We start from the raw sequence: 72,089 nt of genomic DNA on the forward strand, positions 1-72,089 counted from the left end.
ATACCTGTCTGTAATCTATACACATCCTCATGCTTACATCCTTTTTCCTGACCAGGACCAGGGGAGCTGCCCAGGGACTACAGCTATCTCTTATTACCCCTGCTCTCTTCATATCATGCAACATTTGCTTCGCTTTCTGGTAGTGTGCTGGTGGTATGGGCCTGTAACGTTCTTTGATGGGTGGATGGTCACATGTGGGTATGTGGTGTTGTACCCCTTTTATCCTCCCAAAATCAAGTGGGTGTTTGCTGAATACCTGTTCGTATTCCTGGACCACCCTGTGTACACCTTGTTTTTGATGGACAGGAGTGGCGTCAGTACCAACATGGAGCTGTTGACATCAATCCCCCACCTGGGTTTCTGAGTCATTACCCTCCACTGTGTCTGATGAGGTTAAGGACTCCACTGTGTGTATGGCGTTGTTATCTACAGTATATAATCTGGCAACTGTGGAGTATCGCGGCAGCTTAACCTCTTCCTCCCCGTAATTTAGGAGATGGACGGGTACCCTCCCATTGCGTACATCAACTACCCCTTTGGCAGTTAAGAGTGTAGGTCTGTGCTCTGAGCTAATGGGCTCTACTACCGCCTGGTAGTTCTGTCCTCTTAGACCTACTGCTGCTCTACACCAAATCAGCATTTCACTCATTGGGGGAATCACAATGGGCATTGGGTCTGTCACCCGTACATTACCAATTTCACCCCCTGATAGCTTTACCTTTTGCTGGTACATAAGGGCTCGGATCTCTTTCTGTAGCACGCTCCTCTGCCCTGGCTTGGAAGTGTCAGCCATCTGTTGGAGCAAGAATAACACTTCTCCCAAACAGTTACCAACAACATTAGTACCAAGTACCATATACAAGTCTGTATCACCAGGATTAGTCTCTGCTACAATCAGTTCCTGGTCCTTCAGTTCCACTCTTCCCACCTTTACTGCCACATCCTTAACCCCGACTAGGTTAAGGGGAAGGCCATTGGAGACATACACGGAAAGGTTTGGATCTGGCGGGTGAAGCTCGTCTATGGACCAGAACCTTTTGTAGAGGACATCAGGCATGATGGTTACCTGAGATCCAGTGTCCAGTAGGGCAGGTGTCGCGATGCCATCCAGCACAATGGACAGGAAAGGTCTTGCCCCCACGAACCGATGGTACCAGTTGGATGGGCCTGGTTGGTCTACTCCTGGGTGTCGGCCCTCGGCCCCAGGGTTTTCTCGTTTAAAGGGCAGGTCCGCGCTGTGTGGCCTGCCTTGTGGCAGCGGTAGCAGATGAAGTCTCCTGGAGGGCGACGATGGTTGTTGGTCCTCCCACGGGGTGGCATTGTCCTCCTATAGGGTGGCGTTGTTCTCCTTCTTCTCCTCATCCAGGGGACATCCTCAGGGCTGTCGGCGAGTAGGATCCTTCCTTCCGGCTCGGGCTCCGCCTGTAGCTGCAGGGTGCTCAGGACAGTGGCCAGGGTTTTACTTAACTGGCGCACTTCAGAGCGCAGGCTGTCCAGCTCGCTAGGGGGCACTGTTTGCGTCTTTGTTTCAGCCGTCAGTGAAGGAGCAGTGGGTGCTGCGGGCACTGGGATGGCCCCACCCTGGTAACGTTGGATAGCCGTATCTGTGGTTTCCAGGGGCTGCAGACCCTTTATAGCCATGTCGTTAAGGGTGTCAAAGGTGGCATCTGGATGATCTAAGGCCCACCACCGTACAGTTCTGCTCTCCTCCTGAGACCTCAACCCCCGGATGAATTGTTCCGTCAGCATTTTATTCTCATCTTGTATGCTGGCTTGACTAACCTGTTTCAGGGCCCGCAGGGCTTCCTGTAAGCGCCAGGCGTAGTCCCAGACACTGTCCTAAGGTTTCTGGACACAGTGGTAGAACCTCATCCGGAGATCTGTCTCGGTGCGGTTTTCAAACACATTTTGCAGTCTCTTAAAGATACTGGATATTGATTCCTGGTCTGCGGCTGGCCAGGTTTCAACTTCCCTCTCTGTGGCATCAGTCAATTGTCCTAGTACAACAGCGGCTCTCTGCTTATCAGTCATAGAATACATGTCCAGTATATCGCATATTTTCCTCTTGAACCCAGACAGGGTGTCTGGTTTGCCATCATACTGGTGAAGCCATTTCGCTCCAGGAATATACGGCAGGGCCGTGGGTATCAACGGAGTCATGACCCCTGCTGGTGGAGCGGCCGCTCTGGCCTGTGCAGCGCCGGGCACAAGTTGGGCATCGGGAGCGTTAACCGGTGCTCCGGAGGCTTGCTGGTCGTCAGCCATGGTTGCGCCCCCCTAGTAAACCGTAGCCTACCTTCTTCACTTTCTTTATCAGGTAGGCCGCAGCTCCGCGGGCGACGGTCTTCTTCCAGGACTTTGCGTCACTCGCGTCTGACGTCAGAGCGTCCACTGGACTCCTTCCAGGACCTGACTCTTCCTGGTTCGACGTCAAGGGTGGGGCGTGTCCTGGGCTTCACGCGCTTTTACAGTCACGCCTCTTGGGTTCCCACGGTTACGCCCCTCTTCTTCCCGTGCGGCGACAGGAAAATGGCGGATAATGGCGGGAAACCTCAGGAATGGCGGGAAATCTTCACTACAGTAAGTGTTCTTTTAAGGCGCACAGTACCCGGTGGCAACGGGCACGGAATCCTGTTCGTGACGCCAAAGATGACGCGTCCCCAGAGCCGCGGGGTACTCGGCAGCCGGGCCTATAGATGCTGGTAGGGGGGAACATCATGGTGGCTGGTCCGGTCCGTGGCCCAGGGTGGTCAACAAAAAAGGGGAATATTATTTATAGGGGATTTTGTAATAGTGTCCGTGACGCCACCTGTGGAATGCGGCAAAAGGGAGCCGCCGCTGCGGAGCTGTCCTCTGAAGCTGATGTTACTGCAGCGATGGTATGGCTCTCCACAGGAAGAGCTAGCTCCAGGGCAGTGTAGGGAAATGGATGGTGTTACAGGTGAGAGATGGCCAGGACGGTTCAGGGAGGAATGACGGACACTCACACAGGGGTTCGCTTCGGTACCTTTACTGGTGTAGATGCAGGTATGGTCCAGGGTACTCGGTACGAAGGGTGCACTTCTGGACTTTTCCCTAGTGAGCGGGTATAGGGCCTCCTGATCCATTGCTTTCACTTGCTAAGCTTCTGCACCTGCTGACCTGGTGGTAGGGCCTTCTCTTGGAGATCATTCTCCCTGGACGCTGGGGTCTCCGTGACTCCTAAACCTGGTGCTGTAGTCAGCGTTGGTCGACCTGGGACTTGGAGTCCTCCAGGTATCCGGTGGTCCCTACTGGGTATAAGGAACCCTGTAGGCGCGGACCTGGTGTCCGGTGTATAGTTCGGGGTGAGCCTGGTACGCTCCTCTGCCCCCTTCAACTCCTCTCTCCTCTGCCTTCGGCCACACTCCGGGCCCTCACTAGGCTTCATCTCGTGCTGTAGGCCTTGGCTCGCCTAAGCACAGCAGCCAGCGTGCTGCCTCTTCACTGGTCTAAGTGCCAGCACACTCTCTCACTAACTACTGACTGCCTGGCTCCACCCTCCATATATATATCCCTAACGGGCTCCCTCTGGTGGTCTGAGGTGGTAGGGTGGAGGTGTATGAATGTGTGAGGGCCTCTTGTGCAGAAGTCCATCCAGGCACCCTACTGGGTTCTGTGGCACCTGTGCGGAGCAGTGCGCCACAACAACAGGGCGCCTCTTGTGGTCACATACAACCCCCACATGAGCATCCAAAGGAAGATTGGGACTGATCTTCAACCCATATTCCACAGAGACCACAGACTAAAAGGAATATTCCCAGAACTACCACTTCTCTCCTACAAAAAGCCCCCTAACTAAAGGAATCTCCTTCTCAGAAGTGTCCTCTCATCACCATCAGAGACGGGAACATTCCCCTGTAATAATAAAAAGCAGGACTTGTACCAAGATATTACTAACAAATATAGTCCACATACCCAACACTAATCAGGACTATAAGATCATGGACTTCTTCTCATGTTCATCTTCCAATGTGGTGGACATGATACAATGTACAAGGTGCCCTGGAGGAGCCGATATTGGGGAAACTAAGCAAAAACTACAACCAAGGATGACTCTACACAGACATAATCAGGAATGAACTGGACTCCTGTGGGAAACATTTCTCTGGACCTGGACACTGTATGATGGACATAAAAGTCTTAATACTGAAAGGTGGTTTTAAGGACGAAAAAGAAAGGAAAATCTGAGAATTCATACTGATAAGAATGTTCAACTCTTCCACAATTAGACACAATGTAACACCTGGATTTATGACTCACTACATGGACCCAGTTGACACCTCCACCAGATGGACTCCAGATCACTAAGCCGTCACTCCCACCACCTCTCCATTTATAACAAAAAACTTAACTTGATTTCCTTGGCTTATCTTTAGGAGGCATCACCCCACCCCCCCCTGCACAAATTGTAATATCTCTTAAATGTTGTGCTCTTGTCTCAGTCATTCATTTGTAAATCTCCCTGAAGAAGGAGCCTCGGTGCTATGAAAGCAGCAGACATAATTCTCTTGGTTAGCCAATAAAGGGATCGCTCCTAGAAAATACTTCTGTCATTTTTGGGCTTAAAAGTATTTACATCAATTTGTAAAAATTGCAAAGTTGTGAGATATGATCTACTGTGATCCCCGAATATTAATTTTTTTCTTTGAGGGGAGGATAATTAGAACTTCTGCTATGGAGCCCTATGATTTCTATGTACGTCCGTTATGATGAGTACATAATTAGAATATACTTATGGTAACACATAAATAATCATTGGAGCTGTAATCATAAAATTATATTTTGTCAATATGTGAAATGTTCTTTTAAGAATTGGTTACATGTGTAACATAACATTTTTTTTTCCCTCTCCTTCTGTTTTTCTTGTGATTATGCTAATTATTTTCAAATGTGATTGATTGCTAAAATATGTGTTTATTGATCAACGGTTGGTTACCATTTGTTTTTATGCCATGTATCATAAGGAATCTGTATCTCAGTGAATAAGGGCTTTTGCCAGAAACGGGTTGAGATGTATACCAAACCTATATGATCTTTTAATTATTTTGCAATAAATTGAGGATTTTAATTATTTTTGGGACTCACCATAATTATTTTTCCTATGTGAAGCCTTAAAGTCACGGCTATTGGTTGGAGACCCACAGCATTGCAAAACGGACTGAGTCATAGAAATAGGACACGGTGAGGCTGCTTTTTTTGTTTATTTATCCACAGAATATGCCACATATGTATAGTGGATGTGGATCCCACCTATAGGAACATCATATATCTTGAGTACGGGGCCCTGACAAGCTCCGGTTTCAGCCATTAGATTGTCAGGATTCCCTTTCATTTGTATAGAAATTTTAACCACCTCTTTATGAAAATTCCTCTTAATGGAATCTGCATCAACTATATATTTACATCATATCCTCTGTATGTGTATGAAAAGGAGAACAACCCGAATATGCGGTCCATAAGACAGTATAAAGCGACAAAAAGTAGCTGAAGATAATAGTAGTTAAAATACTTTTATTAAACATTGGAAAAAATGGTACTACATACTAGAGGAAAAGTACGTGCGCAGCACGTGACATGTGCTTAATACTAAACTTATTATTGTTGTATAATGTGATTACACAGGAGAACAGACTAGAATAAGACAGTGTATCATGTCATAAAATGTCCAATAACCCATCCACTAGTCCATCGATGTATGGGTACAATATAGGGTAGATAATGATAGAGGTAGATGTTTAATACATTGGACCAGCTTGGGCCCCGTATATCCATACACAAAGAAAAAAAGGGGAATTGGTTAACGCTCGGCACATTATTGGGGAATGAGTATAACCCCTTAACAAGGTGTCTGGCTTGGTAGTCTTATATATATATATATATATATATATATATATATATATATATATATATATATATATATATATACATATATATATTAATATATACAGTACAGACCAAAAGTTTGGACACACCTTCTCATTTAAAGATTTTTCTGTATTTTCATGACTTTGAAAGTTGTACATTCACACTGAAGGCATCAAAACTATGAATTAACACATGTGGAATTATATACTTAACAAAAAAGTGTGAACCAACTGAAAATATGTCTTATATTCTAGGTTCTTCAAAGTAGCCACCTTTTGCTTTGATGACTGCTTTGCACACTCTTGGCATTCTCTTGATGAGCTTCAAGAGGTAGTCACCGGAAATGGTTTTCACTTCATAGGTGTGCCCTGTCAGGTTTAAAAAGTGGGATTTCTTGCCTTATAAATGGGGTTGGGACCATCAGTTGTGTTGTGCAAAAGTCAGGTGGATACACAGCTGATAGTCCTACTGAATAGACTGTTAGAATTTGTATTATGGCAAGAAAAAAACAGCTAAGTAAAGAAAAACGAGTGGCCATCATTACTTTAAGAAATGAAGGTCAGTCAGTCTGAAAAATTGGTCAAACTTTGAATGTGTCCCCAAGTGCAGTTGCAAAAATCAACAAGCGCTACAAAGAAACTGGCTCACATGAGGACCGCCCCAGGAAAGGAAGACCAAGAGTCACCTCTGCTTCTGAGGATAAGTTTATCCGAGTCACCAGCCTCAGAAATCGCAGGTTAACAGCAGCTCAGATTAGAGACCAGGTCAATGCCACACAGAGTTCTAGCAGCAGACACATCTCTACAACAACTGTTAAGAGGAGACTTTGTGCAGCAGGCCTTCATGGTAAAATAGCTGCTAGGAAACCACAGCTAAGGACAGGCAACAAGCATAAGAGACTTGTTTGGGCTAAAGAACACAAGGAATGGACATTAGACCAGTGGAAATCTGTGCTTTTGCCTGATGAGTCCAAATTTGAGATCTTTGGTTCCAACCACCGTGTCTTTGTGCGACACAGAAAAGGTGAACGGATGGACTCTACATGCCTGTTTCCCACCGTGAAGCATGGAGGAGGAGGTGTGATGGTGTGGGGTTGCTTTGCTGGTGACACTGTTGGGGATTTATTCAAAATTGAAGGCATACTGAACCAGCATGGCTACCACAGCATCTTGCAGCGGCATGCTATTCCATCCGGTTTGCATTTAGTTGGACCATCATTTATTTTTCAACAGGACAATGACCACAAACACACCTCCAGGCTGTGTAAGGGCTATTTGACCAAGAAGGAGAGTGATGGGGTGCTACGCCAGATGACCTGGCCTCCACAGTCACCAGAAGGAAGAGTGGAGGCAAAAGGACCAACAAGTGCTAAGCATCTCTGGGAACTCCTTCAAGATTGTTGGAAGACCATTTCCGGTGACTACCTCTTGAAGCTCATCATGAGAATGCCAAGAGTGTGCAAAGCAGTCATCAAAGCAAAAGGTGGCTACTTTGAAGAACCTAGAATATAAGACATATTTTCAGTTGTTTCACACTTTTTTGTTAAGTATATAATTCCACATGTGTAATTCATAGTTTTGATGCCTTCAGTGTGAATGTACAATTTTCAAGGTCATGAAAATACAGAAAAATCTTTAAATGAGAAGGTGTGTCCAAACTTTTGGTCTGTACTGTATATATACCGTATATGTCTACGTTGTCAAAAGTAACTCACGAGTGTGTGCACGAACCATATGACCCTGAGTCCGTCTGTGCTGAGACAAGCATGCCTAGGGTAGGGGAGGAAGAGGGGATGGAAAATGCTACCAGATCATGTCTCTGGATGTGCAATGACATACCTGTGTAATGATCACCCACTGCGCAGCGTACACCCCTATCTTCTGTATGTGATATGAATAGAATAACCCCTTAAAGGTGAGTACAGATGTGGTGGATAGGATGTGTATTTCAGACAGACGTCGTAAATTCAACATGTCCAATCTATTTATCCTCAAAGAATATAAACTGTCCCTGGAGATGTCTGACAGCAGCTTTACCCCCTCTCCCTATACAGAACACATGGACGCTCAGCTGAGTCTAGTGTGCATGTGTATGGGGGGGGCTGTTTATCCGTCAGCTCGCTCCATTGTACGGCCACATTCAGAGTTTCTCCTCCTGTGCAGATGTTCATATAGTCTGTAATCATTATGTCAGCACTGGTTTATACCTGACTGGTTTATACAATGATCTGTACAGAAATAATCTATTCCCAGAGGAAGAAGAGAAGACAGAAATAATCCCTGAGCGCTCTGCTAATTCTCTGCACCTTCATCTACACAACATTGTAATACAGCGACATCATGGGGGATGAGGACGGAGGTTTTGTACGGCTCTGTATCACTGTGTGAGAGGGAACCTATAACCCTGCTGACAGTAATAATCTGCTGCATCGTCCTCTGTCGCTCCTCGGATTGTAAGAGTGAAAGAAGTTCCAGATCCAGATCCAGTGAATCTCTCTGGGACTCCTGATTGTCGAGTGTTTGCATAATAAATGAGAAGTTTTGGAGGCTGCTAGGGTTTCTGTTGGTACCAGGCTATGTAATCCTTTTTAGTCCCAGAGTTATAAACACTTTCACTGGATTTACATGAGACGGTGACTGTATCTCCCGGTGACACCGACAGATAATCCGGAGTCTGAGTCATCACAATCTCTCCACAGGACACTGGGAGCAGAAGAGAAGAGATAATGGTGACAATCACTGATATAATGACGTGTGCTCCTTCTCCTCTTACTACATGTATACAGCCATGTTCGGTATACTCTCATCTATCCCACATAGTATAACCCTCACCGGACATTACCTTGTATGTAAAGATACAGCACACAGAGCAGAGATCTCAGGGAAACCATCGTCATTCTTCTGGACGCTCACAGACACAGATCATTGGTTTCATGTCTTATTTATATCACATGAAATCTACAGGGATTATGTAACAGGAAATAGGCAAATCACCGGATTATAAGAGATTACATCATCTGCTGCTTTCATGGCTGATAATCAGTGAGATAAATAACGGGGGATTTAATCCTGTCCACAGATATCACAAGTAACAATCTAATCCATCTCATCAGTATATTGTAAATGTAGAAGTTTCCTGATCTGTGTATTTTGCTCGGTGTTGGATCAGTACCAGTGTATTGGACCCTTCATGACGAGGTTTGCTTCGCGGTCACAAAACTCCTGGTTACGTTACCCCTGAGTGTGTGTGATCTGGGGACCGGCTGTCGCCCCCTATTCAGGCCACAAGTGGTTTGATGGTTCGGGGACCTAGAAAATACTGAACGGATCAGGGAGATCAGAGTCCGATGTAAAAAGATGAAATCATCTTTACTGGAATTCCTTAGATAGAAATGTAACAATCGATAGCAGGAAATACACGTTGGTACAATTCTTCTGTATCATACAGAGGTCTTCTTCTTATACGTAACACGCTCAGCATTTCCATGGTACAATGTGATATTATACACGAGTGTCAGAATACTTCCCATACTTTCTATCTCTGGCCTTCACTTCTCCTCCACTACAGATGAACCTTCGTGTCTCCTCCTGGTCAGAATCGTGACTCCTATCTTCCAGGACCAGTAACATGGTGCCTTTTGTATCCCACTCCTTCTAGCTATCTTGGGGAATTACGCCCCCTACAGCTGTTATGCTGCGGCCGTACTCACTGCAGGTGGAAAGGAACCTTCTTATTCCTCTTTCTATCTCCGCACTCCGGCTCTACAGAAATCAGTTGTTGGTAGAACTTGTTCTAGAACTTACTATCTATAATTCCTCTGAGCTAAACACGATCTCCAACATAAAACCTATAATAGGAGGAAAATAACCCAAAAAACAAATCATGTAAAAGGTGTAAAAAAATACTTCTTTCTGTATTTTTTCTCTATCGAGGACTTCTCAAAGTATCAATATCAAGATATTCTTATAAAAAAAAGTATCTATTTATTCTCGGGTTGTCCATTAAAAAGAATTATTGCAGAAGGTACATACAATAATTAGTTACAAAGTGATTGTCCATTTGACCTCCCCTGTCTCTAACATGGGCTTTTATTTCACCTGTTATTCCGCATATGGTAGTGAACTAAAAATACACACACAAATAGCGCATGTTATCTAGAAACGATGGCTGATGCAATCAGAACTCAGAATTAAGAATAAAATGAATATCCATAATTAATATTTAACAAAAGGACAATCAAGCATTGATTCAAGCCGACATGATACTATGAAACCTAGAGGGACTACTTGGAATAACCAATGAGTGAGCAGAAAATACTGACTAAATACTTCATTGTTAGACACCAATTAATAAAACAAAAAGGAGGAGATAAAAATATATACAAGATAAGAATAAAACCAAGGTTAGAAATAGAGGAGGGGGAATATAATCACCATGAAGCATACATAATCAAGTATCATTGGTTTATATGTAAAGTGAAAGTGCACTGAGAAGTATATGCGATTATAACTTAAGACTTATGAACATTAAATATATCAAGTAATTGTGCCAGTCATTACAAGAAAACAGCAGTGAAAATCTGTGTAGATCCTGAGAAAGAAGTGATGGAAGAAGTTACTGACCCGGGTTCATGGTGGAAATGCTGCCTCCGCCGTTCACTCCAACGCGCGTTTCACATGAGGTTCTTCAGGGAGTGATGGAGCATGAGGGAAAAAAGAGGCAAATAGGAGGGGATTCATCAAAAGCCAATCATATTAAACTCCCCCAGTGCCAATTATCAGGCGCATGCACTGACCTCTCAGCGATGCCGCGCGTCCGTCCGGCAGATCGTGGTAATGTCACAAGAAGGAGCGGCAGCTGAGAAGACGTCATGGGCACAGCACTGGAGAGGCCATGATGGAAAAGGCCAGAGAAGTGGGCAAAAGAAGAAAATAGGCCAGGCAGGTATAAAGAGGCCAGATGTGCAAAACAATAAACTGCAATAGCAAAAAATAAATATGTGAATGGCACAGAAACTACATGGTTTATACATACAAGTGTGAGAAGAGACATTTAATGCCAACCAGCATATGATTTAATAAGGGTATGTGAAAAAAGGGATAAAATTAGTACAATGGATTTAAAAAAATTAAAATGAATTGGAGCGGAGGTGAAAAAAATGTAATAATTACAAGAAAACAAAAAAGTGATGACCAGAGAATGTGACTTATGCTCATTTCATTCATATTTTTCACATTCTCTGATTAAGGGTAAAGGGTACATGTCACATATAGGGTCCTAGGTGGAGATCTGAGACCACTATATGTGACTAGGTGTGTACACTTTACCCCCATAGTATGCAATTCCCCTGATGAATCCTGGTGGAGGAAACGCGTCGGAGGCATATAGGGAATTTCTAGGGTCACCATTACAGGGACACTTGTGGACAGCTCTTGTAAGGGCCGGAGTCTTGGAGCCTTAGGGAGAGGCCGTTCTTTGAGGGTCATACAAGGCTTTTTATGCTGCTGGTCCTCCCTGCCTGGAATATTGCTGTCCGCACATCTCGCGGATGGGGCCATCTTTAATGGGTGGGGTAATTCCATGCTTTCCTATTTATGACACGTTTCTCTTTCCACTGAGGGGAACAATGTGTGGGATAATGATTTTTTGCATTACTGATCTCTCTTTGGTGTCCTCTCCACTGAAGGGACGGCTGGTTATGTTATATTCCTCATTGGAGGAGATTTGATCGTCTGTTTGATATTGAGTTTATGATGTCTGAATTATTTCCGTGGATTATATGATGAAGGGGCTGAATTCTGCATTGTGACAGTCTGTACTGTTACACTCATCTGTGTTGGGTTCATTCCTCCTTCATTGTCTTGTATGTGATGGGGCGATGTTGAGAATACGTGGAGTGTGAGACGGGGACATTCTCCCCCTGAATCCATCTTCTGTGATATAATCCTCCATCACTTGTAGATGATTTTTGGTGTTAGATTAACACCACATCGCTACTAACGGCCGCGTGTCCAGACGGTGAATACACTGCGGATTCCTCCGCTCGGCGTGATATTATCAGATTTTGTATATTTGGCCGTATGTTAATGGTAGTTATGGAAGGTTATGTTTTATTCCTCTCACTTATCGCTGTATTTAGAATTTACTTCTATGAGTTGTAACTATTTGCAGATTATCTGTATTTTTGCAGCCTTGAATCGATTTTTGGAAGCAGAATGGACGAAACCCAGAAATTCTCATTGTTTTTAGGGCGTTTTTTACAGCGATCATCATGCGGGATAATTAATGTCTGCATTTTATGGAATGGGTGCAGGTAAGATGGTAACAAATAGGTGTCATTTTATATTTCATTTTCGTTATTATTTTTTTGCCGTAAGGGATTTTCTAAAGAAAATAACTTTTTTACTTTTCTATTTTTCGAAACTTTTTTGGACTTTTTTGAATCCTTGTAAAGGTCTTGAACATATTTCTGTACTGAAATGTAATATTATTAGTCATACAGTACATAGTGCTAACATATACCGCAGCGCTGTACAGAGATAGTCACCGGTCCCCGTCCTCTATGGGGCTCACAATCTTCTCCTTTGTCCCCCCTCTATGTGTCATCCTATACATGCGGTTTATGTGGAGCTCAGCATTGCGTCTCTTCTCTATAAATCACATTTTCAGGGCTCAGTCTGTCCGGTCGTCAGATATTTAATAGAGACGTCCTCTCCTTGTTCTCATTCTCTGCAGTTTTATTCTGTAAATTAATTGTCAGTTGTAGGAAATCACTGATTGCTATAAAGTCTTATTCAGTTTTATTCTTATCCAATTTATTAACAGAGGAAGCGACTGGTCAAAAAAACAAACAAAAAAACTACAATTTTCTATCCACCGCTCCTAGGGACATTTCATATTATATCTGTATTATATCCAGTGTCAGCTATTGTCTGGTATCAGCCAGGGGCAGAAAAGCATGATGGGAGCGATCAGACATCATAACAGGAAATTCTGTGTGATCATCACCTGCAGTGTTATATTTATATCTATATCACGTCTCACTGCTTCTTCTATGGAGGAAATGAGGACGGAGGTTTTTGTACGGCTCTGTATCACTGTGGTACCCGCTATAACCCTGCTGACAGTAATAATCTGCTGCATCGTCCTCTGTCGCTCCTCGGATTGTAAGAGTGAAATCAGTAGCATAGCTAGATCCAGATCCAGATCCAGTGAACCGGTCTGGGACTCCTGTATATCGGCTGCTTGCACTGTAGATGAGAAGTGCTGGAGGTTGTCCTGATTTCTGTTGGTACCAGTGTAAGTAGCCATATACATTACTACTGGCCTTACATGAGATGGTGGCTGTTTCTCCCGGGGACACAGTGATGAGATCTGGAGATTGGGTCAGTACAATCTGTGCACAGGAGTCTAAGGAAAGATAAAGAAAACATAAGTGTTAGTGTTAATGTCGCCTCATTGTGCTGTTCTCTACTACTGTCCTGTCCATCATCTCATGAACCTCTCACCATGAATGAGAAGAAGAATTACACCCAGTACAACTCCCTGTAAACCCATCGTCATCTCCCTGGACTGATGGCCACAGACTATAGAGATGTCACCTGCACAATGTCTCCTATATACCAGCTGTAATCACTGGAGGAGACGTCCCCTGAGAGCAGAGATGTAAAGCAGGAGACATGTAAATTGTGCCGTGTGTCAGTGATCAGTGACCTGGATCTTACTGCAATCAGGGATTTCCTACAGGAGAGATATAATCCCGATCATTATCCTGAGATCATTCACCATCAGTGATCTCCTGATTGTTCTCAGACATCAGAAATGGGATTATTTTTATAGATTTTATTAGTTTTATCTGTGAAGTAAGAATAAATCCTTCTACGTCTTATTGGGCTTTTCCAGCTTTGTGATGTTGCAGCCGATGTAAGAACAGATACTGGAGACAACAGATCACCGGGAGCGTGAAACGCAGAATTCCTGACCTCACAGAGAACATCTAAGACCATTAGAAATATTTACATTTATTCAGATCATTATTAATATGTTTATTACTAATAATACGACTGATATTTTATTACATCCACTCCTGATTGTTGCTTAAAAACCAGCTGTAAAACCCTGATGAAATACACAGGTGTGAATGAGGCCTGATCTGTATATATTGTGGTGTGAATACAGAACTGATGGGATATTTGGGGGATTCTCATATGATTTATCTTCATGCATTACTATCATATATCTTGTAGATGTAAATCTCTCATGTGTATAATGTCATATATCAGCGGTTCTCATCTGTCTCATCTGATGTCATTTCCTCCCTAGACGACGGCCCCTGAGCGTTATAGATGTGATATACGGGGGCGGCACCTATATACAGTACAGACCAAAAGTTTGGACACACCTTCTCATTTAAAGATTTTTCTGTATTTTCATGACTATGAAAATTGTACATTCACGCTGAAGGCATCAAAACTATGAATTAACAAAGGTGGAATTATATACTTAACCAAAAAGTGTGAAACAACTGAAAATATGTCTTATATTCTAGGTTCTTCAAAGTAGCCACCTTTTGCTTTGATGACTGCTTTGCACACTCTTGGCATTCTCTTGATGAGCTTCAAGAGGTAGTCACTGGAAATGGTCTTCCAACAATCTTGAAGGAGTTCCCAGAGATGCTTAGCACTTGTTGGCCCTTTTGCCTTCACTCTGCTGTCCAGCTCACCCCAAACCATCTCGATTGGGTTCAGGTCTGGTGACTGTGGAGGCCAGGTCATCTGGCGTAGCACCCCATCACTCTCCTTCTTGGTCAAATAGCCCGTACACAGCCTGGAGGTGTGTTTGGGGTCATTGTCCTGTTGAAAAATAAATGATGGTCCAACTAAACGCAAACCGGATGGAATAGCATGCTGCTGCAAGATGCTGTGGTAGCCATGCTGGTTCAGTATGCCTTCAAATTTGAATAAATCCCCAACGGTGTCACCAGCAAAGCACCCCCACACCATCACACCTCCTCCTTCATGCTTCACGGTGGGAACCAGGCATGTAGATTCCATACGTTCACCTTTTCTGCGTTGCACAAAGATACGATGGTTGGAACCAAAGATCTCAAATTTGGACTCATCAGACCAAAGCACAGATTTCCACTTGTCTAGTGTCCATTCCTTGTGTTCTTTAGCCCAAACAAGTCTCTTCTGCTTGTTGCCTGTCCTTAGCAGTGGTTTCCTAGCAGCTATTTTACCATGAAGGCCTGCTGCACAAAGTCTCCTTTTAACAGTTGTTGAAGAGATGTGTCTGCTGCTAGAACTCTGTGTGGCATTGACCTGGTCTCTAATCTGAACTGCTGTTAACCTGCGATTTCTGAGGCTGGTGACTCGGATAAACTTATCCTCAGAAGCTGAGGTGACTCTAGGTCTTCCTTTCCTGGGGCGGTCCTCATGTGAGCCAGTTTGTTTGTAGCGCTTAATGGTTTTTGGAAATGCACTTGGGGACACTTTCAAAGTTTTCCCAATTTTTCAGACTGACTACCCTTCATTTCTTAAAGTAATGATGGTCACTCGTTTTTCTTTACTTAGCTGCTTTTTTCTTGCCATAATACAAATTCTAACAGTCTATTCGGTAGGACTATCAGCTGTGTATCCACCTGACTTCTGCACAACACAACTGATGGTCCCAACCCCATTTATAAGGCAAGAAATCCCACTTATTAAACCTGACAGGGCACACCTGTGAAGTGAAAACCATTTCTGGTGACTACCTCTTGAAGCTCATCAAGAGAATGCCAAGAGTGTGCAAAGCAGTCATCAAAGCAAAAGGTGGCTACTTTGAAGAACCTAGAATATAAGACATATTTTCAGTTGTTTCACACTTTTTTGTTGAGTATATAATTCCACATGTGTTAATTCATAGTTTTGATGCCTTCAGTGTGAATGTACAATTTTCATAGTCATGAAAATACAGAAAAATCTTTAAATGAGAAGGTGTGTCCAAACTTTTGGTCTGTACTGTACAATACAGGCCACATCCTGATACAATGTGACGCCACATCCTGATGATCCGTGATCTGGACACAGTGCAGACATGTATGACACGTGTCCGTAGACGTCATGTACATGGGTGTCTGTATTCCAGGGCAACAATCGCAACTGACCGGCACCTCCGAGCAAAATGACATAAAAGTGCAGGAGCGGCTGCTGTGCACTTATGGCTGAGGGTCTGGCAATCGTCCATAAATGCTTGAACTTTTCCTTATTGTTCTAGCGGTGGAATTATGAGGTGGCTTTTAGCTAATAAAAACAACCTTAGTGTGAACCATCCTCATCCTCTCTCCTGGTACTTAGCCTTATTCGCCACCAAAATATCTGGTTTAGGGCCTTTCACGTTCCAGGAATAGATAATTTTATTGCTGATTCTTTATCGCTTTTTAATTGTCAGTTTTTTAGAGAGCAGCTGACAGCTGATGCCTTTAATTCGATATCCCATTGCACCCTCAACATGGAAATCCTAGGGTAAGGCTTGGGAATAGAAGACTAATTCACAATTGCTGCCAGTCCTTACTTTAAGTGACAATCGAGTTTATTTGCAACTCCATAACACGTTTTTTTTGGGGGTTGTTTTGGCTTTTTATTTTCAATTAATAGGATGGACGGACATTACTAAGGCCTTTTTCGTTAGAAGGGCTTTTAATAGAGAGGAAGTGGTCTCAACTTGGCACAGAATGTACATGCCCGATTCTCCCTCCTTTGGGGTTGTATAATGTCTTACGCTTTTGGTTTGTCATTTCCACGTTGAGATATCTCTTTTTTGTCAACTGCATTTGCGATTACAATTTTGGCGCCTCGATCATTAGTGAATTGATTCCAACTTCAAAAACAGGTCAGTGGGGGTCTTACTATTTGACTACATGGCTCTTGGGGATAATACAAAACATTTCTGTGTCCGCAAATCAAAGTAGACCCAGCAGCAGGGGCATTTGGGTTCTCTTACACTCTGTTTCGAGTTTGGTTTGCACAGTTTAATTACTTTACAAATATTTAGGTTGTAGGTGTGGGGGTAAATTTTTCTTGTCACATACGGATGGATCTCCCTTAACAAATTTCAAATTCATTTAATGTTTCGTAGGTGCTTAGAGGCTGCGGGAGATCAGTCAGAGGAATGCGAGACACATTCTTCTCAAATTGGGGTTTATACTGAGGCCTCCAGGGCGGGTTTGTCCAAGGCAGAGGTTCAAAGGATTTGGAGGTGGTGTTCGGATTGTTTGGTAAGATATATCAGACTTGATTTGTCAATTTTATTTTTCTTCTTTTTGGTTTTTCAGGTTCTGTCAGGCCATTTGTGTGGTGGTTAGGTTATTCTTGTATATTCGGGGCAGCACAGTGGGCTGAAAGTCACCCAGGCAGTCGAAATCTGGGTTTTTGGGCCATTGAAGTGAAACAGTGAGTCACCAGAGGTTTGCAATGGCCTTAAGGCAATATTGGGAGAGATGTTACTTGTCCAGTGATATTGGTTTTACATATGGGTGACAACAACCTTTGTTCCTACAAAGTGACCGAATTGATAACAATGATGAGACCGGACCTGGATAGTTTCCTCAGTTTCCTCCCTGAATTTCTCCTGGTTTGGTCTGAGTTAGCTCTCCAAGCTGTATGGCAGGAGGCTCAGGATGGTATGTCGGTGGAGTGGATCCGGCGTACTATAAATGTTCATAAATTCAAGTTTGTTCGTATCTGGCATTTAAGATGGTGTTGAGAAAGCATTGTTTCTGTTCGGAGGGGGTCGGAGTCCTGTGTACGATTACACAGGACCCTCCTTGGCTGTTTAATTAAATAAAGGAAGCACCTGAATGTTTTGACTACTTAGCCTGACTTGCCTGTTGAAGTGCTACAGGGCATTTGGCTACCAGGCCAGGTCTTCAAAAGTTTTAAATGCCTTCTTTGTTATTGTTATACTATAAAATATATATACTGTATATATTAATTAAGTAAAGCTGTGACTGACCTTCACCCATCAATTTGTGTCAGTGTCTTTATTTGTTTTACAGGGTATTGGTGAGGAGGGAGGCATCTGGTGTTTCGCTTGGGGTCTCTGTAGTCATCATTATTGAAACAATTTTAAACAACAAATATTACATCAATACATAAAATCAGATGAAAGGAGGCGTACTGCACAGAATAATCACAGGTAGGTATAAATAAATTGTGTGTGTCCAAAAAAGTGTTGACTACCTAAACCAAAAATAGTTTATATGTATGGATTCATCTGAAAGTATAAGGATAATAAAAATGCATATGGAGAAAGGTTTACCATTGGTGACTGAATTCACATCTATAAAATGATTCAAACCATAAATTGTGTAATGTCTTCACCTAGTGGAAGGATGTTAGTATAAATTCAGATGCAAGAATTCATTAAACAGATTTATGTTTAGATTATATACAGTTAGTTAATACCATGCATGATAAATAAATATATACCATAATTTGATTATAGTTGGCATCCAGGTGTCAGGAGATGCACCGCTCCAAATAAAGTAATCTAATGTTTAAACAAAGTGATAGTGCAGAGGCGTATCATAAGCTAAAGGAGCAGTCGCAAAACCAGACATCCGGATATCCAAGAATCCACACAAAGGGATATAAACAAACACTTCAAAGGACAAATAGACACTTTATAGTTACCAGATTGAACCCTCTGATGCGCGTTTCGCTTTCGAGCTTCCTCAGAAAGGGTATCACATATGGTCACATGATCGACCTCTGCCGGCTCCGGTGAATCCAGACATACACATATCTAGAGTGTCTGCAGACTTTCGTGCCAAAATTGGAAAACCTCTTTAAGTGTTGTGGGCTGATGCGGCTCACGCCTGGACTGGCCCATCTGGCATTTGCCAGAATTGCCATATAGCGAGCTCTAATAATAGGTGGAATGGTAAAATTTGCGCTTTATTTCTGGTGAACTGTGAACTGTTTCATGCGCCAGATTCATAGATGATTTGTGTGAGTTCTGCATGCCATATTGATGGGAAGAAGGAGGAGAGTGAAGACCCCGAAATGTGTGACTGACAGTAAGGGGTTATCTCTATACGACGCCATGCTGGATTGTTCACATGTGCATGTACCGCGCTGTACTGAGGGGAATAACTATTACTGTACCACAAGAGGGCGCCATCACCGGGATTTATAGCTTTATTTTCTCCTCTTTCCTGAGGATTTTTCTATTTTATAAACCCTGTATATAATTACGTAATCCTCGGATCTTCAGTGCAGAATCCACATTAATAATGGATGTAATGTGGATAGAAAATGTAATAAAATATTCTACAATTCACATTCATAGTCAGGAGGATAGAGGATTTGCCAGAATATAGGAGCGTAAGGGTACAATTAGAGGAAAATGTTATAAGCAGATGGGAAATCGTATTATAATATCCAGGTACAGTAATGTGCCCCTCACCCAGAGAACAAGGGTCTGTGCTATGTTCTGTATGAGAGGAACTGAGGTTCATCAGACAGAGATCTGTACAGAAATAATCTATTCCCAGAGGAAGAAGAGAAGACAGAAATAATCCCTGAGCGCTCTGCTAATTCTCTGCACCTTCATCTACACAACATTGTAATACAGCGACATCATGGGGGATGAGGACGGAGGTTTTTGTACGGCTCTGTATCACTGTGTGAGAGGATACTCATCATACTGCTGACAGTAATAATCTGCTGCATCATTCTCTGTCGCTCCTCTGATTGTTAGTTGGTAATGAGTATAAAAATATTCATCACTAACACCAGAGAAGCGGTCTGGGACCCCTGTATCTCGGGTGGTTGCACTATAGATAAGAAGCTTTGGTTGTTCTCCTGATTTCTGTTGGTACCAGTGTAACCAGTTACCTATACCAGTACTGGCCGTACATGAGATGGTGATTGTATCTCCGGGGGACACAGAGATATAATCTGGAGTCTGGGTCATCACAATCTCTCCACAGGATCCTGAGGATTAGAAGAGACATATTCATTACTGATAAATGTCGGGATCTTCCTAGAAATCCTGATCTGATGATGGATCCACTGTAGAGATTTCTCTACACACAATCATGGAAGGATCCGAATCTCTCACCCTGAATAGAAATGAAGATCACAGCCAGCAGATAACTGCGAGAAACCAGCCTGATGTGTCTGGACCGTCAGATAGAAACTATAAGATGAGACAATCTGTACAATGAGATCTATATAGAGAGTGACAGGGGGGATACAGAGACCCCCAGAGACTGTGTATGGAAATACTGGGGACATGTAAATTCTGTGGTTATAATGTGACGGTTACTGGAGTGTAATAAAGACCGGAGCTCGGCGGCGTCTCCTCCTAGATGAGAATTAATGTCACTTGTATGAAATCTAAGAAAGAAAAGAGTTGTGGAATAATTTCCTAACGTTTCTGTGGTCGCAGGTTATTATCATGGAGTTTAGCTCTTTCTCTGTACAGACGGAGCTAAATAAACATTCACTTCACAACCTATTTGCACACACGGCCGCTGCAATATGAAATTAATACTTGTATAAGTAATAAGAAGTTATTCAGAGGAGGTGACTTCTACCCTGATGAATCAGTCACAATGTGCGGCTACGTTGTCCTGGCAGAAACGTTCCTACTGATGACCCCAGAGCCGCCATCTTACCTATTAAACAGAGGCAGAGTCTAATAAATTGCCGTCAGCATCACTACTCCAGGGTATTCCATCAGTGATCGGAGGGTCTCATGTTCAATCCATGTCAGAATTATATTTTTCTCTTTTCCAACAAAGATTTTTTTTCCAGTTTTTAAAACCATTTAATGGATGCAGGTCTGGGACGAGGGTTGGCACCTGCCTAGGGCATCACCTTGCAGATGGTAGGGGGTGCTATAGGAATGTTGGCCCCCATGTAATAAACTAAGAGGGCACATGGGATTATAAGGCATTTGATGATTAAAAGGTTAAAGTTTAGTGTGACTAACACTGTGTTTCTGTGTTCTTCAAGGGTTAACCCTGCTGAGTTTAGTGGGCTATCTAGTCGCTGGGCAATTAAGAAGCACCTGGAGGATTTTTCCACCAAAAACCAGGAATTCCAGGATTGGTTGATTAGCTGGAAGGAGGCAGTGGTCCGTCCTATTGAACCCCCTCTGATGGCCAGTGATGGAGCATTGCTAACCTGAAGGTTGAAGATCAGGATGGACATGCTGCTGAACCAGCTGATGGAGAGAGCAAATGAGCCTGGATGAAAAGAGTGGCTGAGACGCTGTCTGGAGACCCTGCTGATGCCCACCATGACAGATGACCCCAGAGGGCTGCTGCCTGGTTCCAGCCCTGATGACACCCAGTACCAAGATGAAGCAAGTGCCTCCAATGGATGTCCTGCAGGCAGAGTGAGGAGACCTCCGACATCCTATTCCTCCCCCTTGCGTTAGAAGCATCTCTGTAGAAGAGAAGCAGTGCCGTAGAGGATGTCAGCATCCACGCAAAGCCCTGAAGTGACACCCAGCCCGGAAGTGACACACAGCCACCTAACATCGGGCAGAAGTCCCTCCCCCTGATGCCACCATTCCCCAAGCCCGGTGAGAGGAAGCCGATGACAAGGTAATGGGATGCTGGATCGCTGCCGGAGGCCAGAAGAGAGTCCAGGCTGGACCTGGGAGCTTTGGTGAGCGAAGGTCCAGCCTGGAATACATGTCCAGGAGTGGGGAAGAAGATGGAGCACAACATAGAAGAGGCTCGTATCCTGTAGGGGGCCCTGGTCACCATGCTGCCACAGGGCAGGTTGGCTCTGACCTGAGTCATGCCTCAGGACTGCTGACCAAGTTCCAGAAGGGGCTGCCGCACCATCAGGATGAGAGGACAACACAGGATAGGGTGAGATAACTTCAGGGCTTGCCCCTGGTTGTATTAATGATATCAATAATCACCCAGCCAAACTAGATCTCTCACTTTGCACTGATGAGAGGCAGTACCCCGAAACACAGTGTCTGCAAATTGAGATTCTAGTTCTGGCTTTTATCCTAAGTCATGTGACAAGGCTCGTTAGAGAGTGGATATTGACTTTTAGAATTGCTACTTCCTATAGGTGGCACTAGTGTTCTAGTCCCAGAGGAGCATTGTGGCTTAAAAGTCTCCTCACCTTTACATGCTTAACATGTCACTCTCTGCAACTAGAAACATTACCCCTTGGATACATTGTCTTGTTATCATTTTGAGGTAGTATCGTCTTTTCCCCAATGGGTGGCAGCAGTGGGTGAGGTTGTAAGTGGTATGGTTCCCCTTCTGGATGAATTTTTAATTTCTAGATCCGCCTGAATCCCCAGTGTGTTATAGGTTGTTGCAAAAATTTATTTCTATAACTGAAATTTTTGGTTTCCTCACTAGCCAAAAAAAGTTTGTTTTTCCGTCATGCTCATTGGACATTCTCTGTATTGAATTTGATAGCTTGGTGTTAGGGGTCAGGCTATCTAGAGATAAAATCGAGGTAATAGTAGAAAGCATTGCTTGCTGTTAAGATTTAAAAAAGTTGTGTTAAAAGTTTGGCAATCTTTTCTAGGTAATTCTGCTTTTGCACTTAGAAAAAAATGTACCCATTGATATAATTTTAAGTGTTTATATTTGCAACCAGGGGTCTGATATCCCACAGATCTCACATTAGGCTAATTAAGGATTTAAAGAGGTAGTTTGTATGTGGTTCTCTTTCTTAAGGGGATTTAAGGGCCGTAGTATAATTCAGGATGAATTTATTCCCACTGTTTCATTATCCTTGTATACAGAGTTTTGGTTGTTATTGGCAGGTCACTGGTCCGCAGCATCGTGGCCGATTGCTTTGTGGCAAAAACAAATTTTAAGTAATTTAGTTTTATTAGAACTTTTTCTGGCAGTGGCAGCTGTGGGGTCAATTTTTTTAGATCAATATGATTTGCTTGCATTCTGACAATATCGGTGTTGTTTTTGTCATCAATTATTTAAACTGCAAAAGTGCTATGTTTTTTGATTATTGATTATTTATTCTGATTATTATATTGATTATTAGTTATATAATCTTCTCAGACACCTACTATTATGCTGCCTTGAGTTTGTTATTTGGTTAAAAGTAAAATATATTCCTGGCTGTTTATTCCAACTTAAATGGAAACATTTTCAACAGTTGGTGCCAGGAGCGGACCGAGAAGGAATCAAATGCCCCTGGCATTTATGGGACCTGATCAGGGCATCGTTTTAAATTTATACAGAAGTCTGTGTCCAGCAAAACCTGGTTAGATTATAGTAATTCATGGCAGAAGTGGTTGACGCTTTGTTATGATTTTGGTTTTTATGTGTATGGTTCGGATGTGTAATCAGTAGAGATGAGCGAGCATGTTCGCTACTGCTCGGTGCTTGCCCGAGCATCTCACTGCTCGACATGTGCGGCGCTCACCGAGTATTTCCAGGGTTGCTCGGCGGGAGCTCGGGTCTCCTCCCTGCATGTTTGGCGCTCTTCAGAGAGCCAATGAACATGCAGGGATTGCCTGCCACTCACTGTAATGCCATAGCCATGTTGGTTGTGGCATTACAGTGATTGGCTGGCCGCACCGCATCATCAGGTCTATGTCACACCTGGCGCCGCCATGCTCGTCACAGTCACTCCAGAATCAGGCAGTGTAGGGAGAGCTGCTGCTGAGCTAGGGAGAGATTTGCTTGTTTCTAGTTAGTGTAGGTGTACCAAACTACAGTATATTAGATACACACTGCAGCGTCGGCGTCCCTGCCTCCTGCTAGGCAGAGACGCCGTTCCCCTCACCTCCCTGCTCCATCCTTGGCGTCCTCTGCCCACCCTGCTAGTAGCGCTCGCTGCTTCCTGGGCACTGTGCTTAGGGTGCGCGCGCTTCCTCTCTCTTAAAGGGGCCGCGCGCGCCATCCTAAGGAGTCCCCGGCCAATTGCCGGTGGAGCTCCCATATATAAGGCACCTCCTCCAAAATGGAGGTGCCCGAGCAAAGTTGTTTGCACTGTGACTTCCTGTGCTTCAGCCATCAGGTCCCGCTGCTAGCCTGACTTCTCGTCCTGCCTGCCAGCCTGTTATCCATCAGTTACTTGCCTGTTATCTGCCTCGTCTGTCAGACCGCTCACCTGGGAGCGTCCTTCAGTTACCTGCCTGTTACCTGCCTCTTACCTGCCTCGTCTGTCAGACCGCTCACCTGGGAGCGTCCACCAGTTACCTGCCTGTCCCCTGCCTCGTCTGTCAGACCGCTCACCTGGGAGCGCCCGCCAGTTACCTGTCAGGTATCCGCCTCGTCTGTCAACCCAGAGACTGTCCCCATAACTTGCCATGACCACCTGCCTGTCTGCCCAGAGACTGTCCCCGTCACTTGCCGTGACCACCTGCCTGTCTACCCAGAGATTGTCCCCGTCACTTGCCGTGACCACCTGCCTGTCTAGCCAGAGACTGTCCCCGTCACTTGCCGTGACCACCTGCCTGTCTACCCAGAGACTGTCCCCGTCACCTGCCGTGACCACCTGCCCGCTTACCCAGAGACTGTCCCCGTCACTTGCTGTGACCACCTGCTTGCCTTCCCTGGGAGTCACCCGCTTCCTTACAAAGACTTCCCCTTTGTATTGCAGCTCAGAGGTTCCACCTCCCAGACCCGTTACAGTTTGATCGGGCCATGGAACCCGGTGGCACCCAAGCTCCCTCGCTCTCTGACCTATGTCATGAACTTTCCCGCCAGACGTCCCAACAGGACTCCATCTTGGGCCACCTGTTTAGTGTTCACTCCCGCCTGGACACACTGACTGCCTCGTCGGGAGCTGCTTCTACTCGCACAACTACTACCCTGGCAGCGCCGCTGCCCATCAATACCATGGCATCCCTTCCCGGTCCCCGTCTTTCCGCCCCGCCTCGTTTTGGTGGAGATCCCGGTCAGGCACGGGGCTTCATTAACCAGTGCACCCTGCACTTCGAACTTTTGGCACACCAGTTTTCCACCGACCGAGCCAAAGTGGCCTTCATCATGTCCCATCTCACGGGGGGAAGCGCTGGCTTGGCTAAATCCTCTATGGGAGAGAGGAGACCCCCTGGTGTCCAACCTGCCAGCCTTTCTCACGGCCTTCCGGAAAGTCTTCGACGAACCAGGACGAAAGACCTCATCCGCCTCATCTCTGCTACATCTCCGTCAAGGGAGTCTCACCGTGGGCCAATATGCCATACGGTTCCGTACCCTTGCTTCGGAGCTTGCTTGGGATAACGACGCCCTGGTGTCCGTCTTCTAGGAACGTCTATCCGGTCGGATTAAAGATGAACTTGCCGGTCGGGACATTCCTACCACTCTCGATGACTTAATAACACTTGCCACCCGGATTGACATCCGGTTCCAGGAGTGTACCAAAGAGGTTGCCCGTGAGAGGAGGTTTCCTCGCCTTGCTCCTACCTTCCAGAATCCCGTCACTTCCTCTGTTACTCCCCAGGCACACTCACCCGAGCCTATGCAGGTCGACCAGACCAAGATGGTCAAAACCCGTCAAGAGTCACGCCGTGCCGAGGGGAGCTGCTTCTACTGTGGCAGTAAGGAGCACTGGATCCGTTCCTGCCCGGAGAGGTCGGGAAACGCCTGTGTCTAGGATCGCTCAGAGAGGTCATCCTAGACAAGAATAAACCCTCTCCATCTCTGATGCTGTTGGTCTCTATCATCTGCGGGGAGAACCGTTATTTTGAACTAGCCCAACTTGACTCTGGAGCTGCCGGGAATCTTATTTCACAGGCCCTGGTAGAAAAATACCGCATTCCCACCAAACCTCTGGCTATACCATTATCTGTCGCTGCTGTGGATGGGGGCCTCTTACCACGTCCCATCCAACTCATCACCGAATCCGTAACTCTGCAGGTGGGAATGCTGCACTCTGAGAGCATCTTCTTCCATGTTCTACCTGGACTCTCTCATGCCCTTTTGCTTGGCCTTACTTTGAACTAGCTCAACTTGATTCTGGAGCTGCCGGAAATCTCATTTCTCAGTCCCTGGTAGAGAAATACCGCATTCCCACCAAACCTCTGTCCGAACCCTTATCTGTCGCCTCCGTGGACGGGGGTCTCTTAAAGCATCCCATCCAACTTATCACCGAACCCATAACTCTGCAGGTGGGAATACTGCACTCTGAGAGCATCTTCTTCCATGTTCTACCTGGACTCTCTCATGCCCTTTTGCTTGGCCTTCCTTGGCTCCAGAGACATGCACCTGTGCTTGATTGGCAGACCGGAGAAGTCCTTCGCTGGGGACAGGACTGCCATAAGACTTGTTTAGTTCTCGTTCGTCCTGCCCGTCCTTCTCCTCCCCCAGCCAATCTACCCGGCCTGCCGGTACCCTATTGGTCTGATGTCTTTAATAAAAAGGAAGCAGAGACATTACCTCCTCATAGACCATACGATTGCCCTATTGACTTGGTACCTGGCGCTACTCCGCCCCGAGGGCGTATCTACCCTTTGTCCGCTGCTGAGACCCAGTCCATGTCTGAATATATCGAGGAGAACCTGGCCCGGGGATTTATCCGGAAATCTACCTCCCCGGTGGGAGCAGGCTTCTTCTTCGTTAAAAAGAAGGACGGCTCACTCCGTCCCTGCATAGACTATAGAGGCCTTAACCAGATCACGGTAAAGAATAAATACCCCCTTTCGCTCATTCCCAAATTATTTGACCGTCTGAGGGGTGCTAGAATCTTCACCAAGCTGGATCTCCGTGGGGCCTATAACCTGGTTCGTATCCGTCAGGGGGATGAATGGAAGACGGCATTCAACACCCGGGACGGCCACTATGAATACCTCGTAATGCCCTTCGGTCTCTGTAATGCTCCCGCCGTCTTTCAAGAGTTGGTCAATGATATCTTCCGTGACCTTCTCTACTCCTGCGTGGTGGTATACCTGGACGACATCTTGGTGTTCTCTCCGGATCTTCCCACACACCGGAGGGACGTTCGGCAGGTCCTGCTCAGGCTCAGGCAAAACCACCTCTACGCAAAATTTGAGAAGTGCCTCTTTGAGCAGACCTCGCTTCCATTTCTGGGCTACATCATCTCTCTGACCGGTCTACGAATGGATCCTGAGAAACTTTCTGCCATCCGGAAGTGGCCTCGGCCGGAGGGGTTGAAGGCTATCCAGCAGTTCCTGGGATTCGCCAACTACTACCGCCTCTTCATTCCACACTTCTCTTCCCGGACTGCCCCTATCTCTGCGCTCACCCGTAAGGGCGCTAATCCCAAAGAATGGCCGCCCGAGGCAGAGGAGGCCTTCCTGTCTTTGAAACAAGCTTTCTCCTCTGCTCCTGTGCTGCACCGTCCGGACAGCAACAAACAATTCTTCTTAGAAGTAGATTCTTCCTCCTCCGGAGCCGGAGCGGTGCTCACCCAAAAGTCGTCATCCGGAACAATGGTAACCTGCGGCTTCTTCTTCAAACTCTTCTCCTCATCTGAGCGAAATTATTCTATAGGAGACCGAGAATTGTTAGCCATTAAGTTGGCACTGGAGGAGTGGCGTTACCTGCTCGAGGGGGCTCTTCACCCGGTAATAATCTACACGGATCACAAAAACTTGGCTTATCTCCAGAGTGCCCAAAGACTTAACCCGCGCCAAGCCCGGTGGTCCTTGTTCTTCGCCTGCTTTGATTTCATTCTTCATTTTCGCCCGGCAGACAAAAATATCAAAGCTGATGCCTTGTCCCGATCCTTTTTGTTCTCCGATCTAGAGGAGGAGCCAAAGCACATCATCGACCCCGCCAAGGTAATGCTGGTAGCTCCCGTGGATCTAAATCGTCTTCCACCCGGTAAGACGTTGGTAACAGTACCTGATCGTGAGAAAGTCCTACACTGGGGACATTCATCTAAGCTAGCTGGCCATACTGGCCAGAAAAATACCCTCCTGCTTATTACCCGGCATTACTGGTGGCCTACCCTGCACAAGGACGTAATAGACTTTGTCTCAGCCTGTGCATCCTGCGCCCGCAGCAAGGTTCCGAGACATCTGCCAGCCGGTCGCCTTCTGCCTCTTCCCATACCTGCTTCCCCGTGGCAGCATATAGCCATGGACTTTATAACGGACTCCCTATCTCTGCTGGTTGTACGGTCATTTGGGTGGTCGCTGACCGCTTCTCTAAGATGGCTCACTTCATTCCCCTGCCGGGTCTTCCATCTGCATCTGAATTGGCTAAAGACTTTATCCATCACATTTTCCGTCTCCCTCTCCACATCGTATCCGACCGAGGAGTTCAGTTCACCTCTCGCTTCTGGAGAGCCATGTGTAAACTTCTGGGGGTCACCTTGGACTTCTCTGCTTATCACCCACAGTCCAATGGTCAAGTAGAGCGGATCAACCAAATTTTAACCAGTTACCTCCGGCACTTTGTTAATGCCCACCATTCCGACTGGGTGGATCTTTTACCGTGGGCCGAATCTTCCTATAATAATCACGAGAGCGAGTCTTCCTCCAAATCCCCGTTTTTTATTGTCTACAGTCAACATCCTCGGATCCCGTTTCCCCTCTCTTGTTAGCGAATTCTCCTCCATTTGGGAGAGTACCAGATCCGCACTTCTTCAGTCCTCCGAGCGGATGAAGAAATAGGCTGACAAAAGACGTCTTGATCCGCCCCAATTCCGTCCTGGAGATAAAGTCTGGCTCTCGTCCAAATATGTCCGGCTCAAGATTCCTTCCTACAAGTTAGGGCCTCGGTTCATCGGCCCACTGGAAGTTATCAAACAAATCAACCTGGTGGCCTATAAATTGAAACTCCCGGCCAACTTGCGGATTCCCAACTCCTTCCATGTATCTCTCCTCAAACCCGTGGTACTTAACTCTTTTTCCAAGTCTACAGGTACGCCTCCTGCTCCGGTCTCCGCTGAAGATGAGTTTGAGGTAGAGAGCATTCTGGCCACCAAAAGGGTAAGAGGAAAGACCTTTTTTCTAGTGGATTGGAAGAGGTTTGGTCCTGAGGAGAGAACGTGGGAGCCCCGGGAGAACATCCATGCTCCGCTCATCCTTGATAAATTTCTCTCCGGCCTAAAAAAGGGGGGCCTAAAGGGGGGGGTAATGTAGCGTCGGCGTCCCTGCCTCCTGCTAGGCAGAGACTCCGTTCCCCTCACCTCCCTGCTCCATCCTCGGCGTCCTCTGCCCGCGCCGCTGGTAGCGCTCGCTGCTTCCCGGGCACTGTGCTTAGGGCGCGCGCGCGCTTCCTCTCTCTTAAAGGGGCCGCGCGCGACCATCCTAAGGAGTCCCCGGCCAATTGCCGGTGGAGCTCCCATATATAAGGCACCTCCTCCAAAATGGAGGTGCCCGAGCAAAGTTGTTTGCACTGTAACTTCCTGTGCTTCAGCCCTCAGGTCCCGCTGCTAGCCTGACTTCTCGTCCTGCCTGCCAGCCTGCTATCCATCAGTTATCTGCCTGTTAACTGCCTTGTCTGTCTGACCGCTCACCTGGGAGTGTCTTTCAGTTACCTGCCTGTTACCTGCCTCATCTGTCAGACCGCTCACCTGGGAGCGTCCTTCAGTTACCTGCCTGTTACCTGCCTCGTCTGTCAGACCGCTCACCTGGGAGCGTCCACCAGTTACCTGCCTGTTACCTGCCTTGTCTGCCAGACCGCTCACCTGGGAGCATCCACCAGTTACCTGCCTGTCCCCCGCCTCGTCTGTCAGACCGCTCAACTGGGAGCGTCCACCAGTTACCTGCCTGTTACCTGCTGTCTCCATCAGCCCGCTCACTTGGGAGCGCCCGCCAGTTACCTGTCAGGTATCCGCCTCGTCTGTCTACCCAGAGACTGTCCCCGTCACTTGCCGTGACCACCTGCCTGTCTAGCCAGAGACTGTCCCCGTCACTTGCCGTGACCACCTGCCTGTCTACCCAGAGACTGTCCCCGTCACTTGCCGTGACCACCTGCCTGTCTACCCAGAGACTGTCCCCGTCACCTGCCGTGACCACCTGCCCGCTTACCCAGAGACTGTCCCCGTCACTTGCTGTGACTACCTGCTTGCCTTCCCTGGGAGTCACCCGCTTCCTTACAAGGACTTCCCCTTTGTATTGCAGCTCAGAGGTTCCACCTCCCAGACCTGTTACACACATATCTATCTCAACAAACAGTCCTTCTGAAAACTAATCGATCTGCAGAGATATCAGGCAGGCAGTGTATATAGGCAGGCAGTGTATATAGCAGACTGCAGTGCATATAGCACAAGAGGCTCCATTACAGTTCTGCCTTCTGCTGCTGTTATATACTTCTAGACAATGGCCCAGGTCTCAGCGGCCAGAAATATTTTTTTTGGATCTTAATCCTCATTATTTGCTTAAAAAGCAATCCAGAGAACACTGTTTTTCTGAGCCATTTGCTTGTTCGCACTGCAGAATACAGCCAGGTCCTTTCCATACTACAGCACTAAAAATCCAGCTTTTTAAAACTGTGTTTTCTTCGTCACACGGATTACATATACGTTATCAGAAAATACTGCCATTTCTGGCCTCCATTAAAAATTTCTTTCAGTGTGTCAGTGAAGCAATTGACACCAGATTGCTGTACAAAATAGTTACCTACAGGCCAGGTATTTAAAACTGTGTTTTCTCCGTCACACGGATCACATATACGTTTTCAGAAAATACTGCCATTTCTGGCCTCCATTAAAAAAAAATTTCAGTGTGTCAGCAAAGTTTTTGACACCGGTTTGCTGTTCAAAATAGTTACCTACAGGTCAAGTATTTAAACTGTGTTTTCTCCGTCACACGGATCACATATACGTTTTCAGAATATACTGCCATTTCTGGCCTCCATTAAAAATTTGTTTCAGTGTGTCAGGGAAGCAATTGACACCAGATTGCTGTTTAAAATAGTTACCTACAGGCCAGGTATTTAAAACTGTGTTTTCTCCGTCACACAGATCACATATATGTTTTCAGAAAATACCTCCATTTCTGAACTCCATTAAAAATTTGTTTCATTGTGTCATTGAAGCAATTGACACCAGATTGCTGTTCAAAATAGTTACCTACAGTAAAGGTATTTAAAACTGTGTTTTCTCCGTCACACGGATCACATATACATTTTCAGAAAATACTTTAATTTCTGATCTTCATGAAAAATTTGTTTGTGTGTCAGTGAAGCAATTGCCACCAGATTGCTGTTCAAAATAGTTACCTACAGGCCAAGTATTTAAAACTGTGTTTTCTCTGTCAGACGGATCACATATACGTTTTCAGATAATACTACCTCTTCAGACCTTCATTAAAAATTTGTTTCAGTGTGTCAGTGAAGCAATTGACACCAGATTGCTGTTCAAAATAGTTACCTACAGGCCAGGTATTTAAAACTGTATTTTCTCCATCACACAGATCACATATACGTTTTCAGAAAATACTGCCATTTCTGGCTTCCATTAAAAAAAAAATATTTCAGTGTGTCAGCAAAGTTTTTGACAACCGGTTTGCTGTTCAAAATAGTTACCTACAAGCCAGGTTTTTAAAACTGTTTTCTCCGTCACACGGATCACATATACGTTTTCAGAAAATACTGCCATTTCTCGCCTCCATTAAAAATTTGTTTCACTGTGTCAGTGAAGCAATTGACACCATATTGCTGTTCGAAATAGTTACCTACAGGCCAGGTATTTAAAACTGTGTTTTCTCCATCACACGGATCACATATACGTTTTCAGAAAATACTGCCATTTCTGACCTCCATTTATAGATTCGGGCCTCTCGCCCGGTCCACTTGAAGCGGGGCAAGAGTAGATCGCATGTAGCAAGGCCTAAATATTTGAGCAGCCACAGTCACACAAAGGCGACGGTGGGAAAGTGTCCCAAGAGGTGGAAGATGATGAGACACAATTGCGAGAAAGTCAGGAGGAGGACCAGAATGCGGAAGTTGAAGACGAGGTGGTGGATGATATAGTAACTGACCCAACCTGGCAGGAGGACATGCAGAGCGAGGACAGCAGCATGCAGGGGGAGGGAGACAGAGCACCCCAACAGGCAGGAAGAAGCAGTGTGGTGGCAGCAGAAAGAAGGCAGGCAACGGTTTCCCGTAACACCAACATGAAGGAAGTTGCCAGTACAATTGTTAGGTCTTACCGAGTCTGGTTGTTTTCTAAAGACTCTGCCGATAACCCCAAAAAGGCCATTTGCACCACCTGCCAGGCCAGCATCAGCAGGGGTGGCAAAACAACCAGCCTGACCACTACCAGCATGATCAGGCACATGGCAGCAATGCACCTGACTAGCTGGGCCAAACACCAAGGTCAAGAAACAGTGTCTGCGGGTGACATCACTGCCTCATCTGCTGTTGTGCGTGCACACCAATCCCCTGTCCATGGCGCATGCAAAGATGCCCCCCGCTCTGCAACTGTCATTGCAGACTTGCAACCACCACCGTCCATGTCCTTGTCCCTTCAGCATTCAGTTGTCCCTATCAAAGTCCTTTGAATACAAGCGCAAGTATACAGCCAGCCACCCACTCACCCGTCCACAGGCCGCAATACTAAACCGCCACATTTCTGGACTGCTTGCTCTTGAAATGTTGCCTTTTAGGCTTGTGGAGGCGGAAGCTTTTCACAACCTCATGCCGGCGGCGGCCGGGTGTCCATACTTGGTCCCCAGCCGCCACTATTTCTCCCGGTATCGTCTCCGCCTTCCAAAAGTGCGGGTGCCAGAACATTACCCGTGCCTTCCCCAGTTCACTTACTGGGAAGGACCGCCTAACCACAAACACGTGGACAGTTGAATATGGCAAGGGACTATACGGAGCCAGTCCACAGTAAAACATCAACCATAGAGTGTCTGGGAACCTTCCCACACACTTTTCTTAGTCAAGGCTGCTTCTCGGCAGGGTTGGACGGGCCCACCAGAGAACTGGAGACTCCTCCGGTAGGCCTTGGCTTCTCCATCAGGAGTGTTCATAGTGCCGAGGTGAGGTGGTGATGATGATAGAGGCCACCATCTCCTTAGCTTGATGCTGGTACTTTTCTATGGGAATCAGCTTGGCTCCAACCAGCCTGGAATATTTCCAATGAACTATGGCACGACACCATGGTATTAGCAGTGCCCCATTATCAGTAGCGAAGCCAAACACAATTTCCTTTTTTTCTGCCCAAATACATTAGTTTCTCAAAAAGGAGCTGAAGATACTGAGTGGCCCACACAAAGATCCATAGATTGTCCAGGAAACTTCCAGCACACTTTTCTTAGCCAGGGCTGCTTCTTGGCAGGGTTGGACGGGCCTACCAGAGAACCGGAGAATCCTCCGGTGGGCACTGGCTTCTCCATCAGGAGAGTTCATAGTGCCGAGGTGAGGACAGTGCCATCAACTTGACCCAGAGTACAAGTAGTATAATTATTATTATTTATAATTGTAGCGCCATTTATTCCATTGCGCTTTACGTGTGAAAAGTCACTGACTGGTACAAGAGCAGAGAGGACCCTGCCCGTGAGAGCACACAAACAGTCTATGAGGGATGGGTGAGAACACACTAGGTCAGGGTACAGCTGGTCATGCAGTGGTATGGTGGAGCAAGGGTTACTGCAGCTTGTAGGCTTGTCGGAAGAGGTGGGTCTCCAACAGTAGGCAAGAGTCTGATATGTTTGGGTACACAGTTCAAGAGTAGAAGGGATGCAAGGGCAAAATCTTGTATGCAATTGTGGGAAGAGGAGAGAAGATGGGAGTAGGGAAGGAGATCTTGTGAGGATCGGAGGTTGCGTGCAGGTATGTACTGGGAGACAGATATATGGAGCAGACTGGTTATGGATGGCTTTGCATGTCACAGATACAGGTTTTGAACTGAAGTCTCTGGCCAATGGGGAGCCAGTGAAGGGATCATAGACTGCAATCTTATAGATTGCTGAAGCCAGTCCATAGTAAAAAAGCAGCCATAGAGTATCTGCGAACCTTCCCACAGACTTTTCTTAGCTGGAGCTGGTTTTTGCCAGGGTTGGACGGGCCCACCAGAAAACTGGAGACTCCTCTGTTGGGCCCTGGCTTCTCTTTCAGGAGAATTCATAGTACCGAGGTGAGGTCGTGATGATGATAGAGGCCACCATCTCCTTAGCTTGCAGCTGGTACTTTTGTATGGGAATCAGCTTGGCTCCAGCCAGCCTGGAATATTTCCAGTGAGCTATGGCATGACGCCATGGTATTAGCAGTGCCCCCAGTACCAGTAGCGAAGCCATCAACAATTTCATTTTCTTCTGCCCAAATACATTACTTTCTCACAAAGGAGCTGAAGATTCTGAGTGGCAGTAGGTGTAAGTTTCTCCAGCATGTTAGATATCAGAGGGAGAACAGAGAGCGAAGCACAGTGGCTCAGTGGTTAGCACTGAAGTAAGTCTTGCACCGCTGGAGTTCAGGATTCAAATCCCACCAAGGACAACATCTGCAAGGATTTTCTATGTTCTCTCCATGTTTGCGTGTGTTTCCCCACCTCAGTAAAAAAGCAGCCATAGATTATCCAGGAACATTCCCACACACTTTACTTAGCCAGGGTAGCTTCTCGGTAGGGTTGGACGGGCCCACCAGAGAACCGGAGAATCCTCCGGTGGGCCCTGGCTTCTCCATCAGGAGAGTTCATACTGCTGAGGTGAGGTTGTGATGATGGTAGAGGCCACCATCTGATTAGTTTTCTGTTACTTGGAATGCAAGCATAAGTATGCCGTCAGCCACCCACCCACCCACAGGCAGCAATTCTAAACTGCCACATTTTTGGACAGCTGCTTGCACTTGAAATGTTGCCATTTAGGCTCATGGAGGAAGAAGCTTTACACATCCTCATGGCGGCAGCTGAGTCTCCATAATCGGTCCCCAGCCGCCACTATTTCTCCCGGTGTGGTCCTCGCCTTCCACAAGCATGGGTCCCAGAACATTACTGCTGGTATTTTTCTGTGGGAATCTGATTGCCTCCTACCAGCCTCGAATATTTCCAGTGAACTATGGTATGATGCCATGGTTTTAGCACTGCCCCCAGTACCTTTAGCAAAGCCATCCCCAATTTCCTTCTCAGGAATTTTATTTGGTAGATTGAGTGGCTGTCCAAATACATTTGTTTCTCACAAAGGAGCTGAAGATACAGAGTGGCAGTAGGTGCAAGTTTCTCCAGCCTGTTAGATATCAGAGGGTGAACGGCAGCACAGTGGCTCAGTGGTTAGCACTGAAGCCTTGCAGCGCTGGGATCCTGGGTTCAAATCCAGCAAGGACAACATCTTCAAGGATATTGTATGTTCTCCCAGTGTTTGCGTGGCTTTCCCTTTCAGTAAAAAAGCAGCCAGAAAGTGTCCACAAACCTTCCCACACTTTTCTTAGCCAGGGCTGCTTCTCAGAAAGGTTGGACGGTCCCACCAGAGAATCCTCAGGTGGGCCCTGGCTTCTCCATCAGGAGAGTTCATGATAGCGCAAACTTTGCAGCTGCTATGAGGCTCTTGAGCGGGGGTGAAAGCTGGGCCCTCGGGATCAATTCATCTGGTGGGCCCAATGTTTTTCAGTCTGACACTGCTTCTCAGTGAGAGTTGTATTTCACAACAGCCATATTCTTTAGCTCGGTGAAAGGACTGGCATAGAGGGAAACCATATCTACTCTGACTGTCATTTCTCCGTCACCACATTCCGCCCATTGTCATACACGACCATGCCTGGCTGTATGTTCAGCTGTGAAAGCCTCATATCAGGCTGCTGTGTTACGGCTTTCAACAACTCTGCAGCGGTGGGCGGTTTGTCACCTAAGAATTAAGCATGTAATCTTCAGCACAGCCTGTTGCCGCTTGGCCAAGGCAGTTCTGCAGTGCTTTTAGATTGTGAGACTGATGTGGTCATTTCAGAGATGGAGGCCAAAATGGAGGAGGAGGTGCAGGAGCTGAACAATGTGATTACAATGAGGTTACATTGGCGAGTCTGGTTTTTATACTAAAAAAAGATCCTACTGTGTTTTTATATTTTTTTTAACGTCTCTTCAAATGTGTATTGAAGTGCGTTCTAATTTTTATCAGCCCTTGAAATTGTTGCATATGCAATAATAGTATAAGAGACACACTCCTTAATAATGGTAATGACAATTCAAATAGATTCTATATTCTAGAATATTAACTGTCTTATCTGAAATTCTTTTACGGGTGAGTTATGGATAGCGTATTACACCGATCCAACCAGATATTATTGCCTCATACTGCATGCTGCTGGTGCTGCCCAAAAACATTTAAAATCTATTCTATTCCCTATTAATAACGCTGTTAAATTCATTTACAATAGGAACAGGTGCTGCTTCTAGGTGGTATCATCACCAGCGACAGATGAGTGTTCATTCTGGTCTAACAGAGAACCACGATTTTAAATAGCAGGCCTGTAATTTACTAATATTATTCTACACAGAGACCTAGTGTGAATAGCTTGACCGACACACTGCAACAGAATGGAAATGGAAGAAATGTCTGATTTTGGAACAGTCTTATAGGTGATATGTCTGACAAAGAACCACGGTTTTAAATAGCAGGCCTGTAATTTACTAATACTATTCTTCACAGACACCTAGTGTGAATAGCTTAACTGACACACTGCAACAGAATGGAAAAGGAGGCCAATATTTTCCAGGTTCAGTTCAAATTTCTGGATTTTTGTCGCTGAAATATGGAACAGATCTGGCTTTATTCTGCAGTGCTAAGCAAATGGAGCAGAAAAATGGTGTACTCTGGATTGCTTTTTAAGCAAATAACCAGAATTAAGAAAAAAAAAATTGCCCTGGCCCCTGATATCTGAGGCTATTTCTACAGGACTGTTTGGTCAGATGTGCATACAGTGCCTACAAGTAGTATTCAACCCCCTGCAGATTTAGCTGGTTGACACATGCGGAATTAACTTGGCATTGTGACATTTGTACTGTAGATCAGCCTGGAAGTGGGAAATGCACTGCAGCAAATTTTTTTTTTTTTTTTTTTTTTTAAACGTAAAAAGTTAATTCAGAGTGTCATTTATTATTCAACCCCTCAAACCACAAGAATTCTGTTTGGTCCCCCTAAAGTATTAAGAAGTAGTTCAGGCACCAAGAATAATGAGCTTCACATGTGTGGATTACAGATCTCTTTTGCCAGCCTTTTCTGACTATTTAAGACCCTCCCCAAACTTGTGAACAGCACTCAGACATGGTCAACATGGGAAAGACAAAGGAGCATTCCAAGGCCATCAGAGACAAGATCGTGGAGGGTCACAAGGCTGGCAAGGGGTACAAAACCCTTTCCAAGGAGTTGGGCCTACCTGTCTCCACTGTTGGGAGCATCATCCGTAAGTGGAAGGCTTATGGAACTACTGTTAGCCTTCCACGGCCAGGACAGCCTTTGAAAGTGTCCTCCCGTGCCGAGGCCAGGCTTGTCCGAAGAGTCAAGGCTAACCCAAGGACAACAAGGAAGGAGCTCCGGGAAGATCTCATGGCAGTGGGGACATTGGTTTCAGTCAATACCATAAGTAACGTACTCCACCGCAATGGTCTCCGTTCCAGACGAGCCAGTAAGGTACCTTTACTTTCAAAGCGTCATGTCAAGGCTCGTCTACAGTTTGCTCATGATCACTTGGAGGACTCTGAGACAGACTGGTTCAAGGTTCTATGGTCTGATGAGACCAAGATCGAGATCTTTGGTGCCAACCACACACGTGACGTTTGGAGACTGGATGGCACTGCATACGACCCCAAGAATACCATCCCTACAGTCAAGCATGGTGGTGGCAGCATCATGCTGTGGGGCTGTTTCTCTGCCAAGGGGCCTGGCCATCTGGTCCGCATCCATGGGAAGATGGATAGCACGGCCTACCTGGAGATTTTGGCCAAGAACCTCCGCTCCTCCATCAAGGATCTTAAGATGGGTCGTAATTTCATCTTCCAACAAGACAACGACCCAAAGCACACAGCCAAGAAAACCAAGGCCTGGTTCAATAGGGAAAAAGTCAAGGTGTTGGAGTGGCCTAGTCAGTCTCCTGACCTTAACCCAATTGAAAACTTGTGGAAGGAGCTCAAGAATAAAGTCCACATGAGACACCCAAAGAACTTAGATAACTTGGAGAAGATCTGCATGGAGGAGTGGGCCAAGATAACTCCACAGACCTGTGCCGGCCTGATCAGGTCTTATAAAAGACGATTATTAGCTGTAATTGCAAACAAGGGTTATTCCACAAAATATTAAACATAGGGGTTGTATAATAATTGACCCACACTTTTATGTTTAAAATTTAATAAAATTCAACTGAGCAACATAACTTTTTGGTTTGTAAGATTTATGCTTCTGTTCACAAAACCTACTCTCGTTTGCAGTTTGAAGGCTCTAACTTATTTGCATCTTATCAAACCAGCTAAATCTGCAGGGGGTTCAATACTACTTGTAGGCACTGTATATATATCTATGTTTATATATATATATGTATATATATATATATATATATATATATATACAGGACAGACCAAAAGTTTGGACACACCTTCTCATTTAAAGATTTTTCTGTATTTTCATGACTATGAAAATTGTACATTCACACTGAAGGCATCAAAACTATGAATTAACACATGTGGAATTATATACTTAACTAAAAAGTGTGAAACAACTGAAAATATGTCTTATATTCTAGGTTCTTCAAAGTAGCCACCTTTTGCTTTGAGGACTGCTTTGCACACTGTTGATGAGCTTCAAGAGGTAGTCACCGGAAATGGTCTTCCAACAATCTTGAAGGAGTTCCCAGAGATGCTTAGCACTTGTTGGCCCTTTTGCCTTCAATCTGCGGTCCAGCTCACCCCAAACCATCGCGATTGGGTTCAGGTCTGGTGACTGTGGAGGCCAGGTCATCTGGCGTAGCACCCCATCACTCTCCTTCTTGGTCAAATAGCCCTTACACAGCAGGAGGTGTGTTTGGGGTCATTGTCCTGTTGAAAAAAAAATGATGGTCCAACTAAACGCAAACCGGATGGAATAGCATGCCGCTGCAAGATGCTGTGGTAGCCATGCTGGTTCAGTATGCGTTCAATTTTTAATAAATCCCCAACAGTGTCACCAGCAAAGCACCCCCATACCATCACACCTCCTCCTCCATGCTTCACGGTGGGAACCAGGCATGTAGAGTCCATCCGTTCACCTTTTCTGCGTCGCACAAGACACCGTGGTTGGAACCAAAGATCTCAAATTTGGACTCATCAGACCAAAGCACAGATTTCCACTGGTCTAATGTCCATTCCTTGTGTTCTTTTGCCCAAATAAGTCTCTTCTTCTTGTTGCCTGTCCTTAGTAGTGGTTTCCTATCAGCTATTTTACCATGAAGGCCTGCTGCACAAAGTCTCCCCTTAACAGTTGTTGTAGAGATGTGTCTGCTGCTAGAACTCTGTGTGGCATTGACCTGGTCTCTAATCTGAGCTGCTGTTAACCTGCGATTTCTGAGGCTGGTGACTCGGATAAACTTATCCTCAGAAGCAGAAGTGACTCTTGGTCTTTCTTTCCTGGGGCGGTCCTCATATGAGCCAGTCTCTTTGTGGCGCTTGATGATTTTTGCAACTGCACTTGAGGACGCTTTCAAAGTTTGCCCAATTTTTCAGACTGACTGACCTTTATTTCTTAAAGTAATGATGGCCACTCGTTTTTCTTTACTTAGAATTTGTATTATGGTAAGAAAAAAGCAGCTAACAGTCTATTCAGTAGGACTATCAGTTGTGTATCCACAAGACTTCTGCACAACACAACTGATGGTCCAAACCCCATTTATAAGGCAAGAAATCCCACTTACTAAACCTGATAGGGCACACCTGTGAAGTGAAAACCATTTCCGGTGACTACCTCTTGAAGCTCTTCAAGAGAATGCCAAGAGTGTGCAAAGCAGTCATCAAAGCAAAAGGTGGCTACTTTGAAGAACCTAGAATATAAGATATATTTTCAGTTGTTTCACACTTTTTTGTTAAGTACATAATTCCACATGTGTTAATTCATAGTTTTGATGCCTTCAGTGTGAATGTACAATTTTCATAGTCATGAAAATACAGAAAAATCTTTAAATGAGAAGGTGTGTCCAAACTTTTGGTCTGTACTGTAAATATATATATATATATATATATATATATACAATATATATATGTTGTGGAATACCTATACTAACAGGAAGTTCAATGGACCCTCTTGTGCTGTATCATGCACTGCAGTCTGCCACATACCTTGCCTGCCTGCCTAACTCCTGCTATCACCACTGAATATATGCAGCTGGATTAGTCCTCAGAAGGACTGTTAGTTCAGTTGGATATATATATATGTTGTGGAATACCTGTACTATCTATAAACAAGCAAATCTCTCCCTGACGCAGCAGCACCTCTCCCTACTCTGCCTGATTCCGGGGTAGACTGTGACGAGCATAGCGGCGCCCGGTCTTATATAGACCTGATGATGCTGTGCGGCCAGCCAATCACTGTAATGCCCACAACCAACATGACTACGGCATTACAGTGCATGGCCAAACCTGCCAACTGGGGTCAGAGAGTGCTTGGCATGGTCGTTAAGTTCAAGCTGGACAAGGGCTGGGGTTGCATTTGGGAGCCCAATAGAGCCCAGGATGTATTCGTGACCAGGAGGGATGTAGAGTCGCACCTCCAGCAAGGTAATCCAGACCTCGACCTATATCCCAGTGACCGAGTCACTTATGTTGCACAGCTTCTGGATACCCACAGTTGTGGTAGAAACTTCACAGAGCATATTACATGGGATAACAAGCTCTTACTTCTCAGAACATGAGGTAAAGGAAAAAAATGCACAGTCACACAGTACTGCACCAGGAAGTAAGAACAAAACAGAAAGTACAAGAGAGACTTTTTTTTTTTTACAATACAGTAAACAAGAAAACTTTACACAACATCTCCATCTACTGTCAGATCAGCATAAAGTCCTCCTTCACACAAACAAACAAGTCCACAACTGTTGCATATCCCAACACCCTTTCTTAACAGTAAGGACTTATTCAGTCAAACCTAATTTCTTCATTAGTCTCTGATGTTTTTCAGCATTCAATGCCTTTGTAAAAATGTCTGCTGTCATATCTTCAGTTGGACAATATTTTAATTTCAGGATTCCTTGTTCCTGATGGTCCCTCAAGAAATGATACTTCACATCAATGTGCTTGGTTCTTGGGTTAACTCTTTCCATCTGAGCAAGAACAAGACATCCTTTATTGTCCTCATTTATTTTTGTTGGTTCCAACTGTGCTTGTCCTAGGTCTGTTAGCAATTGTCTTAACTATAGAACTTCTTGACTCGCATGTGCTGCTGCAACATTTTCTGCTTCTGTCGACGACAGCGTTACTATTGATTGTTTTTTACTGGTCCAACTAATTGGTCCACCTGAGAGAAAGAAAAGATAGCCACTGGTAGATTTTCTGTCAGGTGGATCTCCAGCCCAATCTGCATCAACGTATCCAGTTAAAATGCATTTATCACTTGTAGGCAGTTTCAGTTTAACATGGCTGGTTCCTTTCAAATAACGTATTACTCTCTTCACAGCATTCCAATCCACTTTATTTGGCTTGGACACTTTTCTACTGAGAATTCCTACTACTGCAGTAAAATCTGGCCTTGTAACAGTCACGAGATACAGTAATTTTCCTATCGCCATTCTGTACTCTTCATTATTTGGTAACACATTTTTCTCACTACTCATCTCTTTAAGATATTTAGTTTCCATTGGAGACTTTGCTGGTTTTGCATCCTTCAATACAAATCTTTCGGTTATGTCTTGAATCATGTGATTTTGATGAAGTAGGAAACTTCCATCTTCTTCTCTTTCTATCTGTATTCCTAAGTACTGTTTCACATTTCCCACGTATTTGATCTCGAAATGTTGATTCAGGATTTTTAGTATGTCCTCTTTATCCCTTTCTTTTTCAAAACAAACTAAAATGTCATCAACATATATGAGTACATACAGTGCCTACAAGTAGTATTCAACCCCCTGCAGATTTAGCTGGTTGACACATGCGGAATTAACTTGGCATTGTGACATTTGTACTGTAGATCAGCCTGGAAGTCGGAAATGCACTGCAGCAAATTTTTTTTTTTTTTTTTTTTTAAAAAAACGTTAAAAGTTAATTCAGAGTGTCATTTATTATTCAACCCCTCAAACCACAAGAATTCTGTTTGGTCCCCCAAAAGTATTAAGAAGTAGTTCAGGCACCAAGAATAATGAGCTTCACATGTGTGGATTAAAGATCTCTTTTGCCAGCCTTTTCTGACTATTTAAGACCCTCCCCAAACTTGTGAACAGCACTCAGACATGGTCAACATGGGAAAGACAAAGGAGCATTCCAAGGCCATCAGAGACAAGATCGTGGAGGGTCACAAGGCTGGCAAGGGGTACAAAACCCTTTCCAAGGAGTTGGGCCTACCTGTCTCCACTGTTGGGAGCATCATCCGTAAGTGGAAGGCTTATGGAACTACTGTTAGCCTTCCACGGCCAGGACAGCCTTTGAAAGTGTCCTCCCGTGCCGAGGCCAGGCTTGTCCGAAGAGTCAAGGCTAACCCAAGGACAACAAGGAAGGAGCTCCGGGAAGATCTCATGGCAGTGGGGACATTGGTTTCAGTCAATACCATAAGTAACGTACTCCACCGCAATGGTCTCCGTTCCAGACGAGCCCGTAAGGTACCTTTACTTTCAAAGCGTCATGTCAAGGCTCGTCTACAGTTTGCTCATGATCACTTGGAGGACTCTGAGACAGACTGGTTCAAGGTTCTATGGTCTGATGAGACCAAGATCGAGATCTTTGGTGCCAAGCACACACGTGACGTTTGGAGACTGGATGGCACTGCATACGACCCCAAGAATACCATCCCTACAGTCAAGCATGGTGGTGGCAGCATCATGCTGTGGGGCTGTTTCTCTGCCAAGGGGCCTGGCCATCTGGTCCGCATCCATGGGAAGATGGATAGCACGGCCTACCTGGAGCTTTTGGCCAAGAACCTCCGCTCCTCCATCAAGGATCTTAAGATGGGTCGTAATTTCATCTTCCAACAAGACAACGACCCAAAGCACACAGCCATGAAAACCAAGGCCTGGTTCAAGAGGGAAAAAGTCAAGGTGTTGGAGTGGCCTAGTCAGTCTCCTGACCTTAACCCAATTGAAAACTTGTAGAAGGAGCTCAAGAATAAAGTCCACATGAGACACCCCAAGAACCTAGATAACTTGGAGAAGATCTGCATGGAGGAGTGGGCCAAGATAACTCCACAGACCTGTGCCGGCCTGATCAGGTCTTATAAAAGACGATTATTAGCTGTAATTGCAAACAAGGGTTATTCCACAAAATATTAAACATAGGGGTTGTATAATAATTGACCCACACTTTTATGTTTAAAATTTAATAAAATTCAACTGAGCAACATAACTTTTTGGTTTGTAAGATTTATGCTTCTGTTCATAAAACCTACTCTCGTTTGCAGTTTGAAGGCTCTAACTTATTTGCATCTTATCAAACCAGCTAAATCTGCAGGGGGTTGAATACTACTTGTAGGCACTGTAGATCCATTTGTCCAATTGGCCTTTTGGTGTACTGGCAAGGATCAGCTTTGCTTCTTTTAAATTTTTCATTTGTGAGAACCTCCGTGATTTTATCATTCCACACTTTAGCAGCTTGTTTTAAACCGTATATACTTTTCTGTAATTTGCAAACCATGTTAGGGTTACTTTTATCTTTGAATCCTGGAGATTGTTCCATGTAAATATCTTCTGTTAAACTTCCATTCAAAAAATGCTGTCTTTACATCCAGATGTTTCAGTTTCATTTGTTTCATTGCTGCAACTGCAAACAAAGTTCTTATTGTAGTATGTTTGACAACTGGAGCAAATGTTTCATCATAGTCTTCTCCATATTTTTGAGAATAACTTTTAGCTACGAGTCTTGCTCGGTATCGTTCAGCTGTGCCATCTGTTCGGTACTTTACTTTAAAAACCCATTTACATCCTATAGCTTTTCTTCCTTCTGGTAATTCTGTTAGTGTCCAAGTTTTTGAGTCATGCATGGATTTTATTTCTATTTCTGTTGCCTCTATCCATTTATTGGCTTCTTCTTCAGAAGTCGAGAAACTTTACAACCAAAGACTCTTAAATGATTTACACTTGGTATCATACCTTGCCACAGTTCATATGTTTTTTTTTTCAGTTTTCAAGAAAAAAGTCGGTTCTGTAGATATGTAGCTGTCATTGCTGCTTTACCCCAATATTTCTCTGATAGTTTGGAATCTGTCAGCATACACCTTATCATTTCAGTCAAAGTTCTGTTTTTCCTTTCTGCTACTCCATTTTGTTCAGGTGTGTATGGAACAGTCTTTTGATGCTCTATACCATTTTTTCTTAAGTAGTTTGCTATTTGGTGTCCTGTGAATTCACTTCCATTATCACTTCTAATGACAATTAGCTTCCTCTGAAACTTGTTATTCGACTTTGTCACGTAGTCTACTAGTTTATTGAAAACTTCTCTTTTGCTCTTGATCAAGTATGTGACTGTGTATCTTGAGAAGTCATCTATAAAAGTCACCATATATCTATTGCCTCCTGATGTAGTCACTTTCATGGGTCCACATACGTCAGTATGCACCAAATCAAGTGGTCTTATGCTTTTCGTTTCACTTTCTTTAAGAATAGATATACTTTTGGCTTTGGATTTTATGCAACATTCACATCTTACGGTAATTGAGCAATCAGATATCAATAGATCCTTTGTCAATTCTTTCCTTGTTAGCTCCATTTTACTTTCAGGATGTCTGTGTCCTAGACGTCTATGCCACATGTGAATACAATTCTTGTGATCATGTGTGCACAACTTCATCTTTAATGTGTCTAGATGATATAATTGTTCATCTGCCTTGACATTGGTTAGTACCTTTTTTCCTGCTAAGATTGTACACTCATCATCTTTGAATTTTACAGTAAGTCCTTTAAATGTTAGACGTTTTACAGATAACAATCCTCCTTCTAATCCTGGAACATATAACACATCCAGCCTCCAGAAGAAGCAATACGCGAAACGCGCGTCGGGGCTTCAGTGCGGCATAGGGGTTACTGCACAGATGGGTGAGTCATTTGGGAGTTTGTATTATATAACCTGTATCAACTTTATGGCACATAACTTAATGGGTTAATCCAATATACACAGCTCACATTATCTTTAATTGCATCTGAAGGATGATGATGATTTTTTTCTAGCCATATATATTTATATTGTGTCTTTGACTATAGAACTAGCACATTGTGGTTCACTTTTATCTAGTTCAATTGTATAGACTAAGACTCATATGTTTGGATTTTGGCATTCCTATACATATAGATTCTGTTGCTGTGGACTGATGACTCGCGATATTTATTTTAAGTACCAGTCTTTATACTCTCTATATTCCCTGAATGACACCATCTGAACCTAGACCTACCTGCCAAACTGACTTTGTGTGATTCTTACCCCAAGGAACCTTTTTATTGTCTTAAGCAAATTGTGTGTGTCTTTTATATTGGAATTTAATAAAATTTATATTTTAATAGTCATGTTGTTCTGTGGGATTTATACTCCATTTATTTGTAGGATATATATAACACATCCTGTACAAGTATTTTTGAATCATGCCCAAACTTGTTAGGACAGTTTAGCATTCCTTGTCCAACACCTTCTGCAGTTATTTTGCTTCCATCTGCAAGATAAATGGCTTCCTTTTTATTTAAATTAAGTTCAATAAAGAAATTTTTATTACTTGTCATGTGACTTGCTGCTCCTGAGTCAATAAACCAACCCAAAGATGATTTCTTATCAGTCACTTTAAATGTGCCATTCCAATTATTTTCACAACAGAAATTGTGTTTTTCACCTTCTGTGTATTCTCTTTATGATGTAATATCTGTTGTTCTGCTTTCCATATAGTACAGTCTTTCTTTAAATGTCCTTTTTTCTTACATCTGAAACATTCTCTTCTCTCTTTATTATAGGGTATTTTTGATTCTGTAGCTTTAAAAACATTTCCATTATCTTTTTCAGTAGAAGAATCATTTATTTGTTCTTTCCTTCTTTGATATTCATCTATGAGTCTGGTCTTCACAAACTCTAATGTAATGTCTGTTTCAGGTCTTGTCACTAGTGCATTTATTAAAGCAGTATATGAATCCGGTAAACTGCACAATAATCTAGCTGCTACATGGCTTTCCTTAATATCTTCACCAATTGATCTCAGCTGTGATATCACTTCCATAATAGAGAATATATGCTTCTGCATGTCATTGCCTGCACTTAGTCTCATACTGTAAAGCTTTCTTAGCAGAAATAGCTAGTGATTTAAGCTGGGTCTTTCATGTCGCTTTCTTAGTGCTTCCCACATTCCATTTGCTGTATCCTCATTCCTTATGTGGATTAATTGAGCATCATCCACTAATAGGCTGATGGTAGCTCTTGCTTGTCTGTTTTTCTTATCCCATGTCTGATTATCCTCATCAGGTCTATCTGTAGTGATTACTTCCCATAAATCATCTTTAGACAATAACATTTCTACTTTGAACTTCCATAACTGATAATTCTCATTATTCAGCTTAGCTACTGTGAGTTTTAGCTCTGTGCTACTTGTCATCTTTAAGAGAGAGAATTGTAATGAAGAATTTTTCTGCATTCACCAGGGTCTTGATGAGAGTTCTGGTGTCCTGGGTGTCTGGGGTCCTCGGTGCCTGGGCCCATAACCTGTTGCACAGCTTCTGGATACCCACAGTTGCGGTAGAAACTTCACAGAGCAGATTACATGGGATAACAAGCTTTTACTTCTCAGAACATGAGGTAAAGGAAAAAAAAATGCACAGTCACACAGTAGTGCACCAGGAAGCAAGAACAAAACAGAGAGTACAAGAGAGACTTTTTTTCTTTTACTATACAGTAAATAAGGAAACTTTACACAACATCGCCATCTACTGTCAGATCAGCATAATATCCTCCTTCACACAAACAAAGAAGTCCACAACTGTTGCATATACCAACAACTTACACCCGACATCGAGGAGGAGTGGTACGCGCTTGGTGTGCGGAAGGCGAGGACATGCCCCTGACTTCTGGTGTCGCTGACCCTGGCCATCCAGCAGCAGCTTCTGCTCCGGCTGCAGCTAAGTACCCGGATCTGCCGTCTAGTGGTGGATGAACGGATGAGCTCCCCAGACAGGGAGAAAGAGCTCACCCTCAGCTTTTGCCATGGAAGCTGCCACAAGTTCCACCCCGGAAGCAGCAGGAGCCATAAGCTGATGAGTCACTGAGCGAACTAATGTAAAATAGTTACATGGTTGGGTGTTTATGAAAAAAAAAAGTTATAAGCAAATAACTGTGTAGTACCCGATTAAGGAAAAGGACGCTGTGGTTGTGGACGTTGAACAGTCTGAACTTTTATTGTATTAAGTTGGCACTTCTTAATGTGCTTCTTGTTGGTTTTATAGGCCATTGAACAAAAAATTTTGCATGTCTTAAATTCTTGTTTTCTATTCTGTTCCAGCCTGCGGATGTGCTGTTTAACGGGGGGTGGGGGGGAGAATGTGGCACCCCTGTGGGTCCAGTTGACACAGAGGTACTATATCTCAGACAGAGGTGTGGTGCCCCACTTTCAGAGGTAAGGAGGAAGCACTACCCGGGATCCACACACTCACATCAAACACTACACCACTCCATCAGGGAAGGGCAAGATTACTCCTAAGGGAGAGCATAGAGCCGGTCCCTGTCTGGAAGATGGAACTAAGTAGAGGAGGTGGGTAGAGGAAGTAGTTTAGGGGAGCACTTAAGGAAGGATTGAAGGTAGAAGGGACCACGTAGAGTGACAGTTAGTGACGTGGGTCACATGATAGAGAGTATAAAAGGAAGCGTAGAAACATCTAGAAGGAGCCAGTAAGTGAGGACCTTTGAGGAGTAGGGTCCAGGCAGAGTGAAGGCCCACTCAGAGGGGCCCAGTAGGAGAGTGAGGAGAGAAGACCGGAGCAGTGAGAAATGCTCCAGAGAGAGAAAGGATCCTAGGGGCACGGGAAGTGGGAGTCCACCCGTGCGCCGAGTTCACGCTGACCGTGAAGGGGTCAGGTCACAGTAGGGGACTGGCCCCAGACTAGTGGAGGACTGAAAGACTCAGCTAGCAAACCAGAGGTTGCGGTATCTTCAAGTACCATTGCCAAAAATCACACATATTCGCTGTAAAGGTTTTTCACATTAAACTTCCATTTAAATTTTTTTAAATTGTGTCAGTGAAATGATTTAAGACCAAAGGGACTGAACTGCGAAATTGAGTTGTTTGCCTTTAATGACTGACAGGCGGACCTCAATTATCCCATCATCTCAAAGGTATATAAAGACAGCACGTAGCTAGCTAGGACTATCCCTGACGAAGACAGCCGCAGCTGTTGAAACGCGTTGGAATCTGTCCCTAACTAGCTAAGGAGGCACTCTCAGGCCTCCGTACCTCGTGCACTCCTTGCACCACGTGACGCTGCGTCATCCAGAACCTCTCGCGCGCTCTCTGCAGGGAGCGTGTCCCCTCCCAACCCGGAAGTACGCGAGCCTGCGGCAGTCACCGGCCGGGACTCCGCTCTCTCTCCGGACCTCTGCACACACAGACTGAACCCCTGGACTGTGAGTGTCACGTAGCTTTGGCCCTGGACACGCAGACCTTCCAACTGTAAGTAACCTCTTACACTGTGCTACCACCCTTCCAGCCAGGGACTCCTGTTGCATCTACCTCACCAGGACAGCCACCACTGTCAAACTACAAGACGGTAAAGCTCTATCAGACCCTAATAGGACCTATCCACATCCTGTGAGTACCAAATAAATCGGGCCACACGTGACAGATATCATAACCTGTACCTCTACTCACACAAGTACACATGTCTCCTCAGGACTTGGCTGTTACCTTGACTTCTCTCTAACTCAGCCAGAGACCTCTGCTGCACCCTCAGGACAGCAATCACCCTCCAAGCCAACATCATCCCTACTAGGCTCTACAGCCCCATCTGAACCAAATACGTCCACTAAAAAGGGTGAGTAGTTCTATATGTCAGACCACCATCTGACAGCATCACAATCAGTATCCCTGCTTATACTGTCACACCCTTCTCCATAGAACGTTGTCTACACTCCCGATCCGGCTTTGCTCTATCAGACCACGCCACGTGGCAATATGGACACTTGAACAATTAGATCGACCTCTAGTCCTTAAGCACAAGCCGAGGAGCCCTACAAGGATCCTCCAACCAGGTGACTCTTAAGTACCCTTCAACTTCAATACCTTAAGTTTACACCAGTCGATTAATACACTGTGCTTCCACAGATAACCCTATAGGAACCTCATCTATAAGGACAACAGCCCTCGAGGGCACCTGCACAGCCAGCCCCCAGCAACGTGTCCATCTCCTATTCAATAACAGGTAACCCAATACTCCACCTACCTCTCAACACATATCTACCTTACTATAAACCACCCATCCTCTATTTTAGATACCACTAGAGTGAACCAACCAGATTATAACCATCTGTCCTGAAGAGATACGCCCTTGCATCTCACCAGGTAATCTTAAGAACACAAATACTGTGCTACTACCCTCCTACTAGACCTAACTACCCCCTCTATTTGTTTCTCTTACTAGGTCTGCGCAGTCACACCACCTAGCCACCCAAAAGCATCATCGTACTCTAAAGAACCCCAAGAGCACCGAACTGTATTGATAGCCTGCATTATTAACTTTATTGTTTTTTATATATTGTTTTTACGCTGTCTAAATACCAATACACAGCCTCTGTATTGTACTACTATTTTAAAAATCTTTTAACCTATGGTCCAATAAAGAAGCAATTTTTTAATCCTCCCTCTCGAATTCGCCTCACTACTGTCAGTGCGAATTTATACCTAAACTACTAATTTCTGGCTTCCATTTAAATTTTTTTAAACTGTGTCAGTTAAATGATTGACTCGAGGTCGGCGCTGATAAAAATAATTACCTACCGGCCAGCTATTTAAACTGTGGTTTGTCCGTCACATGGATCACATATAATTACGCTGAAAATATTGCCATTTATGGCCTCCATTAAAATTTTGTTTCAGTGTGTCAGTAAAGCTATTGACACCAGTTTGCTGTTAAAAATAGTTACCTACATGCCAGGTATTTAAAACTGTGGTTTCTCTGTCACACAGATCACATATAATTGCGCTGAAAATATTGCCATTTCTGGCCTCCATTGAAATTTTGTTGCAGTGTGTCAGTAAAGCTATTGACACCAGTTTGCTGTTAAAAATAGTTACCTACAGGCCAGCTATTTAAAACTGTGATTTGTCCGTCACGCACATCATATATAATTGCCCTGAAAATATTGCCATTTCTGGCCTCCATTAAAATTTTGTTTCAGTGTGTCAGTGAAATTATTGACTCAAGTTTGCTGGTAAAAATAGTTACCTACAGCCAAGGTATTTAAAACTATGGTTTCTCTGTCACATGGATCACATATAATTGCGCTGGAAATATTGCCATTTCTGGCCTCCATTAAATTTTGTTTCAGTGTGTCAGTGAAGCCAGGTATTTAAAACTGTGGTTTCTCCCTCACATGGATCACATATACGTTTTCAGAAAATTCTGCCATTTCTGGCCTCCATTAAAAAAAAAATCTCAGTGTGTCAGCAAAGTTTTTGACACCAGTTTGCTATACAAAATAGTTACCTACAGGCCAGGTATTTAAAGATGTGGTTTGTCTGTCACACGGATCACATATAACTTCGCTCCAAATTCAGCCGTTTGTAGTGAGTGTGGTAGATATTGTCCTCCATTTAAAATGGGCAAGGTGCGTGGCAAGGGACGGGGAACTGGACGTGATGGTGATGGTGATGGTGCATGCAGAAGCCGAGGCCGAGGCCATAGGCAAGCTGAAATTGTGCCACAATAAACACCCACATCTTCTCACCCGACCTTCCTGTCCCAATTCCTAGGGGACTGCAGCACACCACTATTGAACCCAGAGCAGTGTCAAAAGGTTGTTGGTTGGATAGTGGATAATGCTTCAAGTCACTTTGCCACCACCACCACCATCCTGTCTTCCACACGGTCAAGTCTCAGTAGCCGTGAGTCTGGACTGCATATTCCTCACCCTAATCCTCCTTCCTCCCACCATGCTAAGTGCTTGGAGACAACTGATCCCACACTTGGACAATCTGAAGAGCTGTTCACTTTTCCATTTATAAATTTGGGCCTCTCGCCCGGTCCACTTGAAGCGGGGCAAGAGGAGATCGCATGTAGCGATGCTCAGATATTTAAGCAGCCGCGGTCACATGAACGCAACGGTGGGAAAGTGTCACAAGAGGTGGATGATGATGAGACACAATTGCCAGAAAGTCAGGAGGAGGACTCGGGTGCGGAAGTGGAAGACGAGGTGGTGGATGATGTAGTAACTGACCCAACCTGGCAGAAGGACATGCAGAGCGTGGACAGCAGCACATAGGGGGAGGGAGTCAGAGCACCCCAATAGGAAGGAAGAAGCAGTGTGGTGGCCACAAAAAGAAGGCAAGCAACCATTCCCCGTAACACCAACATGAAGAAAGTTGCCAGTACAACTGTTAGGTCTTCCCGAGTCTGGTTGTTTTCTAAAGACTCTGCCAATAACCCCAAAAAGGACATTTGCACCACCTGCCAGACCAGCATCAGCAGGGGTGGCAAAACTACCAGCCTGACCACCATCACCATGATCAGGCACATGGCAGCAAAGCAACCAACTTTGTGGGCCGAACTCCAGGGTCCAGGAGCAGTGTCTGCGGGTGGCACCACTGCTTCTTCCGCTTTGATGCATGCGAAGATGCCTCCTGCCCTGCACCTGTCATTACACACTCCCAAGTATCAGGAAGCATGTCCACGTCCTTGTCCCAGCGCAGTGTTCAGTTGTCCATACCCCAGTCCTTGGAACGCAAGAGCAAATACGCAGCCAACGCCCCACAGGACACACTACTAAATTACTACATTTTTCAACTGCTTGCGCTCGAAATGTTGCAGAAATGGAAGCATTCCACAACCTGATGGCTGCGGCCGTCCCTCGGTACTCAGTCCCCAGCCACCACTATTTCTCCCGGTATGCTGTCCCCGCATTACACAAGCACGTGTCTCAAAACATTAGCGGTGTTCAACAACACAGTTACCGGGAAAGTCCACCAAACCACGGACATGTGGACAAGTCCTTGTGGGCAGGGATGGTACATCTTGCTGACGGCACACTGGGTCAACATAGTGAAAGCCGGGACCCAGTCAGACCTTGGGACAGAACACTTCCTCCCGATGCCAAGGATTGTGGGCCATAGGTCAATCAGGGTTGCCCCCCACAGTCTACAGCTCATGCACCTCATCCTCATCAGCCTCCATCTTTGAAATGACCACATCAGTCACAAGCTGGAAGCACTGCAGCACTGCTTCAGCCAAGGGGCAACAGGCTGTGCTGAAGCTAATATGCTTAGGTGACAAACCGCACTACGCTGAAAGAGCAGACAGATCTGTGGCTCACACCGCTGAACCTACAGCCAGGCATGGTCGTGTGTGACAATGGCCAGAACTTATTGGCGGCTCTGAGCAGAGGCGAGCTCACACACGTACCATGCCTGGCCCATGTGCTTAACCTCGTGGTTCAGCGGTTTCTCAAATCCTACCCGGAGCTTCCGGATCTGCTTGTCAAAGTATGCCGCCTGTGTGCCCATTTTAGAAAGTCACCTACAGTTTCCGCCGCCATGGCCGTGTTTCAGCAGCGTTTGCAGCTTTCGGCTCACAGACTGGTGTGTGATGTCCCCACGCGTTGGAACTCTACACTGCAGATGTTGGGAAGGATTTGTGAGCAGAAGAAGGCAGTTGTTGAGTACCAGCATCAACAAAGCCATCGGTATTCAGTTCAGACTCCACAAATAAGACCTCAAGAGTGGACATGGATGTTAGACATATGTACCATCCTCCAAAACTTTGAGGACTCCACCAAGATGATGAGAGGCGATGACGCCATAATTAGCGTCACCATCCCGCTACTCTGTCTTCTGAAATGTTCTCTGCTCACAATCAAAGAGGATGCATTGCAGGCAGAGCACGATGAGATGGAAAAGGAACCATACAGGGTGATTACACACAGCCCAGCCTCATCTCATCCCAATGTGGATTGGGTGACAATGAGGAAGAGGAGGAGGAGGAAGAACAGGAGCTAGTTTCATGTACTATAGACGGTACTACCTGCACAACTGTCATACCGTCTGTTCAGCGTGGATAGCCTGAGGACAGAGAGGAGGAGGAGAGTATATGCAGTCGTCCTCTTGGTGAGGACACGGAAGTCTTGCCTGTTAGTAGTCTGGCACGCATGGCTGAGTTTATGTTACGCTGCCTTTCCCATGACCCTCGCGTTCTCAAAATTTTGGGTGACAGTCATTATTGGTTGGTGACACATCTACACCCACGCTACAAGGAGAACTTTCTATCTCTTTTTCCTGAGGCGAACAGGCCTACAAAAATGGGCAGTACCAGAAGGCCCTTGTTGCGTAACTATTAAAAAAATTCCCTTCTGAAAAAGCTGGCGGCAGAGGTCACAGTTCGTTGGACAACCAAGGAGTACAGGAGAGAGACACAACTCCAATCCAGCAGAGGCAGGGAAACACTGTCAAAGTTCTGAGAGAATTTTCTCAGCCCCTCCCATCGCACCGGCCCTGAGGCGTTGGGTACTCTCACAAGGAGTGCAAAGATAGAGAAGATGCTGAGGGAGTACCTTGCCTACCGTACCAATGTCCTCCGTGATTCCTCTGTGCCTTATAATTATTGGGTATCCAAGCTGAATATGTGGAATGAACTGACTCTCTACGCCTTGGAGGTCCTGGCCTGCCCTGCCGCTAGTGTTTTATCAAAGCGGGTTTTTAGTGCCGCGGGTGAAATTATAACTGATAAGTGCATCCGCCTGTCAACTGAAAATGCAGACAGGCTGACTCTTATAAAAATGAACAAGGGCTGGATTGGGCCAGACTTCTCAACACCACCGAATGACAGCAGCATAACATAAACTGAAATCCAGTGTCTTTTTTGGGGAGTTGTATTCCCATGCACCTTTTCACACCCACACATGGGTATACGCTTCCTGATTTTGGCTATTTGCTCTTATCCTCCTCCTTCTCCTCATCCTCATCCTCCATCACCATATCACCAGGGTGACCGTGGTCCGTGATGCAACACCCACATAATTTTTTTAAAGGGTGTTTATGATGCCCGTAAAAAATATTTGTTGTACAGTATGTTCATGTATACCCCCCAGGGGTAAATGTTTGTCAGCCCATGCACTTAGTGCATGGGCATTACAAATAGAGGAGACCCACTCCTTTCTAATGGGAGCATTTTGTTATGAGTCCCTCCTCTACGTCTCTTTCAGGGGGCATTGGAGTGCCTCCCAATTTTTGGCAGCCCTTGCATTCACTGCATAGGCCAACATTATGGGGGACCCACTTCATAATAATGGGAACAATTTTTCATGAGGCCCTCTACGTCTCTTCCAAGGGACATTGGAGTGCCTCCCAATTTTTGGCAGCCCTTGCATTCACTGCATAGGCAAACACAATGGGAGACCCACTTCCTAATAATGGGAACTTTTTTTTCAGGAGGCCCTCCTCTATGTCTCTTCCAAGGCGCATTGGAGTAGGTCCAAAATTTTGGCAGCCCTTGCATTCACTGCATAGACAAACAGTATGGGAGACCCACTTCCTAATAATGGGAACATTGTTTTCAGGAGGCACTCCTCTAAGTCTCTTCAAACGAGTATTGGGGTGCGTCCAAATTTTCAAAGGGGTATTGGGGTGCGTCCAAATTTAGAGCAGCCCTGCCACTCACTGCATACGCAATAACAGTATAGGCGACCCACTTTTTAGTAATGGGAACAACAAAGCATAGCCGGGTGATGGCTCTCTAAGAATAGCGAGGGCCAACTGTTGGCCCTATAAAAATAGGCTTTGTGACTTTCATCATCCCTCCTTCATAAATGAAACAGGATGTGTCTGATCATGTGTCACACACCACATGGCCAGATAAGGTTGTAAAATGTTAAAATAACATTTCACAGTTAATGCATTTGTCCCATTTGAAAGTAATACAAAAGTGCAAAAATGCATCAAAAATGCTACGTGTGAACATAGCCTATGGTGTGGAGGAGTATTTTTGTTTTTGTTTATTTATTTTGCCTTATATACAAGTCATTACCCTGGAAAGGATGTTCCTTAACATATTTCCCAGGAAAATCTATTTTGGTTTCGTTTTTGTATGTTTTATTGTGAGTCCGTAAAAGTGGCGTAATACCTCTGATGACATTGTTGACAACAGTGACCTGGGAGTCAGAAATGCTTCCAGGGGTCTTAGCCATGCTGTTCCCATGCCATTTGAGCACTGCTCCCATCGATTTGGGCAATTTTTAGGCCCTCTGCAGACCGCATGGGGGAGCCGCCTGAAAAATGCTCGAGTTTCCCATAGACTTACATTGGGCTCGTTGATCGGGTCGAGCACCTGAGTATTCCAATGTGTTCGACCCAAGCAACGAGCACCCGAGCATTTTAGTGCTCGCCCATCACTAGTGCTCTGCACTGAAAAGCTCTGCAGATGGCTGAATTTCAACTCCACAAAAACAAAGAATGGCCTACAAGGGCTTGCTTTCTTGCTTTATCACAATGGCAAGTGCAAAAATAGATTGAAGGCTGCATGGAGAACAGACAGTACAACCAGTGTACAACACTGTTCTATGCCATAGGCCCTGCTCTTTCTGGCAGAATTTCACTAATTGCACAAAAACTAAAAAAAAGGGCTGCAAGGGCTGCATAAAATAGCTCTGAGGGAACATTGCTGGTTTTTATTTGGAGAAGCCCTTGTGTCTGGGATACTGTGGGTGCTTCCTGCACTCTGATTGGCTTGCCGCGCTTTCCTGACTTAAAGTTACCACCTACTGGAAAAAAAGTGCGCCACTGATCTGACCTGTTCTAAACTATCACCAGCCCCCCCCATTCATCTACGACATCTCCCCGCTCATCATACAGCCAATTGCAGAAGCCCTTGTGTCTGGGATACTGTGGGTGCTTCCTGCACTCTGATTGGCTTGCCGCGCTTTCCTAACTTAAAGTTACCACCTACTGGAAAAAAAGTGCGCCGCTGATCTGACCTGTTCTAAACTATCACCAGCTCCCCCCCCATTCTTCTACGACATCTCCCCGCTCATCATGCACAAGCACTATGCTAGCAAAACTGTAAAAAATGCTGTAACGGGCCCACAATCACGTAACCACGTTAATTCGACGAACGTTACCAATTTTACCGAATTATGCTCATCTTTCTCATCACGAATCCGAATGTGCCACATTCGTGTCGAACTTAAGTTTGGAGATCGGATCACGAACATATTTGCTCATCAGAACTGCAGGATAATATATCAGCGATCAGAGGATCTCATTTTCAGTAGTGGTGAGCGAACGTGCTCACCACTACTCGGTACTCACCCGAGCATCACTGTCCTTGATCTACTCGGCGAGTATTTCCGGGTTGTTCGGGTGGGAGCTCGGATTCCCGCCCTGCATGTTATGAAAGCCCAGGTTGCTTTGATAGCAGCATTCAGCTCATCTGCAATGTTGGATCTGGTGTCTCTCATCTTCCTCTTGACAATAACCCATAGATTCTCTATGGGGTTAAGGTCAGGTGAGTTTGCTGGCCAATCAAACACAGTGATACTGTTGTTTTTAAACCAGGTATTGGTACTTTTGGCAGTGTGGACAGGAACCAAGTCTTGCTGGATAATGAAATTTCCATCTCCAAAAAGCTTGTCGGCAGAGGGAAGCATGAAATGCTCCAAAATTTCCTGGTAGACGGATGCCCTGATTTTGGTCTTGATAACACACAGTGAACCTATACCAGCAGATGACATGGCTCCCTAAACCATTACTGAATGTGGAAACTTCACACTAGACCTAAAGCAGTTTGGATTGTGTGCCTTTCCACTCTCCCTCCAGACTCTGGGACTTGATTTCCAAATGAAATGCAAAATTTACTTTGCATTTACTTAGTGTGTCAATGACTGCCTTCTGGACATCTGTCAAGTCAGCAGTCTTCCCCATGATTGTTGAGTCTACTGAAACAGACTAAGGGGCCTTTTTAAACGCTTAGGAAACCTTTGCAGGTGTTTTTAGTTAATTATTCAAATTTACTGAGTTAATGACATTTGTGTTTTCATTGGCTGTAATCCGTAATCATCAACATTAACAGAAATAAACACTTGAAATAGATCACTCTGTTTGTAATGACTCTATATAATAGATAAGTTTCACTTTTTGTATTGAAGAACTGAAATAAATTTACTTTTTGATGATATTCTAATTTAGTGAGATGCACCTGTATATTTGTAACATGTTGACATGTCTTTCTGGTAATGAGCTCATATTTATCACAGTGTAAATTTCTCCTGCAATGACTTAGTCCGACCATTAGGGGTCAGCAAGAAACAAGTAAAGAAAAAGCCCGGGGATCTGTGAAAAGCCCGGGAAAACACTGATCCAGGAAGTCCAGAAAGAAGGCGACGTGCTGGCTGATGCTGTTTTGACGTTGGAGAGCTTATATAGACTGGAGCCAGATTGTGTTTCCAAGGAGAAGCTGTACCCTGTGAGTAACTGAGATATGTGACTGGTCACCAACTGTGTAGTCAGTTAGGAAAAGCTAGTTAGTGATTCCAGTAGTGCTGAGATCTGCCTGGTGTATATCACTGCTGATGGATTGATCAGGCATGATCCAGAGATTGTGAAGGATCTAGTATACTAAGACTGTTCACATGGATACTACAAAGGAGCCCTGTTGTGAACTACACTTTGAGACTGAGATTGATTCTAATTCCTGCTGACACCTGGATGTGCTGGAGAGCTTGGTGAGAAGGAGAAGCTGATCAAACCCTGTGGCCGGAGATCAGAGTCTAGTTAAAGGTTTAGTTTGTTAACTGTTTGCATATGTATTGTCTGAGAGATTTCTCTTTGCTCTTGTAAGAAGAGAAACTGTACACTGTATAGGTAACGCATTGGTAAATTATATATGTAAGTGTTCTCTAAGGGGAAAACAAGGGTACCCAGATCCCATTGTATTATTGTGGGAGGGGGGTGTAAGGTTATATTCCTGGGAGGACCACGTGCCACGTCCGCGGTAACGTCCTGGGTAGGCCCTGTACTGAATAAGGGTGGGAGCGGCGTAGCCCAGGGTAGATTGGCTCATCCCCGTGAGATTGGCACTTGGGCTCTCTCGGGCTGCATAACTTGTATTTTGTGTTAGTGGCTGTTGTGGCCCATATTTTGTAGAATTGTTTAACCCTGTCATTTTTGTGACCAGTAAAAAGAAAGTTATTTGCCACTACACAAAGGTCAGAGTCATTCATAGCAGCGCAGTATTCCTCATACACATGCGACCGGCGTTCCGGTCGTTACATCTTGGCGTTGTCGGCAGTATACGGTGCTCGCCATGAATGGTGACAGTAGCGCGGAAGGTGCTGCCGCGTCCGCAGTATGAATCCACCCCCCTTCTCCCGTTGTGACCGGTAGAGACCGGTTAGTTGGTTGCTCTGCAACGGGCGCGCTACTTAACTACCTGGCCAAGTTTGATGGGTATAACTTTCTGTTCAGTGATTGGGTAGGCAGGTTGAAGAATGCCATTGCCTTGCACGGTGTCAGCTCTCAGCTGCAACCAGAAGTCACGCTGAATGCTCTGGAGGGGGATGCCCGTAAAGTTGTCTTGTTAAAATCCGAGGATAGGCGAAAGACGGTCGACGACATCATCCGGATACTAGGGAAAGCATGTGATCACGTGGCGGCAGCAGGGCAACTACGAGTACAGCTTTTCGCCCGGACCCAGAGAGACGGAGAAAGCCTGATCCAGTATGCTATAGCGCTGGAGGAATTGCATCAAGAGTAGTGTTGAGCATTCCGATACTGAAATATCGGGTATCGGCCGATATTCGCGGTATCGGAATTCCGATACTTAATTCCGATACTATTGCAATATCGTATACCGGAATCGGAAGTTCCCATAATGCAATGAGACATTTTCATTTTATTCAGCCAATGAGGATCCTAAGAAGTGTGGGCACATCCTGTTAGGCATGTAGGCATCTTAACTAATGGCATGGCTGTGATTGGCTGCTGAAATGATGTCATGATGCACTATAAAAGCCACCGCCGCCATTTTGAGCTCACTCTGCTGTGAATTCAGTTAGGGATAGGACGCTGTTGTTCTGAGGGACAGTTTTAGCTACCTATTTGCTCTATACTGCTTTACCCAAGCTACTTTCTAAATCACTGTGCCTTGCAGTGCTAGTGCACAGTTCCCTGTGCTGTTCACCGCTATCTGCAAGGTCTGTGTGTGTGAGTGCAGCTCACCCTGTAGTGTGTGCTTCAGCCAAGTCTGGTTGTAGTGCACTCAGTGTGTGTCACTGCCTCATACATTGTCCTTTTTTGCCAATTCATAATTTTTCCTGATATCTCCTATTAGTGTGGTGGTTCCATCTGTATTCAGCTAAATTGGTTCCAAACACACTATATAGGAGTAGATAGAGAAATTTTTTTCCGTCTTGCAGCACTAGTGCACAGTGCTCTGCATCTGTACTGTTCACCGCTGTCTGCAAGGTCTGGTGTGTGAGTGCAGCTCACCCTGTAGTGTGTGCTTCAACCCCGTCTGGTTGTAGTGCACTCAGTGTGTGTCACTGCCTCATACATTGTCCTTTATTGCCAATTCATAATTTTTCCTGATATCTCCTATTAGTGTGGTGGTTCCATCTGTATTCAGCTAAATTGGTTCCAAACACACTATATAGGAGTAGATAGAGAATTTTTTTCCGTCTTGCAGCACTAGTGCACAGTGCTCTGCATCTGTACTGTTCACCGCTGTCTGCAAGGTCTGGTGTGTGAGTGCAGCTCACCCTGTAGTGTGTGCTTCAACCCCATCTGGTTGTAGTGCACTCAGTGTGTGTCACTGCCTCATACATTGTCCTTTATTGCCAATTCATAATTTTTCCTGGTATCTCCTATTAGTGTGGTGGTTCCATCCATATTCAGCTAAATTGATTCCAAACACACTATATAGGAGTAGATAGAGGAGCCTTTCTGCAGCATTGGGCCCTGCAGCCCCAGCCAGATTAGTATTAGCCTATTTTTTGCAGCCTCATCTATTGCATTGTAGGTTACCTTCCTACATTGTAATAGCTACAAAAAGTTTGTGATACTATCGTTATTACATCTTTAGGCACATCCAGTGTCTTTTTGTGACAAAAAAAACCTAAATAAAGTTCACCAAACACTCCACTTTACAGTTGTGTAGGCCACATTAGCTCATATTAAAGTCTAGTCCACACTTTATAAAATTAGTGTTTCTTATACCTGTTAGCAGCTGTTCAGGAATAAGCACACTAAGCCCTTAGTACTTTTCTGCCTATCTTTATCAGTCTACCAAGATGAAGAAGGCAGGGAGTAAGGCATGTGGTCGTGGTCGTGGGCGTGGGCGTGGAGTTTCTGCAGGGAGAGGACGTGAGGATTCTGTGCCTGCAGGGAGAGGACGTGGGGATTCTGTGCCTGCTGCGGGCACCAGTGACTCAGCATCCCCCAGTTTTACCAGGGAACAGTCCTTTATGCGCAGCTTTGTAGGAGCTAGCCGTACCCCACTGCTGCGCGAGGACCAAATTGAAGCCGTTGTCGGATGGATGGCAGCTAACGCATCGACTTCAATTAGTTCCAGATCCTCTCAGGTCCTGAGCACTGAAGAGCACCCATCTGTCTCTTCACCACCTGCCAAATTGCCCAGGCAGTCAGAGAGCCCTGGACAGGAGCCATCTCTGCTTCTGTTCTCTGAATCTCTTGGCTTGGAAAGAGGGGGCCAGCCAAGCAGAATTCGAGAATTTGAAGAAGAGGTAGTATGCAGTGATGCGCAACCGTTTTGTCTCTCTGAATCTGAAGAGGCGGGTGGGCCAGTGCCTATGGTCAGCAGCACACCTCAGTACGCATCTGATGATGAGACTCAGGTGCCACTTTCTGGTGCGTACTGTGCTGTCGAGACTACCCAGGAGAAGCAGTTGTTTGAAGAGGGTGGTGTAGATGATGAGGTCCTTGACCCATCATGGCGTGAGGGACAGGAAGGTGGTGGGAGCAGCTCTGAGGAAGAGATTCCCCGAACGGCCCAAAAAGGAGGGAGAGGGAGGGGGCAGACTTGGTTGCCTGTAGCCTCCACTTCGGCACCCATTAGGAGCATGGCTCTTCCAAAATCCAAAGCGGGCGCTCCCAAGACTTGCAGTGCCTGGTCCTTTTTTGACACAGTTGCAGATGACATTTGCTTTGTCAAATGCAAGCTGTGTAATCAGAAGGTGAAAAGAGGGAAAAGTGTCAGCAACCTCAATACCACAAATATGTGGAAACATGTGCGGACCAAGCACGTGGTGGAGTTACACAAACACACTGAAGACCTAGGCCAACCTACAGCGCCACCTACCACCTCTTCAGCTCGTGTTGTAGCCTCTTCCTCCAGCTCACACACAGCTGGTTCGGCTTCCTCACAGGATCGCCATGGAAGAATCTCTGGCACTGTTGTACAGAGACACAGTGTAATTCCACCCACAGCACCACTTTCCCAGTCATCCTCACACTCCCAGGCCAGTCTACAGCCATCGTTAGCACAGGCATGGGAGAAAAGGCGCCCATACTCGGCAAACCACCCCCGAGCACAGGCTCTGAATGCTGGCATTGCTAAACTACTGGCCCTTGAAATGCTATCATTCAGGCTGGTGGAGACTGACACATTCCGTAACTTTATGGCATTGGCAGTCCCACAATACAACGTGCCCAGCCGCTTTTATTTCAGCAGGCAAGCCGTCCCTGCCCTGCAACATCATGTGGAGGGAAAAATTAAACATGCGCTACAAAACGCCGTCAGTAGCAAGGTCCACCTGACCACTGATGCGTGGACCAGTAAGCATGGACAGGGACGATACCTTTCCCTCACTGCCCATTGGGTAAATGTTGTGGAGCCGGGTACAGATCTTGAGAGTGGCGCTGTACGTGTTCTGCCAACTCCAAGGATTGCAGGAATCCAGTCTGTACACATTGACTCCTCCTCATACTCCAGTTCCTCTGAATCAGCGCTGCAGGAGCCGTCACGGTCTACCTCCACATCGACCCGTGAACGGTTACCTGTTATGATGACCGATATGAGCACAGCCGTGGCCAAACGTCAACAGGCCGTATTAAAATTAATTTCTTTGGGGAATCGAAGCCACACAGCGCAGGAGCTCTGGAATGCCATCAAGCAGCAGAGTGACGTGTGGTTTGTGCCAGCGAATCTCCAGCCAGGCATGGTAGTGTGTGACAATGGCCGAAATCTGGTGGCAGCTCTGGGCCTAGGCAACCTCACTCACATCCCATGTCTGGCACATGTGCTCAACTTGGTCGTGCAGAGTTTTTTGAGGGACTATCCGGATCTTGATGCACTGCTTCACAAGGTCCGCATAGAGTGCGCTCACTTGCGGCGTTCCAGCAATGCAAGATCACGCATTGCAGCTCTGCAGCGCCGATTATGTCTTCCGGAACATCGCATCATATGTGACCTACCCACCAGGTGGAATTCAACGTTACATATGTTGGAGAGGTTGTGTGAGCAGCAGGCAGCAGTAATGGAGTACCAGCTGCAGCAGGCGCAAACAAGTCGCAGTGCGCGCCGTTCACACTTCACCACCACTGAGTGGGCCTCTATGAAGGACATTTGCCACGTTTTGCGTGCCTTCGATTATTCCACGCGGATGGCGAGTGCAGATGATGCACTAGTCAGCATGACTATCCCCCTTATCTGCCTGCTTGAAAAAACACTGCAAGCACTAAGGGACGAGGTTTTGGAAGAGGTGGAGGATGAGGAGTCACAAATGCCATCTGCTTCTCTACAGTCTGCGCAACGTGGTTCCTCACAAAGGCCTAGGCAGGGGACACTTTGTGAGGAGGATGAGGAGGAGTCAATGGATGAGGAAGACATCTGTCCAGAGGAGGGAGGTATACAATGCTCTAGTAGTCAGTATCTAGAGCGAGGGTGGGGTGATGCAGAGCAGGCAGAGATCACGCCTCAAGCAGGGGACAGCGTTTCTTGGCCAGTTGGCAGTCTGCAGCACATGGTTGATTTCATGCTGCAGTGCCTCAGAAACGACCGCCGCATCGCCCACATTCTCAACACGGCTGATTATTGGGTGTCCACCCTCCTAGATCCTCGCTACCGGGACAACTTACAAAGCCTCATAACACCATTGAACCGGGAGCGTAAAATGCGGGAGTACCAAGACGCACTGGTGCATTCCATCATGTTCTCCATTCCAACCGAGAGCAGTGCTGCTAGTGCTTTACAAAGCAGCTCAGTGCGTCGAGGCAGTGGAGGAAGCTCTGCACAAAGAGGGAGCAGAAGCAGCGCCTCAGCACAAGGCAAGACCAGTATGGCCGAAATGTGGCAAAGTTTTGTGTCCCCGCCGCCACAAATGTCTACACCATCACAGACAGCTCCAGTCAGCAGGAGGCAACGTTTCCGTCAGATGGTGACAGACTACATGTCTTGCCCTCTTAGTGTACTCCCAGACGGCTCTTCTCCCTTCAAGTTTTGGGTCTGTAAGCTGGATACATGGCCAGAGCTTAGTCAGTATGCACTGGAGGTGCTAGCTTGCCCTGCTGCTAGTGTATTATCGGAACGCGTCTTTAGTGCCGCAGGTGGTGTACTAACAGACCGTCGCATGCGACTATCCTCCGATAACGTTGACCGGCTTACTTTTCTCAAAATGAACAAGGCCTGGATCTCTCATGAATTTGCCAGTCCTCTTCCAGAATAAATAATTGGTTGGCAACAGTATCCAGGTCTCCTGTTCTGTTCATGTTTCTACCACCTGAACTGTAATCCCTGAGCTCCAACACCGCCAGTTGGCGCTCGGAAGTGCCGTCTGCACAGTCAACACTTGCTGCCGTGTTATTGGGGTTCAGTAACGTCAGCTGTTCTCCTGCTGTGCGGACGGCAATTTCTCCTGATTTGTCCACATCCACTGTACTACACATTTTAAAGTTGCTCCAATTACTCCTCTGGCTCCTCTGTTTTCATTCTTATCCCTGGGCTCCAGCACCGCCAGTTGGCGCTCGGAAGTGCTGTCTGCACAGTCAACACTTGCTACCATGTTATTGGGGTTCAGTAACGTCAGCTGTTCCCCTGCTGTGCGGACGGCAATTTCTCCTGCTCTGTCCACATTCTCACTACTACAGATTTTAAAGTTGCTCCAATTACACCTCTGGCTCCTCTGTTTTCATTCTTATCCCTGGGCTCCAGCACCGCCAGTTGGCGCTCGGAAGTGCCGTCTGCACAGTCAACACTTGCTGCGGTGTTATTGGGGTTCGGTAACGTCAGCTGTTCCCCTGCTGTGTTCACGGCAATTTCTCCTGCTCTGTCCATATTCACTGTGCTACTTATTTAAAACTTGCTCCAATTACACCTCTGGCTCCTCCGTTTTTAGTATTTACCCTGGGCTCCAACACCGCCAGTTGGCGCTCGGAAGTGCTGTCTGCACAGTCAACACTTGCTGCCGTGTTATTGGGGTTCAGTAACGTCAGCTGTTCTCCTGCTGTGCGGACGGCAATTTCTCCTGCTTTGTCCACATCCACTGTACTACACATTTTAAAGTTGCTCGAATTACACCTCTGGCTCCTCTGTTTTCATTCTTATCCCTGGGCTCCAGCACCGCCAGTTGGCGCTCGGAAGTGCCGTCTGCACAGTCAACACTTGCTGCCGTGTTATTGGGGTTCAGTAACGTCAGCTGTTCTCCTGCTGTGCGGACGGCAATTTCTCCTGCTTTGTCCACATCCACTGTACTACACATTTTAAAGTTGCTCGAATTACACCTCTGGCTCCTCTGTTTTCATTCTTATCCCTGGGCTCCAGCACCGCCAGTTGGCGCTCGGAAGTGCCGTCTGCACAGTCAACACTTGCTGCGGTGTTATTGGGGTTCGGTAACGTCAGCTGTTCCCCTGCTGTGTTCACGGCAATTTCTCCTGCTCTGTCCATATTCACTGTGCTACTTATTTAAAACTTGCTCCATTTACACCTCTGGCTCCTCCGTTTTTAGTATTTACCCTGGGCTCCAACACCGCCAGTTGGCGCTCGGAAGTGCTGTCTGCACAGTCAACACTTGCTGCCGTGTTATTGGGGTTCAGTAACGTCAGCTGTTCCCCTGCTGTGCGGACGGCAATTTCTCCTGCTCTGTCCACATTCTCACTACTACAGATTTTAAAGTTGCTCCAATTACACCTCTGGCTCCTCTGTTTTCATTCTTATCCCTGGGCTCCAGCACCGCCAGTTGGCGCTCGGAAGTGCTGTCTGCACAGTCAACACTTGCTACCATGTTATTGGGGTTCAGTAACGTCAGCTGTTCCCCTGCTGTGCGGACGGCAATTTCTCCTGCTCTGTCCACATTCTCACTACTACAGATTTTAAAGTTGCTCCAATTACACCTCTGGCTCCTCTGTTTTCATTCTTATCCCTGGGCTCCAGCACCGCCAGTTGGCGCTCGGAAGTGCCGTCTGCACAGTCAACACTTGCTGCCGTGTTATTGGGGTTCAGTAACGTCAGCTGTTCTCCTGCTGTGCGGACGGCAATTTCTCCTGCTTTGTCCACATCCACTGTACTACACATTTTAAAGTTGCTCGAATTACACCTCTGGCTCCTCTGTTTTCATTCTTATCCCTGGGCTCCAGCACCGCCAGTTGGCGCTCGGAAGTGCCGTCTGCACAGTCAACACTTGCTGCGGTGTTATTGGGGTTCGGTAACGTCAGCTGTTCCCCTGCTGTGTTCACGGCAATTTCTCCTGCTCTGTCCATATTCACTGTGCTACTTATTTAAAACTTGCTCCAATTACACCTCTGGCTCCTCCGTTTTTAGTATTTACCCTGGGCTCCAATACCGCTAGTTGCTGCTCAGAAGTGCCGTCTGCACAGTCAACGCTTGCTCCAGTGTTATTGGGATTCAGTAACGTCAGCTGATCCCCAGCTGTGTGTCCGGCAAATTCTCCTGCTTTGTCCACATCCACTGTAGTACGGATTTAAAACCTCCTCCAAATACACCTCTGGCTCTTCTGTTTTTAGTATTTACCCTGGGCTCCAGCACCGCCAGCTGGTTCTCGGCAGTTCCATTGGCTCTTGTACCTTCTGCTACCCATCCGGGTTCCAGTACCGTCAGCTGGTTCTCGGCAGTGTCTTTGGCACGGGTACTCCCTCCTGCCCAGCCTGGTTCCAGCACGCCAGCTGTTTCCGGGTAGTGTCAACGTCACTTTGCCTCCAATGCGTTGTCCTGTCGTGTTGCGGTCGGGTTAGCCGACTCTATGGTGCCTGCAGTTTAGGTGACTCCTATGTGGGCTGCGGGATCTGGCAATGAAGGCTGGTTCCATAGTGCCAATAGGACAAGCACCCTCTGTAGGACTGTGGGTTTTGGTAACTGCGGCCGGCTCGCGGCCTTGAACTTTTTTTTTACATGGGTACCTTCTGCTACCCATCCGGGTTCCAGTACCGTCAGCTGGTTCTCGGCAGTGCCTTTGGATTAGGTGCCTCCTTCTCGGTATCCAAGTTCCACCAACGTCTGCTGGTCCTTGGTAGTGCTTTCTGGCACAGGTACCTCCTGCTTAGTAACCGAGTTCCAGTAACATCAGCTGGTCCTCGGTAGTTCCATTGGCTCTTGTACCTTCTGCTACCCATCCGGGTTCCAGTACCGTCAGCTGGTCCTCGGTAGTTCCATTTGCTCTTGTATCTTCTGCTACCCATCCGGGTTCCAGTACCGTCAGCTGGTTCTCGGCAGTGTCTTTGGCACGGGTACTCCCTCCTGCCCAGCCTGGTTCCAGCACGCCAGCTGTTTCCGGGTAGTGTCAACGTCACTTTGCCTCCAATGCGTTGTCCTGTCGTGTTGCGGTCGGGTTAGCCGACTCTATGGTGCCTGCAGTTTAGGTGACTCCTATGTGGGCTGCGGGATCTGGCAATGAAGGCTGGTTCCATAGTGCCAATAGGACAAGCACCCTCTGTAGGACTGTGGGTTTTGGTAACTGCGGCCGGCTCGCGGCCTTGAACTTTTTTTTTACATGGGTACCTTCTGCTACCCATCCGGGTTCCAGTACCGTCAGCTGGTTCTCGGCAGTGCCTTTGGATTAGGTGCCTCCTTCTCGGTATCCAAGTTCCACCAACGTCTGCTGGTCCTTGGTAGTGCTTTCTGGCACAGGTACCTCCTGCTTAGTAACCGAGTTCCAGTAACATCAACTGGTCCTCGGTAGTTCCATTGGCTCTTGTACCTTCTGCTACCCATCCGGGTTCCAGTACCGTCAGCTGGTCCTCGGTAGTTCCATTTGCTCTTGTATCTTCTGCTACCCATCCGGGTTCCAGTACCGTCAGCTGGTTCTCGGCAGTGCCTTTGGATTAGGTGCCTCCTTCTCGGTATCCAAGTTCCACCAACGTCTGCTGGTCCTTGGTAGTGCTTTCTGGCACAGGTACCTCCTGCTTAGTAACCGAGTTCCAGTAACATCAGCTGGTCCTCGGTAGTTCCATTGGCTCTTGTACCTTCTGCTACCCATCCGGGTTCCAGTACCGTCAGCTGGTCCTCGGTAGTTCCATTTGCTCTTGTATCTTCTGCTACCCATCCGGGTTCCAGTACCGTCAGCTGGTCCTCGGTAGTTCCATTTGCTCTTGTATCTTCTGCTACCCATCCGGGTTCCAGTACCGTCAGCTGGTTCTCGGCAGTGCCTTTGGATTAGGTGCCTCCTTCTCGGTATCCAAGTTCCACCAACGTCTGCTGGTCCTTGGTAGTGCTTTCTGGCACAGGTACCTCCTGCTTAGTAACCGAGTTCCAGTAACATCAGCTGGTCCTCGGTAGTTCCATTGGCTCTTGTACCTTCTGCTACCCATCCGGGTTCCAGTACCGTCAGCTGGTCCTCGGTAGTTCCATTTGCTCTTGTATCTTCTGCTACCCATCCGGGTTCCAGTACCGTCAGCTGGTTCTCGGCAGTGCCTTTGGATTAGGTGCCTCCTTCTCGGTATCCAAGTTCCACCAACGTCTGCTGGTCCTTGGTAGTGCTTTCTGGCACAGGTACCTCCTGCTTAGTAACCGAGTTCCAGTAACATCAGCTGGTCCTCGGTAGTTCCATTGGCTCTTGTACCTTCTGCTACCCATCCGGGTTCCAGTACCGTCAGCTGGTCCTCGGTAGTTCCATTTGCTCTTGTATCTTCTGCTACCCATCCGGGTTCCAGTACCGTCAGCTGGTCCTCGGTAGTTCCATTTGCTCTTGTATCTTCTGCTACCCATCCGGGTTCCAGTACCGTCAGCTGGTTCTCGGCAGTGCCTTTGGATTAGGTGCCTCCTTCTCGGTATCCAAGTTCCACCAACGTCTGCTGGTCCTTGGTAGTGCTTTCTGGCACAGGTACCTCCTGCTTAGTAACCGAGTTCCAGTAACATCAGCTGGTCCTCGGTAGTTCCATTGGCTCTTGTACCTTCTGCTACCCATCCGGGTTCCAGTACCGTCAGCTGGTCCTCGGTAGTTCCATTTGCTCTTGTATCTTCTGCTACCCATCCGGGTTCCAGTACCGTCAGCTGGTTCTCGGCAGTGTCTTTGGCACGGGTACTCCCTCCTGCCCAGCCTGGTTCCAGCACGCCAGCTGTTTCCGGGTAGTGTCAACGTCACTTTGCCTCCAATGCGTTGTCCTGTCGTGTTGCGGTCGGGTTAGCCGACTCTATGGTGCCTGCAGTTTAGGTGACTCCTATGTGGGCTGCGGGATCTGGCAATGAAGGCTGGTTCCATAGTGCCAATAGGACAAGCACCCTCTGTAGGACTGTGGGTTTTGGTAACTGCGGCCGGCTCGCGGCCTTGAACTTTTTTTTTACATGGGTACCTTCTGCTACCCATCCGGGTTCCAGTACCGTCAGCTGGTTCTCGGCAGTGCCTTTGGATTAGGTGCCTCCTTCTCGGTATCCAAGTTCCACCAACGTCTGCTGGTCCTTGGTAGTGCTTTCTGGCACAGGTACCTCCTGCTTAGTAACCGAGTTCCAGTAACATCAGCTGGTCCTCGGTAGTTCCATTGGCTCTTGTACCTTCTGCTACCCATCCGGGTTCCAGTACCGTCAGCTGGTCCTCGGTAGTTCCATTTGCTCTTGTATCTTCTGCTACCCATCCGGGTTCCAGTACCGTCAGCTGGTTCTCGGCAGTGTCTTTGGCACGGGTACTCCCTCCTGCCCAGCCTGGTTCCAGCACGCCAGCTGTTTCCGGGTAGTGTCAACGTCACTTTGCCTCCAATGCGTTGTCCTGTCGTGTTGCGGTTGGGTTAGCCGACTCTATGGTGCCTGCAGTTTAGGTGACTCCTATGTGGGCTGCGGGATCTGGCAATGAAGGCTGGTTCCATAGTGCCAATAGGACAAGCACCCTCTGTAGGACTGTGGGTTTTGGTAACTGCGGCCGGCTCGCGGCCTTGAACTTTTTTTTTACATGGGTACCTTCTGCTACCCATCCGGGTTCCAGTACCGTCAGCTGGTTCTCGGCAGTGCCTTTGGATTAGGTGCCTCCTTCTCGGTATCCAAGTTCCACCAACGTCTGCTGGTCCTTGGTAGTGCTTTCTGGCACAGGTACCTCCTGCTTAGTAACCGAGTTCCAGTAACATCAGCTGGTCCTCGGTAGTTCCATTGGCTCTTGTACCTTCTGCTACCCATCCGGGTTCCAGTAACATCAGCTGGTCCTCGGTAGTTCCATTTGCTCTTGTATCTTCTGCTACCCATCCGGGTTCCAGTACCGTCAGCTGGTTCTCGGCAGTGTCTTTGGCACGGGTACTCCCTCCTGCCCAGCCTGGTTCCAGCACGCCAGCTGTTTCCGGGTAGTGTCAACGTCACTTTGCCTCCAATGCGTTGTCCTGTCGTGTTGCGGTCGGGTTAGCCGACTCTATGGTGCCTGCAGTTTAGGTGACTCCTATGTGGGCTGCGGGATCTGGCAATGAAGGCTGGTTCCATAGTGCCAATAGGACAAGCACCCTCTGTAGGACTGTGGGTTTTGGTAACTGCGGCCGGCTCGCGGCCTTGAACTTTTTTTTTACATGGGTACCTTCTGCTACCCATCCGGGTTCCAGTACCGTCAGCTGGTTCTCGGCAGTGCCTTTGGATTAGGTGCCTCCTTCTCGGTATCCAAGTTCCACCAACGTCTGCTGGTCCTTGGTAGTGCTTTCTGGCACAGGTACCTCCTGCTTAGTAACCGAGTTCCAGTAACATCAGCTGGTCCTCGGTAGTTCCATTGGCTCTTGTACCTTCTGCTACCCATCCGGGTTCCAGTAACATCAGCTGGTCCTCGGTAGTTCCATTGGCTCTTGTACCTTCTGCTACCCATCCGGGTTCCAGTACCGTCAGCTGGTTCTCGGCAGTGCCTTTGGATTAGGTGCCTCCTTCTCGGTATCCAAGTTCCACCAACGTCTGCTGGTCCTTGGTAGTGCTTTCTGGCACAGGTACCTCCTGCTTAGTAACCGAGTTCCAGTAACATCAGCTGGTCCTCGGTAGTTCCATTGGCTCTTGTACCTTCTGCTATCCATCCGGGTTCCAGTACCGTCAGCTGGTCCTCGGTAGTTCCTCAGCTTTCTTGTACCTTCTGCTACATTTCCAAGTTCAAGCTTTTTGAAATGGTTCTTGGTAATCACTCTGGATCTCCCTGACGAGGACCCTGAAGACGAGGACCCTGAAGACCAACCCTAAGAAGACGAGGACCCCGAAGACAATGACCCTGAAGACGAGGACCCTGAAGACCACCCCGAAGAAGACGAGGACCCTGAAGACCACCCCGAAGAAGACGAGGACCCTGAAGACCACCCCGAAGAAGACGAGGACCCCGAAGACGAGGACCCAGAAGACCAACCCGAAGAAGACGAGGACCCCGAAGACGAGGACCCCCGAAGACGACGACCCTGAAGACCACCCCGAAGAAGACCAAGAAGATGACCCTGAAGAAGTTGACCAAGAAGACAAAGAAGAGAAGACAAGCACCAAGATACAGAAAAACAAGAGACAGAAAACCAAGAAGCAGAAATACAAGAAGCTGCAGAACAAAAAGCGGAAGAACATTAAGCATAAGACTAAAAATCAGAGCAAAAGATAATATCTAAATTATAAGCAGAAGATGACTAAGCAGTGTATGGGGGTGAGTCCGTTCCTCCTCGTGGTGCCCCTGGAAAAGACCTGCTGCTGCAGGCCAAACTGAACGCGGACAAATCCTGTTGTAAATCTTTTGTGACGGGCAGAACGAAAGGTGTAATGTCCAACCTTTTATAGATAACAACTACAGGAATGCCTGTCACAAATAAGAATATGATGAAGAAGAAGAATATGAAGAAGATGAAGAAGTAGAATATGAAGAATGTAAAAAAAAGAATAATACGAAGAAGGTGAAGAAGAAGAAGGTGAAGAAGAAGTGGATGAAAAAGATGCTGAGGATGATGAAGGAGAAAGTGTGGGAGAAGTAAAAAAGAAGGTGAAGAGCATGGAAGTAGTGAAACATAAATATCTGACAAAATATAAAAATACTTAACATAGTTAATATTTCCGTAACTCAGAACATAATAAAAAAATATTAATTCCTGCTATTCCATTTGACTGGGCTAAACCTCTATGCCTTTATTGTCTCCCCCACCTCCCCCAATACATTCTACATTATTCTTAGTTGTTTTCCTTCATGTAGAAATAACCTACAAGGAAAGAAAGGGTTTATTTTAATTCCGATATTTATGTCCCATTGACTTGCATTGGTTTCCGGTATCGGAATCGGCGATATCCGATACTTTTTCGGTATCGGTCCGATCCAATCCGATCCGATATTTCCCGATATCGGAAGGTATCGCTCAACACTAATCAAGAGATCAAAAAGAAGTCGCCTGTAACTGTGGGTACTGAAGCCGATGTCGACAGCATTCTTCGGGATCAGTTCATCGAGGGGATACGGAGTGAGGCGCTAAGGAGCGAATTGTTGCTGAAGGCGCGGAATACCCCTGGTGTCACCTATGCCAAAATACAGGAAGAGGCGGTAGCACAGACTTTGGAAGTGAAGCCTGCTCTGCAGTGGAGTAGCCTGCAAGTGGCCAACACAAGAGAGCCGAGACCAGATCCTGTTCAGGCACAGCTGGCTGCTTTGCAGAAAACCGTGCAAATCCTGACG

The 72,089-nt window shown here is 46.1% G+C and overlaps 1 long non-coding RNA gene across 1 annotated transcript; it reads left to right on the forward strand.

The window, feature by feature from the left end:
• Nucleotides 1-17,009: 17,009 nt before the first annotated feature.
• Nucleotides 17,010-47,982, forward strand: LOC141173154 (uncharacterized). The gene is made up of 3 exons (XR_012252599.1): nt 17,010-17,143; nt 17,924-18,063; nt 46,502-47,982. It is a non-coding gene; the product is annotated as an uncharacterized lncRNA (long non-coding RNA).
• The last annotated feature ends 24,107 nt before the right edge of the window (nt 47,983-72,089 follow it).

This window comes from Phyllobates terribilis, unplaced genomic scaffold (genome assembly GCF_046119375.1).
Source record: "Phyllobates terribilis strain yellow unplaced genomic scaffold, ASM4611937v1 Scaffold_1__5_contigs__length_1240528914, whole genome shotgun sequence".
Classification (NCBI taxonomy): domain Eukaryota; kingdom Metazoa; phylum Chordata; class Amphibia; order Anura; family Dendrobatidae; genus Phyllobates; species Phyllobates terribilis.